Genomic DNA, 72,089 nt, shown 5'->3' with positions numbered 1-72,089 from the left:
GAATTCAATAACATTTGTTATCTCAAGCTATCATGACTCAGACATTACTTACATTAGGGTATACCCATTTTCTGTCATAGCAGTACTATTAGTAGTTTTAAAACTTTAAATTACATGCACTAGAAGCTTCCTTCTTATACTCATTCTTATCATATAAATAAAATGATTATTCACAATATATAAGTTAAAAGAACATACTACACAGCAATATTGATCCCTGGTTATACATAAATCATTGTGATGAAAGCCATCTGTATCCTATATATCTGTACTGCAGCTTTAAAATGTATCACATGACATTTTCTTCTGAAATATAACCATAATAATGCACATACTTGTCTTTTAGTCAAGGCAGATGCATTATAACATTACATATCTTTAAATCATATGCATCTATATGTTTTAAGGTGCAGCAGTCATATAAGCTTTCAAAAACATATGTGCATGAGTTTTACCTTCTATGCCTTCTAAATTATCTCATTTGTTTACTATGGCATATTAAGCCATTTAAAATCATTATAACTTTTATATTTTATAAGTTACATCTTAAATAAGTAAATTATTATAAAGAAAAACTCACATTTTGTTGTCATAAAGTTCGTTTTTCATCACAATACCGCATTTACAGCAGTTCTACTTCCTGAAACAGTTTACTTCTTGAATTTGCGATGAGTCTGTGTGAAATCAGGGGTCAAAGTTCAAAATGGCTGCTTTCAGCTTCTCTGCATGTTTTCTTGATGTTGAAGCTTTAAAAACGACTCGAGGACACTATTCACGAGGATACCCACACCCAAATTGTCTCCCATAACATTCTGGTGGGAATTTTAATAAAAGTAAGTGACAGACATTCATTTTGTAGTACAAATGGATCTATGCAGTGTAAAACCTTCTCGAAGCACTTCACAAGTCATTGCAGTCTCCATGGCAGTGAAACCAAGCCTTCAATTGCTTAACATAAACATAACCCATTTTTATATGCCCCACTTCATTCTCTCATTCAGAGTTTATTACATAAACATATCATTATTATCAGAACCTTATTACCTTATAAGTAAGACAGAGAGAGAGGAAAAAAAAAAAAGGTACCTACAAAGATATTTACTTGCTGTTTGTTTTTATAAAGTAAAACCTGAAACATATTACTTTCAGACACTTTTAGTTCTAGTCAACTGCAGTTATAGCATGACATATTATTTGATATCATATATTTAAGCAATGGTGTAATAAATAGCAGTAACATTTAAACAGCATAAATAATTTTAAAGAGATAATAGATTATTTTTCCCCTTATTTCCTTCTTTTCATCCTTCCCCTCTCCCTGCTCTCCCCCACCCTTCTCTAGATGTTTAATTTAAAGAGAATGCCATTATTTAAAACAAGAAAAGAAAGGAAATGTATCAAATTACTAACCTTAGGTCTCTTTGTCATAAAAGAGAAACAAGTTGATTCATATCAGGTTATTTGTTCCTCAGGAAGTTTGATTATTTATAAAACAAAATTCAGTTCTTGCATATTGAAATAACTTTGAACAAACCATTAAAATATTTGTGGTTTTCTTGTAAATGTAGTAAATGTAATTAAAGAGTTTAAAGAAATATAAAACATGTCATTTGTTTTTTAGTCTTTTTTGTTTCTCTGATGTCTTCCAAGAAGTTCCTGTTGCCATTCTCTTTAACGAAGGACTTGCCCATTTCATATCCTCTATTTTATCTAGTATTTTATTTTTTTTTCAATGTGCAGCAAAGCAGAGTCCAAGTCTTCAAAAATTCTAGGGCCATCAGGTAAAAAGATTTTTAGCTTGGAAGGAAATAAAAGATGAGTTTTGAACTGTGCTTTCTTAAGCTCTTTTATTAATGGTAAAAAGACCTTTCTTTTTGATATTACCAAAGAAGAATAGTCATTGTCAAAGCGCACTGTTGCTTCATTAATTTTTATAGGTGCTTTAGCCCATGAAGATTTTAATACCATCTCCTTGTCATAAGATGATAAAAATCTTACAATAACTGATCTAGGATACTTTTTATTTGTATTAGAATTAGATAAAGACCTATGGGCCCTTTCAATACCAAAATAAAATGCCTCTGACAGATCTAAAGTTTTGGGAAGCCAAGTACTTAAAAAAGAAGTAATGTTATTACCTTCTATATTTTCCGGCAGTCCAAAAATCCTTATATTATTGCATCTGGATCTGTTTTCCAAGTCATCTAGTTTGGATTGAAGGTGTGTGTTTTGTTTTAATAAGAATTCAATGTTTATTTATTCTTCCTTAATTGTGTTGTCCATATCATTAAGTGTCTCTTCTATACCTGTAATCTGAGCTTTCTGATGTTGTAGATCTTGGTGTAGCACATCCATTTGTTTTGTGGTTTTCTCTATAAAGTTATCAATTTTAACATCCAGTCTGTCCATTTTAGTTGTTAGTTGCTGAATAGCTGATAGTAAAGTATGAAGCTCTTTCTTAATGCTGGAATCCTGGCTGTTAGCCTTGCTGGAACTCATTCTGAACAGAAGTGATGAGAGAGAAATTTCCAAAAAGATTTCTGACAGGAAAATTAGTTAAATTTTCTTTCTTTTTTAGATATTATTCAAGATATTGATATTCCAAACGTTATTAGAAAGAAAATTATTCCATTAGTTGAATTTTGAAGTAATAATTTCCTGTTAATGTAGTTATATTGGTGGAGCTGAAGAAATCTGCTGCTATCCTGTGTTCATCCTTAGCCACGCCCCCCACACTTATCCATTCTGAGGCACTGTTGCAACTGCCTCATGTACACAGACAACCTTCCCCTCTAAACTCAAAACACTCAGACCTGGAGAGCTACCCATATATCACTGAATGTGGACATATGCACTCTCCAGCAAAGACTGGACTAGCAGGTCAAGTGGATAAGATCAACACCTGCACCACACCATGTGGAACACATAGCTCATCATGACACCCACTTTGAGACCCATAACATACAGTGAAATGCTACATACCCACCTTCCCAGAGGCACTCAATGGACATTCACCCAAACAGCACAGACTGGCAAGACAGACACCCACTCAGGCACTGTGACATGGCACATTGCAAGGGACACAAGTTTAACCTACACAGTGTGCCCCTCAACCTAAGCTCCAAAGACTAACCACCTTGCACAATAAAGTGATCATGGGTAACTCAATACTGAGACACACACATGTCCCACTCACTAAGTTGAATATGGAGCAGGTAGCAGCTAAATATCTATCACATGCCAGCATCCAACACATGACACTCCCCATCCAGTCATAGCACTCCCCAACAACTATGAGTTTCAGTCTGTATCCATGTGGGTATGAATGAATTGGGACACACCTCCCTGGACTACATGACAAGAGACATGGTTGAACTCTCTGATTATGTGGTCCAGACAGGTGTGACAGTAAATCTGATTATGTGGTCCAGACAGGTGTGACAGTAACCCTGAGCAGTGTACCACCATCACCCAGAATGATGCTGTGGTACTATCAACAGATGATTGACTGCAACATTGGCTTATGTGTTTTGTGTCATTCTCAGGGGAACCAGTACCTCTCTGCTTGGGATGACATGATTGACAGAACCCAATGACTTATGATAGATGTCCTACATCTGTCAGCACTGGGTTTCCAGGTGCTGGATAACTGTCTTGCCACCACTATGCCTTATTAGGCAGTGTTCCTAATGTAATTACCACCATAAGAGCTATATATATATGCAATCTGAGGGTCATGCTGCTCAACAGTAGAAATCTAACTTGCAGGATGTAGTCACTCAAAGCACTTGGAGTGGAGGACATACCTGCTGTAATGGAGAGGTGGTTCACAGCAACAGACAGCAGACCTGCAGTATCAGGTTATGATGCATTCCACAGCTGTCAGCCCCCAAACATGTACCACACCACACCTCCACACGTGGTGTTGTTTCCATATTTGTTATAGCTAGGAACACCTCCGGACTAGTATCCCAGCATAATGCATTGGAGATACTTCCATTACAACTGCCTTGGGGTAATAGTGCAATCCAGCCCATAGCCTGCTATGGGTCCACATCTATGTCCTTAGACTATCAATGCACATTCATCAACACCCTGTCATCTTTGATGGCACAAAACAACACTGACATAGGATGAGTCTTCAACTACACCTCCATCACCTGGAGAAAGTAGCTAAGTGTCAGTACAGTGGCCCAGCACTTCTGGGATTCATCATTTCCAATGCCCTGGACCAGCTCTTACTGACCCCAGGTAGAGGATGCAACAACATTGACCTGTATTGAGTACTTAAATATGGGATTGTTGTTCATCTACAGATGTCAATTCCTGCATGGTGAGAGCCACACAGGCTGTAATCAACATGGAACTCAACATGTCAGCCACACCCCCCCCCAGAAAGGTAACCACCTTGCAAAACCTCTCCAAAGCTGATTTTTCAGTGATGAAAACAGGATGTCTTCACTGCACACATAGCAATGGGGAATAGCTGCATGACTGTGGAATCATACACATATGCACTGTACAAACAGGTACTTGAATGCATGGTACTAGCCAGAGCCAACAGAACCCAGACACTGTCCTCCAAACACTGGGAGACAATGTGATGGTCCCCTGCCATTACTAACATGTACATCAGAAGGAGGACACTGTTGAAGAGTAAGGTGGTGTCCCATGACTGTTGAACTCCCTTATTAGCCTCAAACACAACTTTGGATCCCTCATGAAATCACCTACAGGCATCTATGATGGCATACATGCAGCAGACACTGACGACAATCACAACAGCCTTTGATAGTTACATCAACAACAGATATTTCCACAGTCTTTGCAGTACATTTAGTGCCAGCTTTACCCCTCTCCCCCACAAGTGAAGTGCTGAGTGAATCTGTTCTCACATGTTGTATTCCATTTCTGTTCTAGGCATCTGTGTGTCACCAGGATGTGGCCCTGCAGCAAGACCGCTGGGTATAGCAGTGTGGTAAAACTTCCCTCATGCTGTAGGCAGGGTACAGTATGTGTACAGAAATCCTCGGTCTGTAACACAGTGACTGCACATGCCTCACAGATTATGGGCTGAGGGTTCTACATAAGTATATGTTGCTTTACAACATCTGTTATAGAATGGAGAATGGCATGTGTTGTGGTTTGGACACACCTCCGATTGCTAATAACCACAGCCACAGGGGATATTCATCAACCAAACACACTGAAATTACTAGTCACACACACACACACACACACACACACACACACACACACACACACACACACACACACACACACGCACACACACACTCACACACACCCTCACCCTCACACATTTGTCAGTACTGAGATCCATATGTTCATTGCTTCATAAGTGTGTAGTAGTTGAATGGGCCTGAAGGCCCTATCCACTCATCCAGAGTTCTATTGTTGGTGGCCAGTGATGTGCACTGCTTCACATGTGTGTGATTTATATTCCATAACATGGACAGTGTCTGGGCTGTGCACATGTCCCACATACATGTTCTTTTAAGTGTGGAAGTGCTCTTGAGGTCTCTGTGGCATGTAGTGTGGACAGCCTGGTATCTTCAGAAGTAGCATTCCTGACCTTGTCTGGTGAGGCATGGCTATGTAGCCGAGGTAGTGATTGCACCTACATAGACAGTGTGATACAGGGATTCATTGGAGTTATTGGAGTCTGTCCATACAGGACATGTGTATAAGGCATGGTATTCCCTATGTGGGGTACATTTGCAGATCCTACAGTTGTTACAGGTGTCCAGTGGGGAACATGGCAAAAGGGCCACTGTACACATTGATTGGGCTACTGAGGAATGGAGCAGGGTGCTATGTTCTTTTACTTGCTGGATAACACACAGTCAGGAGATGTAACACATCAAAGTACTTTCTGATGTCAGTGGCACTGTTGTGGTTAACAGGCAGCTGACTGTCAACCTATGTTTCCATTCTTTTATAACAATGTCGCTGTTCAGTGGACTACCACCAATGTGAGCCACCATGTTCCCAAAGGTAATGACGGCATATTTCTTGGCATTGTGGTAATGTCCAGGGTTCTGACAACAGTCATAAGTGTCAAGTGGCCTTTGGGCATGATATCAACATCACATGGATTGGGAATTCTACCACCCACCTTACTGTTGTATGCAAACATTATCAGCCAGTGTGCCTTTCTGTTCTCCTGCACCTCAGAAGGGTTGATCCCAAACATGAGAGGACATGGGTCTGTACCCTGTGTGACACCAGTCATTTCTGGTCATTGGTTTGACATGGAGTCCACTGCAGTCACACCATGGCTACTATATGTGAGGCGATTTGCAGGAGAACTGCTGATATAGTGGTTGCTGGCTAGCCATGTGTGTTTGTGTATGATTCATGGGTGAAGTGTGGTCTCTGAGTATTAGAATGGTTGCCTATATTGTTAACTAATCCATACTGTCACATAGTCATTTCACATGGCACTACACATTTAGGGTTGTGGATTGTGTACACCAACCTGTATGGTGTTTGACAACTGTTGGCCTTGTAATATGGACATAGGGACATATACTAGGTCCTCAATATAATAATTTAGCAAAACTCACCCCAAATGGATCCTGTTCACACACACACTTGTCAGTGCTGAGTTTTGAACCCCTACCTACCTATATATTTGTGCGACAATTTACACATTTATCGTGTACAGCACAAAGCCTATAGGATGGATGATGTCCCAAGGTACTTCTAAGGTGAGGAACATCACCAGCCTTTGTAAATACTGGCATTGGGTGATGGGTTGGGTGAGAGATTTCACAAAGCATTTTATTCTACACACACACACACACACATACACACACACACACACACACACACACACACACACACACACACACACACACACACACACACACACACTTGCCAGTACTGAGTTTCAACCCCCTATCTAGCTATGCATTGCTACTACAGTGTTACTCATTTATCACACACACCACACAGCTTACAGGATGGATGCTGTCCCAAGGTACGTCTAAGGTGAGGAGCATCACCAGCCCTTGTAAATACTGGCATTGGATGACATAGTGGGTGAGAAATTTCACAAAATATTTTACCCTACACACAGTTACATTTGCCAGGAGTGAAGTTCAAACCTTGATCTAACTATGTTCTCAAACCTTTATGTTACACATTTACCAAACACACACACCACTGACCATACATGGCTTATGGCTGGCAACAGGTACTTCTAAGGTGAATGATATCTGCAGGACTAATAAAGTCAGGCGCTGAGAAATGTACTGGGTGTAAATTGGGCTAAAATTGTTAAGGTACAGACACATATATGCACACCCACACAAACACTTGCTAGGAATGAGATTCAAACTCCTACCTATGCAGTTATTGCTACTACATTGTTCTACATTTATTACACATGCCACAGAGCTTACAGTTAGAACAGTGTCAAAATATGCCTCTAAGGTGAGCGACATCAGCAATAGTGCTAAAGGAAGGGTAAGGGAAGTATAGTAAGTGTAAATGGGCACAAAATTAGGTCCCTACAAAGACGCACACACTCTCTTTCACACAAACACATTTTCACAGTTGCCTGGACCAGGATTAGAACTCCGACCTAACTAGTATGCTACACTACAGTATTACACAGTTATCACAAGAGGCATGGAGCTTATATGTTGAAGAGCTGTCCTGAGGTATCTTTAAACGTGAGTGATATCAGCAACAGTGCTAAAGGAGGGGTAAGGGAAGTGTAGTAAGTGTGAATAGACACATAATCAGGTCCCTACAAAGACACACACACACTCTCTCACACAAACACATACATTTTCACAGTTGCCAGAGTCATGGATTAGAACTCCTTGCTAACTAGCTTGCTACACTATAGTATTACACAGTCACCGCAAGCACCATGGAGCTTATACATTGGAGAGCTGTCCAAAGGTATCTTTGAAGGTGAGTCACATCAGCAGTAATGCTAAAGGTTGGGTTAGGGAAGTGTAGTAAGTGTGATGGACACAAAATCAGTTCTCTACAAAGACGCACACACTGTCTCCCATAAGCACACACATTTTCACAGTTGCCAGGATCAAGATTAGAACTCTTACTTAACTAGTTTGCTTCATTATAGGATTACACAGTTATCACAAGCACAACAGAACTGATATGCTGGAAAGTTGTCCAAAGGTATCTTTGAAGGTGAATAACATCAGCAGCAGTGCTAAAGGACAGAAGTGTTGTGAGTGTGAATGGCCACACACACACTCACACACACACACACACGCACACACACACACACACACACACACACACACACACACACACACACACCAACACACACACACACACACACACACACACACACACACACACACACACACACACACACACACACACACACACACACACACACACACACACACACACACACAACTTTGCATTTAACAGGACTGAGATTACAACTGCTACATGGATACTTATTTGTGCTGTAGTGATGCACAGTTTTCTTGAGCACCACTGAGACTGCAGGGCTGTGAGCTAACCAAAGGAATGTCTACAGTGAATGACATCAGCACATCATGTGATATAGGGCAATGGAATATGTACTAGGTGGGAAAGGCCTCATAATGGGATTCTGCACTGTCTGTCTCTCCCTTCCCCCACGTCTCTGTGTGTATGTTTGACATATTATATTATGTTGGCCTTAGATATGCTTGAGTACTTCTATCCAATGTGTGTCTGTGTGAATTTTCAATGGTGTACAATTTGGTGTGTGTGTGGACAGAAATTTGTGAATAACCGATATCTGTAGTCCACTGTGTTGTCAGACATGGGCTTCATTTCTATAAGTGTTGGAGCATGCCCAGTATGACCATCTATACTGAGTGTGGGCATCTATTCCAGGGAGGGTTGGACTCCAGTTCATGATTTTGTGTGCTACAGCTACACCTAGCAACCTGTTTCTGCAGGATATCAGTAGATAGGTTACCAATAAGGAGACAAAATGTGCGTAGTATAAGGGGGATACTGTAGCTGTCTGTGCTGCTTGTGTAACATGGTTAGTTGTAGCATAGATTTTTCTGACATATATGCTGTTTTGCACTATGATGTATCATGTCATCAACTACTGACAGTTATCATTCTTTGCTCACAGTTATTTACCAGGGAAATACAAGATTAATGAAGCTGAGACCAATATTCTGAGGCATATAGACAACACATTCTGGCACACTCCTGCCATTGTGGAGGGGCAGCTACAAACAATAGGCTGCTGGTTCTGTGTAAATGGTCCAGCACCATGTTAGTATGCTGGTTGGGGATCTACTTCTTGTGCTTTTCTCAACTTCATGGAATGGCCATATCCTGCTGGGGCCACACCTCTCAGCTGTACAGATACATCCAGGTTATCCAGAGGCAGGACTCATATATCTGGTCAGTTTACCTCCACATTGTGGTTTACAAGCAGTTTTTTGGCTATTCATTCATGGATTTGCAGTCAGGGGGTAGTATGGGTGGACATTAGAGTTTCAGACTTCACACAATCCATGACATCCATGCTTCTACACCCGCCCCCCCCCTTATTCTCTCCTCTTCCTAACATTATGTAATCAATATGTCAGAGGTATCCCTATAGTTGGGCCTTTATCCCAGTAGTATTTATGATCTGGTCCACAGTCCTTGCAGTAGGATATGGGGAGGCATGCTACTGGCATTTGTCAACATGGCCTTGCATTTGTTTACTGTTAACTATGTTAGGTTGTTAGTTGGGACCCCCTGACATTAAGTGCATTGGCACTATAGGTGAGGCATGGGCCTTTGCCAGGGGACTGTAGGCCATCTGAGAGTGCTTCAAGCCATCTGTAGCAGGCCAGTGCATTCTGTCAGTCATATGTTCCCAGGCTGCAAGCCAGTGGATTACCCTGTGGTGACAGTGGTGAGTGGTTGAGGTGTTCCTGTCAATCCTTCCTGTTCATATCGATCCACTGGTCTGGATGTGGTCTGGTTGCTGCTTACAGTTAGGGACACACCTGCATTGGACACCTATTCAGCATGCAGCATCATGTATGTATTCCCATACAGAGATGGGTTTTGATGTACTCATTCCGTACAGTAAGGATATGACCTGTGATAATCCTGTAGCTGATGGTGGGGTGAGCTGGGTGCATGTGTGATATGGAAGCTACTTGCACCTGACTCACAAATATATCTGTGGCATTTCCCTTATGTTGGTTTGTGTGTGGACATGGGCAGCCTGTCATCACTTTATAACTGTGCCCTTTTGTGGTCTGCCAGTGATTGGCCAGACTACCAGTATTCCATACTAGAGGGACAACTAATCTGATGCTAACCTATATGCATAATTCCAAACTTGTGTGCAGTTGACAGTTATTTTATGTGTAGGTTACTTCCACCTGTGTACTGTTTCTATGTATGGGCCCCATTCATGGCATGTCCAGCTTTCTGACAGTGACAGATATTGACATCTGGGCAGTGAGTATATACAACTGCTGACATGGGTGTAGCTGAGAGGCAGTGTGGTTGGCACTGCAGTTGTTGGAACATGGCCCTGTCATCCACTGTACTGTACCTAGGTCACTGAGACACAGCAATTCAGACCCATATGCTGACCACTTCCAGGCAATATTAAATACATAACAAACTTACCACACTGACCCCTGCATATTGCACACATGCAACAATGTTGATTGGGACAGCTCTGGCAATCTGTGTCCCAGTGATATTACTCCTCAAACTTACATGTTACAGCATCTCTACATGGGATTGTGGGGGTGGGTGCACACCTGAAGACTTTAAACATTTGCAATGACTGTACTGATATTTCAGTTACTCTGTTGGCTTCCATTTCATATTGTATTGTTACCTATCATAGGAGGCATATCAGTAGAGTACACATGTTAGATCTTAATGGCATATATTCAGTTTTAGACTTCTTACCCTTCAGAAGTAAAATGCAACTGCCAGACCTGTTGTAGTATATCTGTGTAGGTCTGGTGGGGGGCTGTTCACCATTGCCATCATTTTGGGGCCTTAGCCTGACCTTTCTTTATGGTCATCTACACCTGCCCTGCTGGGTGAGGCTGGTGGTGGGTATGTGACCCTCACTGACATCCAGGTGTGTGACCTATTGACACCCACAGTTATCTGGGCCATCACATGTACTGTAGTGGGAGTTGTCACATTGTGTAGTGCTGCCTAGTATTTTGACATCAGTATTTGTTATGAATTTCCTGCTATCCCATATAGCTGTCAGATGTCTGCTGCTATCCCATTCAGTCACCCAATTCCCTCTCATGCTTGCATCCATATCATACATACAAGTATGAGAACATACTACTTCATTCAGTAATTGATAGGAAGGGTGACTTACTTTTTTGCTGGGCCAGTACTGATGACTGTGCTGGAGGGCTGACTATGTCAGATGCACATAGTAGACTCCCTATACATTGTAAAGCACAGGTAGTGTTATGTTTGGCATCCCTTTTACTGTTTGTGCGAGTTGGAGAGCAGTATCAGTCTCTGGTTCCCTACAGTGTCAGTGTGTGTGCTATACATTGCCTCTTTGACAAGGCATGTGCATACTGGGCATGCCTCCTTCTGCCTACAGAGGCAGGCTCGGGATGTTCCTTCTCTAAGTCTCTCTGTACCTGTGCTGGCTTTGGCAATGGTGGGGGGCTGCCCCATATTTTCCTGCTGCAGCTGTTTCTGCAGGATCATATTGTGTAGCATAGCACATCTGATGAACATTTGAATACATTTAGCTGGAGAGTAATGCAAGGCTCCTTCGGATATGTAAAGGCAAGAGAACCATGACTTGAGTATCCCAAACACACAGTCTACAATGATCCTAGTTTGTGCATGTGCCTCATTATGGTGTTCTTGTTTGAGTATGTCTGCATTTCTGATGGGTGTCATCAGCCACAGCTCCCGTGCATAGCCAGCATCCCCCACTAGATGGCCATATGGGATGTCCCTCCTGGCAAATGCCTGATATAGCAGTGATCAATGCCAGATGTGGGAGTCATGATAGCTTCCAGTACTACCAGCACACACATTCATAATAAAGCCCTGGGCATTGCACATGACTTGGCAGTTGATGGAGGGGAAGCCATTGCGGTTTATGTAGACCCTACCCCACTAACCAGGTGGTGCTTTGATGTGGATGTGCATGCAGTCTATAGCACCAACTACCTCAGGGTATTCTGATATACGGTGGAAGACATGCATACTTCTGGTAATTGCCTCATAGGTGTTGAGGAAATATATATGCTCATTGACATGTGGTGTCATGGCATCCAGGAACTGGTGGAGTACCCTGGATGCTGATGCCTGTGAGAGCCCCATGATATCCCCAGTTGGTCTTTGGAAGGTACATGTGGCTAGTATTCTTAAGCTTACACATAACCTTTGTATCCACTGGGATGGGTTCCTTTCTATTAGTTCTGTGTGTGAGGTGTGGCTGGCACAGCTCAACAATTTGCTGTAGAATGTCCCTGTCCACCCTATAGTGCTCCACTGTCTCCAACTCATGTAGGCCCTGGTAGGTTACCCTGGGTCTGTACACTCTTCAACTCCTCCTCACTGTGGGTCGGTTGTCAGTATTCTCTTTCTCACCACCCTTAGTCTGTAGCACATATTGATGGAGTAAAGCAGCTGCAGCCTCTAACATTTTTAGTTAGTTTTGCCAGTTAAAAATCCCCAGCCTGTGTACGCCGGTAGTGTAGAGTTTGTGGGAAAAAAACAGTCTGTAGGGTGTTTGCATAGTTTATAGTTGCATGCTGGGCTGCTGCATGTGTAATTGGCTGATTCAGATACATTCCACCAGCCAGCTATGGTAGTTCTCTTTGATTGCCTTCCTACTGCTAAACCTGCTATAATTTAAAATGTATTATTATTACTCCTTTTAGACTAATTCTACATTCTACTGTAGTCGTGTATGTTTCTATAAATTGTTAACTGTTGTAGTTCAAAAATGTATCATTATTACTACTTTTAAGACTAATACTGACTGTACTGTAATCCTTTATGTTTCTATATATTGTTAACTTTGTCACTGTTCATGCTTGGAGCTTTTCTCCCCGGGCCTCTACTGAAAATGGACATATATCCAGCTAGACTAGCCCGGTTAACAAATGCAAAATAAAAAAAATAATAATAATACAGGAGAGTATACAGAGGAAGAGGCTGGTGAAGAAGAAGTGGGATTGTTAAAGAGATGAAGAAAGTAGACAGGAGTATAAGGAGATGAGGTGCATGGCAAAGAGAGAGGTGGCAAAGGCTAAGGATAAGGCATATGGAGAGTTGCATGAGAGACTGGACACTAAATAGGGAGAAAAGGACCTGTACCAATTGACTAGACAGAGGGACAGAGCTGGGAAAGATGTACAGCAGGTAAGGGTGATAAAGGATAGTGAGGGAAACGTACTCACATGTGAGGAGAGTGTGTTCAGTAGATGGAAAGAGTACTTTGAAGGGCTGATGAATGAAGAGAATGAGAGAGAGAGAAGGTTGGATGATGTGGGGATAGTGAATCAGGAAGTGAAACAGATTAGCAAGGAGGAAGTAAGGACAGCTATGAAGAGGATGAAGAATGGAAAGGCTGTTGGCCCAGATGACATACCAGTGGAAGCATGGAGGTGCTTAGGAGAAATGGCAGTGGAAATTTTAACCAGAATGTTTAATGAAATTTTGGAAAGGCAGAGGATGCCTGAGGAGTGGAGAAAAAGTGTTTTGGTACCTATCATTAAGAATAAGGGTGATGTGCAGAGCTGCAGTAACTACAGAGGGATAAAATTGATCTGTCACAGCTTAAAGTTATGGGAAAGAGTAGTGCAAGCTAGGTTAAGAAGAGAGGTGATGATTAGTGATCAGCAGCACGGTTTCATGCCAGGAAAGAGCACTACAGATGCAATGATTGCTCTGAAAGTGTTGTTGGAGAAATACAGAGAAGGTCCAAAGGAGTTGCATTGTGTTTTTGTGGACTTAGAGAAAGCATATGACAGGGTGCCTAGAGAGGAGTTGTGGTATTGTATGAGGAAGTCAGGAGTGTCAAAGAAGTATGGAAGAGTGGTACAGGATATGTACAAGTGTAGTGTGACATTGGTTAGGACTTCAGTGGGAGTGACAGATATGTTTCACCACAGCCATGTCCATCCTTTTCGTGAAATCCACAATCATCTGACCTTCTGCATTCCTCTCCTTAACACCATACCTACCCAACACTTCCTCATCCCCTCTGTTCACTTCACCAACATGCCCATTGATGTCCGCTCCAATCACTAGTCTCCCACCCTTGGGTACACTTACCACCACTTCATCCAACTCACTCCAAAATATTTCTTTCTCATCCATCACACACCCAACTTGTGGAGCATATGCACTAACAACATTCATCATTACACCATCAATTTCAAGCTTCATAAACATCACTCTATCAGACATTGTCTTCCCCTCCAAAACACTCTTGGCACACTGTTCCTTTAGGATAACCCCTACCCCATTTCTCCTGCTATCCACACCATGATAGAACAATTTGAACCCACCTCCTATACACCTGGCCTTACTTCCTTTCCATCTAGTCTCTTGCACACACAATATATCAACCTTCCTTCTCTCCATCATATCAGCTAGCTCTCTCCCTATACCAGTCATACTGCCAACATTCAAAGTTCCTACCCTCACTACTACACTCCTAACCTTCCTCCTCTCTTCCTGCCTTTGGGCATGCCTTCTCCCTCATCTTCTCCTTTGGCTAACAGTAGCCTAATTTCTGTCAGCACCCTGTTAGCTAACAGTACTGGTGGTAGTCATTGTTAACCTGGGCCTCGACTGATCTGGTATGGAAATATGAAATGTTCTCTGCATAAGTCATTTGGCAAAGATTTTATACTGGATGCCCTTCCTGATGCAACCCTCCCCATTTATCCGGGTTTGGGACCTGCACAAAGAAATGCACTGGCTTGTGCATCCCTACAGTAGACCCATATATATATATATATATATATATATATATATATATATATATATATATATATATATATATATATATTTATATGCATATGTATATAAGGTTTGCAATCAAAAAATGGAATGGCACTTACATGCATCGGGAATGGATGAATACGTCTTTTCCAGTTTCCATACTGCTGTCTTGCAAATGTTCGAATATACATTATCGAGTGGCAGTATACATTTGTTAATGTGCATTGAGCACTCTGATAACAGATTGCACTATGGTAGCAATCAGGAACTTTACCCTTTTCCTTACTGTAATGTCATCTCAGAGTCGGAAAATATACTTTGCAGGTGGTGGTGGGGGTGCAGGGATGCTTGACTCCTGCAAAACTGTAAACACTTGTGCTGTAGATGTACAATTTGTACGGCAGCTTTAGCACAACTGCCTGAAGATCTGATGTCACCACCTGACATTCTGAATTTGGCCAAATGATGTCACTGAGATGATGTTCAACATTCCGTATGAGTGACATTGCCAAATTCGGAAGTAAATGGATTTTTTTTTTATTTTTCAACTTTTTGATAGTAAACCTATACAAATGCTTAGGGATTCAGCAAGAACCCCACCTCTGGCAGTAAGAGCTTTGAACAAAAGGGACTGTTTCAGTGATGTGGGAAAATGTTAGAGACATGTTATCCAGAGTGAGGAAAGACCTCATTTTCAGCTAACTTGCATGTGTTTGAATTGTCCTTAAATAGCGTGAGTGCAAATTGGCACTTTTCCATAAGCAGAACATGCATCATGTTTGAAGAGACAACTTCCTCTCATTCACCCTCTGCACACTCACATGTATACATATGCGCACACACACACACACACACACACACACACACACACACACACACACACACACACACACACACACACACACACACACACACACACACACACACACATACACACACCAACATAACTCTTACTTTCTGAGTTTACAGAACATCCTCAATATAACTTTTTATTTTTGTTCCCACTGTCATAAATCATGGATCCTTATGGTTAGCAATAATGCCAGATATTAGAGTTTCAGTCTTCTTAATGTTGGTAAAGTGCATTATTATGCTAGAGCCATTGCTCTATTAATGTATGTAGTGAATCCGGTTGTGTCGTCTAGTGTTCCAATTTTGTCCCAAAGCCTCCTTCCACCCAGACACACCTCTCTTTCTCCCAAGTGTCACTGATTTTACAGACCACACTTACTGTTGACTGTTATATGTTCCCTGTCCCTTATAACTCATCGGCATTTGCAATTAGTGAGTAATGCCAGGCAGTAGAGTGTCGTGCTTATTATTATGTAAAAGATATCATCATACACTAGCACCTCAGTGACCATAGAGGGTTAATGCTCCTGTTTGTGTCAAGCTGCAGAGTTTGATACTTCCCCCTTTTTCTTTATTTTTTTTTTCAATGACTTTGGTAATACCCAAGGACCATCCTTGATGCCTAATGATGATGCAGAAAGATTAATCTCTATTAAAACTATGTGAGAGTGCAGATCTTGCAGGTTTTGAATATTTATAAATGTCTTTAAGGCACAATAGAAACAGAAATAGTTATTAGTGGTATCTTTTGTTCCTCCTGCTCTGCAACTCTTATGCTGAAAAATGTTCTATCTTTTTAAGTGCCTTTAAGGCATGATAGAAATAGTTATCCATGGTGTCTAGTTTTCCAACTGTCCTGTGTATTTCATACAGCAAAATGTTGCACTATCTTTTTAAGTGCCCTTAAGGTATGATATGAAGGGTATCCTTGATGTCTAGTATTCCCTATCCCCAGTGTTGCTGGATTTGTAAAATTCTCTAGGATAGTGCAGAAGTGTGACAGCCCCCCTTCACACACACGCATATTCATGCATTCATGTATACAGGTACACACAGACTTTCACTGTCTTACAACCCTCACACCTTTTTGTATTTATAATCACTATCACCAATTCACATATATACAGACATAGACATACACACACTCATCTTGCCTATTCCCTAAATAACCCCTACTATGACCACTCAGGTAGACACACACACACACACACACACACACACACACACACACACACACACACACACACACACACACACACACACACATGCGTGTGCATGCACACACACACACACACACACACACACACACACACACACACATACATTCACAAACAACTCTACCTCTATATTAAAGTCCATGACACTTTCCCATAACATGATCAGGTGAAAAGAAGCTTTTGGCCATGTTCATTGACATATGTCCAGACATTTTCTGGGAAGATCACATGCCATAGGCTGGTGAGTAAGGCCACAGTGATGCTGCACCTCTTCATGGTACAGGACTGTGTAGGGCTATCTCTAAACTGAAACTGGTTACCCATAGGTGGGTAGCGGTTTACTCCTTTTCGTAACCTTTTTAAATTTGGCCTATGGCCTTCATTATATAGTTGACAAGTCAAAGTTTTTTTTTTGAGAAAGTCAGCATGCCAGTTTGCAAAGTTTCATTGCATTCAGTTTCTATATGAAATAGATATATGAGATGCCTTCAAATTGTGGAATTTCACTGCATAGCTAGACAGTAAAGTGCCCTAGTGATTAAAATCACCAATTCATGTCTCTAAGGTATGCTTTTCATGCCTGACCTCCATTCAAGATCTTTATAATGTTTTGCATGCTCCCTTAATAGCACTCTGATCTTCTTTTACCACTCAAAACATGTTGATTGAATCTTTACTCTGATCTGTCAGTGCAAGCTATATTTACTCATAAGTTTATAGGTTCATAGGTTGGTACTAGGCTATCAGCCCAAGGGCCTACATAAGCCTAGCCAGCAAGATTCCATAGCTTACGCCACCCAAGAAAATTATTTTCCTGTGCCACTGTCGAGCAGAGAAACAGAAGTGATCCCCAGGGTGTATTTCTTATTTCCCATCCACTCATCAAGATTTTTCTTGAAGAGTGCTGATGAAGAACTTTGCTTGACATAGATGGGTAGCTTGTTCCAGAGTATAGGAAGTCTCAGGGACAGGAATCTATCCCACCAGCATGTCCTGTTTATTGTGGTGACAAGGTTTAGGTCCTTAGACCGTGTAACTCGGAGGGATTAGGATTTCTTTAGGTGTAGCATGCCCAACAGCTGTGGGTTTGACATAGCTTTATATGTTAGGCAGAGATCACCTTGGAGTAGAAGATATGCTATGGAGTAAAGCTGGAGTTTTCTGAGGCGGTCAGTGTAGGGCATTTGTTTGAGGCTAGTAATCCTCTATGTGAAGTACTTCTGTGGCCTTTCCAGCTGCTGCAGATGTCTTGTGAGGTACATTCCAAAAGGGGCGTTGTACTCTATAATGGGTCTATTGAGTGACGAGTAGAAGGGAACAATGACCTCTTTTTTCCTGGATGAGAACCCTTTTATGATGAGGTGTGGCATGTAGAAGGACTTCCTGACTTCTATGGAGATGTGACTATCAAAGGAGAGACTACTGTCCACCTGGGTCCCAAGGTCTCTTATCATGCATTTGGCGTTAAGTAGATTGCTGCCTATGTGGTAGTTCATGGGTACTGAGTTTTTACCAAAGTGGATGACACCGCACTTTTTGGCATTGAGCTTGAGGCCATGGCTCTGACACTAGGCATCTGTCTTAGTGAGGCCCTTCTGTAGGATGTCCACATCATTTTGGGACTTGACTATGACTCCTAGTTTGCAGTCATCTGTGAACATCATTAGGCAGAGACCTTCTGTGTTAGCCTGTACTTCAGAGAAGTAGATACCAAACAGGAGAGGTCCCAGGATGGAACCCTGTGGTACTCCACTTGTCACTGCTTTGAGGTCAGATTTGGAGTCTGCAACTTTCACAGTGTGGGTTCTGTCAGTAAGCCAGTTGGCAACCCATCTTGTGACGTAGGGATTTATACCTAGTTTAGTGAGTTTAGCTATAATTCCAGAATGGAGGTTGGTGTCAAAAGCCTTGGAGAGGTCAAGATAGCCTGTGTGAACCGCCTTACCATCATCCACAGCTTTGGTGACTGCCTCAAAGAAGTCGATCAGGTTCAAGAGGCATGATCTGCCTTTCACAAACCCAAACTGGGTGAGATCCAGAGTTTGGAGGTTACCAATGTCTTTGTTTATGAGTTCCATGATAATACGTTCCATGGCCTTGCAGACCAGGCTCGTCAGGCTAATAGGTCGATAGTTCCGGGATCAGTGGTGGCTCCCCCTTTGTGGAGTGGGATAACTGTTGCTGTGCACCATTCAGTAGGCACAAAGCCTGATGCAAGGCTATTATTGAACAAGGTGCTTATGTGGGGAGCCAGTTCTTTCTGAAGTTCATGTAAAACGTAGCCTGGGATGTTGTCCGGTCCCATGGATGCTGTGTTTTTGGCTTTAGAGAGTGCAGCTTTTACCTGCTTAATTGTGATTACAGGTACTCTGCATTCTTCCTGTATAGATATGGGCCTTTTAGGGGGTGAGAGGGGGGTAAAGTTAGCACTGTACCTATCTGCCAGGATGTTAGCAATATCAGTTGGTTCTGTAATTTTCATGCCTTTGTGCTGTAACTCAGAGCAGATCTGGGTGTTGCCATCTTGATTCTTGATTCTTGACTCCTGGCTTCCATAGTTATCACATAAACAAATGTTAAAAATGAATGTAAATAACATGGTCATATTAAAATATGACTATGTCAGAAAAAAGACATATATTTCTCTAAAAAGAATAAAGATTTCTGCCACTGAAAATTTGAAAATTTGCCACTTACAAAATTGTCTGTATTGAGAGGGGCAAAATGTCTCAGTCATTTTTAATATAGACTTGTCATTATTTCCTTAAGGGTAAATTAAAATATTATGTGCAGTATGTACCTGACAATTCAATAATAATTTCTTGAAACCTTCACTAAGATTTGTTAAACATTTATTACCAGGAAAGTCTGACTAGGGCATAGCCTATTGTCAGCAGACACCCAGTGAGAAACACTCCAGATGCATGACTTTGAATGTGGGAGGAAACTTGTATGAATGCAGACTCCACATAGTAGGCACCCCAGCTGAGAACTGAACCAGAGAACCTCTTGGTGTGAGGTGACTATATTAACCTCTGCACCACTCATGGATATGTTTAAGATGTTGCCTTCTAAACATAAATTTAGAAGCATAAGCTTGCATGGTCATATCAGGGTGGAAAAGTGTAATGCCACATAAAAAAGTTGTTGCTCTGATGGTGGTTATAAGAATTTTATTCAGAGACAGACAAGTGATATACTTCCAAAGCACGAAATCATTACAATTCCTTGCATTCTCAATTTACATGGAGATACCAAACAGCACTCGTAAACATTTTGGAATGTTTCCCCCATATTGTTTAATGTAGTAGTTTCACATCTTACACCTACTTATTTGTAAGCAACACCTCTGAGGAAGCAGTTTCATGGTAAAGGTCAACAAACTTGGTTTCATCATAGTGAGGACAGACTGCATCAATGTGAATGATTCCACCAAAATATATTTGTATTGATCTGGAACTGTATTGTATATAAAACCCATAAATATTTCTCAAAGGAGCTGACCTTTACAGTCACAATCAAAGTGTTACAGCCAAAACTCTCTGTACCAGTCTGGGTGAAATGGTGTACCCAACTTCAAAATCAAGATACTTTGCTCAAGGGGAACATCAGTTGAATAATGCAATAAGATTATCTATGGATGTACAGTTGATCTTAGGAAATAAATTAGATTACTGATTCCTGTAATGACAGGGCATAATGATCCCAATTCAGCCGTGAGCTGCATGTGGTTTATTAAGGGCGGAAAATACATCTTAAGCAGATTATTCATTTGATAGTGTGACTGATATGTTGCCTCCTATATGTTGAGATACGAAACAGGGTCACACTAGCATGTCAGTAAGATAGTTTGGTTTTGACAAAGGGTGGGAATAAGAATTCTCTTTCAGTTTAATTTCTCCAAGTCTTTTGGATTTGTAAAAGACATGATGGGAATTAACCCCATTCCTAAGTCAAAGTATGATTAAACTTCACATTTCTGTCCCAGACTGATATTTTCTTGGTGCTACAGTTTTCCTGCTTTAAAGGTTGCTTTTGCACATTTATGAAGACCAAATAGCATTCTTATATCACCTGAGAATATCACCTGAGAATGTTTAACCACTAGTAATTGTGCTTTCAGTTGCTCATCTGATGAATTACACAGTTTTAAATCGTCCATGAAGAAAAAAAAACGAGAAGTCTTTATAATTTGCTGTTTTCTGGGAGTCAAATTGTAGCCATGACCTAATCTGTTAAGTAGACAGCTTAATGGGTTAACAGCAAGATAAAAGCATGGCAGTGACAAAGCGCCATCCTTTAATATCCCTCTTTGAATTTGTATCCCAGGAATAATAATTAGTCCTTTATCATGGCTTAACTGCAAAGTGATTTGCCACTGTTTCATGGTCGCTGCAATGTAATTGATCAGTGTAGGGTATAGCTTATACATTTGTAAGCACTCATTTATCCATGAACGTAGGATGCTGTAAATGCTTTTTTGTAGTCTATCCATGCCATTCTTAGATTCTTACCCTTTTAACAGTTTTCTGTTATGACTTTATTTAACAACAAATGATTGTCTGTTCCACATGACTTTCTTTTGTTACCCCTTTGTTCTATTGCCATGATTGAGTTTTCTTCTAAATAACTATAAACTCTGTCAGCATTAATTCCAGTGTATAGTTTATAAATCATCGGAAGGCAAGTTACTGGTCTATAGTTTTTTACATTGCTTACAGATTTGCTATTCAAGCGGTGGATATACATTGTTTTTACTCATGGCTAAATCTTCATGTAAAGATGTCAGTACTTTTAGCCAAATGTTAGGTATTGCATCTGGGCAGAGCAGTTTGGTAGTGGTGCAGCCACATGATGGGTTTATCTATAGGAAGTGTTGCTATGAGGGAAATGGGGCAGCCTGACACCTTATCACAGGGACTATGGTTATGTTGATGAGTGAATGGGGTACATAGCACATTTAGGTAAGTATTTTATAATTTTTCTTATCTTTTATTTCTAGAATGTATCTTCTTTTAATGAAAGACAGCTTTAAAAATAAAAATAAATAAATAAAATTTAAACAGAAGCACAGAACGTAGCATGTTTACTTGGTGCAAAAGACTGGGGTTTTATTCATACCAGATACCTAGGTTGATTTAAATAAATCTTTCCCTAGGTCTCCTCTGGAAAGAGATTTTTCCTAGGCAGAAAAACACAGATAATGAGAGGATATGCACATGTATGGTTTGGGACATAGGTGTGTGTGTGTGTGTGTGTGTGTGTGTGTGTGTGTGTGTGTGTGTGTGTGTGTGTGTGTGTATGTGTGTGTGTGTGTGTGTGTGTGCGCGCGTGTGTGTGCTTATATTTTCATTTAATCTAGTTAGTGTTTGTTTCATTCCAACAGAGAATTGCAACTGTGTAAGTATGGTGCTTGCCAGTGGTTTCCTGTTATATTACAATTGTTGATTCATTGCATTTGGGGAGGGCAGTTTAAGGGGATTTTTTAAGCATAGGCAATAATAAAGGTCTCTTGGGAAGGGGGGTGCTGAGAGAGTAATATACACAGTAATTTATGTTGTCGGTTTGCTTTTCAGATGACCGAGGTGAGAATGTTAAAAGAGCAATTGGAACAAATTGTGGCTCAGCCTGAAGAGTTATTCAAGGCAGTGGAGGCACCAGTACAGATAACAAGTCACAGGAAGCATAAGGAGGTGGAGCAGCAGAATGCCCATTCTGGTGGAAACCAAGGCAGGAAGTTGGTGGGAGCAACAAGAAAACAGCCCCAGCCATCTGCAGATAATGGAGTGATTGTGGAATCTGAATTAGTGTGGACAGGGTAGGTGAATTGCTGCAAGGTTCTAAGTGAATTAGACTGTAGTAGGTCACAAGAGCTGCACAGAGTTGAGGAAGAGGCAGGGCATAAGGAGGTAGATGAGAGCTGTAGGCACTGATGAGGGAGTAAATACTTTGGACCTATTTGTCACAGAGGTAGGGCAACATGTAGGTCAAGTTACAGAGGTGAATGGATTCCAGTTAGGGGCACATCCAGGAGAGTGGTTGGTTACCCAATCTTTTTGGCAGGGGTATCAGGGGACTTTATTACTCCTTACATATTACCATGGCAGTTAAGAAGAATATTTTTTAAAGAGAATATTCTGATGTGTTTTATGTGATTGGTATGGATGGACTATAGAGACTGGTTGAGGCAGATCCCCCCAGGAGCTGGGACAATTGGACCATGCATTTTGTGTACTATATAGGGAGGGGTTTTGGAGAAGGACACATCACAGGCCCTGCCACTGTTGGTGTATTTACTTTCTATCCTTGAGGCGTAACAATTTTGAGCTGGTAATACCTGATTCTGGTATGATCAGCAATTTCATAAGTAGAAGGCTGTTCATAAGACTCTGTGGTGGAAGGTAAGGTGTGTTGACATTTGGTTGGCAACTATGCTGTATACTGTAAGTGGTCCAGGAAGATTCAGGACAGAGTCAGGTGAAAGAGCAAGGACTTGCTGTGGCTTTAATTGGAGTAGGTCTTCATGGCCATTATGTCATTTTCCTCACATCCGTTCAACCTGGAGAACTCATGTGGCAGACATATGCCTGTATAAGGATGAGGCATACCTCTCAACTGTCCAGATTTTCAAAAAATGTCCAGATTTTTGTTTCAGAAATTTGGTCTGTTCCTCATATAATATGTGTTTTTTTGCCAAATGATGTAGTGTGCCAGAATTTGCAGTCAGTCAAATGGAAAGAAGACATTATGCAGAGATTAACAGATAAAGAAGTGAAATCAGAGAGAGTTTTGGGCACATTTAAGGATCTGCCCCTTCAAGGCTTTCAGGCCTCCCCTTTTGGGTTTAGTGCCCAAGAAGAAGACTGCCAACTTCAGGCTGATTCATCATTTATCATTTTCTGAAGGTGATCAGTAAATGCTTACAATTCCAGAGCTGATGCCCAAGTCTAATATGCTTTGAAGGATGAGGCACTAGGAATTATTAAAGAGTTTGAGGATCTGTGGCCTGTGATGCTTGAATTGATGCTGTTTTTAGGCTGTTGCCAATTAGGTATGTCAACTGGCCTTTGCTGAGGATGTTTTTGAATGGAAAATTTTACATTGATATGGCCATTCCCATGGGCTGTGCCATTGTGAGTTCTAAATTTGAAAAGTTAATTTCTACATTACAGCAGATTTGGCAACAGAGGTTGATCAATCAAAGGACAGTTGATTACCTAATTTTTTTATTGGTAGATTTATTGATAGGTGAGGTACAAGATGTAGCACTTGCAGGTTTGTTGGCATTTGCAGCTATGTGCACTGAAATGGGTGTGCTGTTAGCATTGAGCAAGATAGAGGGTCAAAGTAAAGTGCTGAAGTTCTTAGGATTGAAAATAGATGTGACCCAGGGCTTGTTTTTATTTGCCTCTGGACAAGCTGATGAAGCTGAAGGGTATGATTCAGCAAATAAAGGACAAAGAGATCAGAATTAAGGAGGTGATAACATTGCTCAGTTTGTTGAATTTTGCCTGTTGGGCAATTGGGCCAGGTAGAACTTTCTGCAGGTAAGTTGTCAACTTGTTGTGAACAAACATAGGGTAAGAGTCAACAAAGTGGTTAAAGAGGATTTGCATTTACGGTCAGTTTTTCTAGCTAGCCTTAACGGTGGGTCTTTCTGGCAGAAACAGTGGGTAATGCATGATGAATCATGATTGTTTATGGATGGGGCTGGGACATATGGTATGGGGATTTATTCTGTTGATGAAGGTTTTTAGGACCAGGCAGGGAAGTGATACAGTCTCTCTGGCATGGGTTAGTCTTAATCCCTCCCTCTCAATCCTGCTTTTAAATAATGTTTTATTTTAATGTGTGGGCAGAGTAAGATGGGTTCAGGTTGATCACCTCTTGTGTTCCCCCTTTTTACCTGTTGTAGTGGAATTAGTTATATCAGTTTGTGAGATGAGCAGTGGTACATGGTCTCATATGTTAGGTGTGGTCAGAGTGAACAGAGGACTGCAAAACTGCTTATATTCATGGACAAATTATGGTTAGCAGTTCTAATGCTGCCTACAAAATGGTAATTGATATGGTTGTGATTTTCTTGCTGTTTTCCATGTTAATTATTCATATTTCAGTTATATACTATGCCTGCAATGTTTTATGTTAATAAATGGGTTGCAATGCCATACTCAGTGTGTTTTATGTCTAGAGATCTGCATGGAAAAAGGGTTTGCACTGAATTTAGTGCAGTAAGTTTGTTGTTGGAACTACTAGTAAAGTTGTCAAGTAAAATATGAGAATCCAAAGAGCTGTAAGGTATGTCCTCAACATTTTGTCAACAATGTTAGAAAAAAGGCAGCAAAAAGTTATTTTTCATGAACAACTAAGGAAAACATTTTTTTGATTTCCAGCAGAAGGAAAACCGCTTGTAGCTATCTCATAGTCATACCATCATGCATTGCTCTTGTCATAAACTGCTTTTATTAGTTAAGCACTTCTGTCATGTCTATGCAGATTACTTAAACAGAACTAAATGATGCATTAAAATCACAAACATTAAATAGATCCCAAATCAGATGATCAATCATAGGTTCCCTATTGAAATGTCGGCACTTGAAATGCAAAGTTCCAGCAAGCCAAAAAAAAAAAAAAAACAAAAAACACAGGAAAAGAGTAACTTTCAAAAATTGTACTTCTCCTTTAAACTTATGCAGCAGGGGGGGCTGTCACCTGCACCCCTGCTGAATTTATATATACCAAATGGGGATCACCATGCCTCACAGAAAAGGTAATATGCCAAGAAATGGCATTGAGCTTAGTATATATAAGTACATTCTTTTGGCCATTCAGTCTCCATATTTCAGGACTCTAGTAGGTCCCAATATTTCAAATGATTACCCAATCACATGACATAAAACACCTGACATGCAACTCTAAAACATAAAATCATTAAGTAAAATTAACTAACAAAAATCCAATAACAAAAAGGACGCAATGTTTATAAGTATTTACAACTTTAATAATCTTGATTCAAAGCCAGTTAAAATGGAAACAAATTTCATTTCTATTTTAAGTATTTTAATGTTTTAAAAATGGGTGCATGTGGCTTCATATCAGCTATCATATCAGTAAGCACACATGGAATATATAAGCTTTTAGCATAGGTTCCGAATTAAACAATATTATGTGGATTCCAGACTGGAAATCACTTCTGTGGCAAGAAGATTACTTATGAAGAAAAATGCAGTCTGGAAATGAATATAACCCCTGTGTAATTAATTCTTACTTCAGTGATGCAGTGTTATATGTTATTAATGTAGATCAAATAGAAAGCCAGCAGTTGTATGTACAGCAGAACTTCACTGAGACTAAATGTTCTTTTGATAGAGTATGGCTAGGAATAACTTACATCAGCAATGCTACATTGATGAACAGTGTGTGTGTCTGTGTGTGTGTGTGTGTGTGTGTGTGTGTGTGTGTGTGTGTGTGTGTGTGTGTGTGCACTTGTGCACATTTTGTGAGGTCACATGATAAATAATTGTAGACGAAATTATTTGACATCTAAATTGCATATTGGCCATCTCCAGATGGGTTTATGTAAATATACAGAATGAAATACTGAACAAAACCAATAGTAAGTGCTAAAAACTAGTGTGATTGTTTCACAGAAAATGTAGGTAATACCATCTCCAATGTTATTTTTAAGTCCAGAAATAGCACTGAGTGACAGCTCCTCTATATATTTCCCCTACTCAGCTTGTCATGTACTTCAACATTAAGGATTTATATTTCTGCAATCAAGGCAAGCAGACTGTCAGAATGTATTTGTTCTTGTGTCACTGTTTTTTTTCTAAATATCACAGTACTTGCCTCTCAGAGGATTTGCTATAATCTGTTTACTCAGTGCTGACAAAAGCACTGAAAATTAAAATGCATTGAGTTTGCAATTACATTCTGTATCAGATGTTTTGCCTTGACTGACTTAAATATTTTTGCACTACAATAAAATTAAATCAGATAGTTTCAGACAGTGTGAAAGACCTTTAATGAAGCTGCATATTGTATTCATGTAATACCTAATAGATTTTAGAGATCATTAATTCATTCAATTTCTCAAAATACCACCACCTCTTTCTAACTGTATAGATTGTTTGCTTTAAAAAGTGTTAAAATGCATTAATGCAAACACTGTTTATCATCACATCGTTGTAATTATTTATTCTTCCTTCCCTGAGCTGACCATCAGCTTTTACCAGCTTCTCTCCTTGTATACCTGGTCTAATTGACCTGTCTTAGCCACTCCTTGGGTCAAACTGACCAATGTCCAAGGCCAGTGAATAGATAAAAGGACAGTAGTGCAACATCATACTGTATATTGTGGCCTAACTCCTGAAACCTTGCAACAATCTTGTCAGTTCGTTGATTGCTGTCCCCTGGAGGTGCATGCATGGTTCTTCTCATCTTTTCCTCACTAACTACAACAGAAAAAGCTATTTGAAATACAAATTATATTGAAATTCTTTAAGCATTCCTGCTATCGTCTTGTTCTTAAAGGACCAGAAAATATTTTAAAAGCAAAGCACTCTATGTGGTATTTTTTTGAGAGGCTTTCAAATAAAAAAAAATATACTGCTTGTTCAAATCCAATGAAAATATTATCTATTCAAGCTTTTTGACAAAAAAGTTTGTCAGCAACAAATGTTAGTTGTAATTGGAGAACATTGCATAAATGCAGACACGGAATAGGTATGGTATGAATGCTCACATAGAGTTGTCTGTTGCTTGGCAACCATCTCAGCTTTTGTTATTTCTTTATTTCTTTGTTTATTTCTTGTTTGTTTCTTTCTTTCTCCATGAACTGTTCAGTGTAATCAGAACTGGATGATAGTGAAATGGTGCCTAGGCAGAGTAATGCAGCAGGGCCCCCCCATACGCTACCCCCCCCTACAGCCATTCTAGTGTCCCATTACTTGGCTATTTCTCCCCAGTTAACATAAACACTATTCAAACCTCTTAGTGTGCATATTGTTTTCTGCTTTACTTCTACGATGATTACAGATATTTGATTTAGCTTAAAACTTTTATTTAAAATTTTTTAGCACAAACACAGATAGACATTTGTTAAACAAAACAATAGTCTCACAATGAAAGCAGACTTAGCATTAACAGTAAACTTCTCTGTCCCTTAAAACTCACATTCATTGAAACGGCATTGAAATCTTCATTCAAAGAAAATGCATCTGGACAGTGATGGATAAAGTTTACCTGTGGGCTGTTTGCAAACCATAAGTCCCTTACACACATGTTTAGGACCATGCATACCTGCATGCGTTCTTTGATTCACCTTCCTGGAAGCATTTAATTATATTAATTGTGTACTACAGTACCACTTGTTAGAGTGTGTTTTAAAATTGTAGTCTGGAACATTTTTTTCTAGTAAGCAATGACAAAAAAACATATGACCTAATAATGACAAAACTGCCTAATTCAGAATACATCAACCATAAAAGGTCACTCAAACATGTTTCATTACAATCCAACAATTATCAGTCGATATGCACAATCTCTGCAAAAGTAAGTTAGCTGAATAATTCCACATTAAAGTGATCTGTAACTAATGAAGAGGTTGCTGCTAGTAAACAACTTTATATTCCAGTATTCCATGCAAATTCAGTGCCTGCTTTACTTGAAGAATAAATTGCCTGTTACAAAAGAAAATTGTCAAACTGGTAATGTAATAGGGAATAGATTACAAACCAACAGCAGGTTCATAGATACTAGACATCTCATCCAAAGGAGAACACACTCAGGACTGTAGCATCCCCCTCCCCTTAAAATACAACACTGTATCAGCAATCCATCTACATGCTGTGGGGGTAGAACCCACAACCTTCCAAATTAAAAGCAAGCATGCTACCTGTTGTGCTAATAACAACACTTTCAAATCTTATAGCACAGTAGTGATGACCATTTGCTAAACAAAACACTTGCACATTGTAAACCGACTTCACACGAGCAGCAGTAAGCTTCTCTTCCCTTGAAACTCCCAATTCCTTGAAAATGCAGTGAAACTAAGTTCCTTAAAAGTGCACTTAAAACTCAATTCCTTGAAAATGCACTGAAACTCAAATTTTTTTGCCAGGTTGGTAGTTCAGGTACAGGAGTCAGGCTCTTGTTTTCTATAACTAAGATACAGAGTTTGAGCCTGAGAAAGATACCCAACCCCCCCACCCCCACCCCCTTACCTCTGTGAATCCATGCTGTGGAAGAATCAGGTACAAGCACAAAACATGTCTACATTCTGTGCATGGAAGTAGCACAGAAAAGTCTTCTTGTATTTAAATTCCACAAGCAGCATGCAGAAAGGATGAAGCAAATAATAGGTCTGTGAGATGATGACGCACAGACAAAAGAGGTGTGTGTGACTGGATAGAAAGTGCATTCTTAAGGAAGAATGCCCTTAATAAAACACATGTATTTTTTTTTTACTTAAAAAAGTAAATGTGACAGTGGCCAGCAGACACCTCCCAGCCAGCGGGGGCACCCCCCCCCCCAGCCAATAGGACCTAGGTGACTGCCCAGGTTTTCTAGTGCTGGATGTAGCTGTGAATGTAATTCTATTCTATTTAGAAAAGATTGGTTGAAAAATAAATAAACAGACAGCTAGATAGCTGGACAAACATACAGATACATAGGCAGACTTTTCTATACGGAGTCCATCATTATTTTTATTCAGGTGGATTAACAGCTATGCAGGTCATTACACAGATAGTCAGATGAAGAAATAACTAAACAGGTAGACAAACAGGCAGTTAGACAGATATACAGCTAGTTATAGCAGACAAAGAGGTGGCTAGGAAGATGAATAGGCAGATAGATAGATAGATAGATAGATAGATAGATAGATAGATAGATAGATAGATAGATAGATAGATAGATAGATAGACAGATAGATAGATAGATAGATAGATAGACAGACAGAAAATTGTGTTTGTAGGTAACCTGTTTCCCTCCTTACCACACCCATCTAAAGAGAGAGAGGGGGAGAGAGAGAGTCTGAGAGTAATAAAAGAACCATTACAAACAAAATTAACTATAAAAGCAGAAATGGGATGCATTTCTCTTCAAATTAATTGTATATTAATGCTGTTACTAGGAAGCTGCTGATCCTCCATTTTCTGTCAGCATAACATTCTCATAAATGAACAGATCATAAAGCATAAATCATTGTGTCTATGTTTTACCTACCTCATGGTTACATTGAAGAGCCTGAATTATCTTTGGCAATGATGATTTCAATATGTCATGATATAAAAACCTAAAGCAGCAGACTAGCTAAACAGCCCTCATCCTTAAGGAGCATGCTGCATGCACATTAAATAAATGCACAGATGGAGCAAAGCAAGGTACAAGGGACCAAATCATATGAAAACATTTTAATCCCACTGTGATGGCCACCAGTATATGACATCCCCAGGCTGGGCCAGTAATCAAGGAGCTTGAATCCTCACCACTGACACTGGAGTGGGATGTGCACTTGGAATACAAATTGATACACTCAGTATTTCCAGATGCAGACCTCTCTGTTTCAAGTACAGTTTCCCTTATGAGCACACAGAAAACACACTCAGCCCAGGGTCTGGAGTTCTTTACATCTGTCTCCCTGCAGGTCCCCAATAAGACTCCCCACTGGTACAGCTGTAGGGTAGGTCCTCAAAGGAGTATCCAAACCAAGTATTCCAGCACCCTCTCTGTAAACCCAGTGCTTCGTGTCTCTTCCCCAAGTAGCTGACACACACACACTATGAGATTTGATACACGCTCATTTAGCTTATACCATTTTATATAAAAACAAGTCACATGACATTAAAATTAATCAGTATTAAGACCTGTTAAAAGAACATTTAAAGCACCAAAACATTATAAAAAGTATTTTAATAAACATACCACCATGTGCACAAACCAACGTGGATATCCTCACTACCCCTTGAACATATAAAATAAAAATAAAAATGAAACAAATGAAATATATTAAATTCTTGTGTTATAATTATAATTAATGTGATTAATTTTAATGTTATGTGACTTGTTTTTTATATAAAAAGTTTAAGCTGAATGAGTTTTCATTCTGAGGAAGTCAGCTGATTGATCCTGATGAAAGCGCTCAGTAAACTGGAATATTCTGGTGCTTAAATTAGTCTCTTCTTGGTTTTTACATTAAGCCTAGGATGCTATCCAGTCCCACAGAGGCTGTGTTTTTGGCCATGGAGAGTGCAGTTATGACCTGCTCTTTGGAGATAGTAGGGAGAGAACTGGTGACAGGTATACTTTGGGGTATGTCTGGTGGGGACAGGGGAATGAAGGTTGCACCATTTCTGTCTGCTATCAGGTTGACGATGTCCTTAGGGTCAGTATGAGTGGTACCATCCACTACTAGTTCAGCACAAAGGTGGGCCTTCTCTTTTAGATTTCTGACATAGCTAAAGAATGTCTTGCGATTATCCTTAGATAGGGATGCTAGTTTAGCTTCATAGTTGGCTTTAGAGGACTTTACAAGATATATAATTTGCTTGTTCAAGCTGTGGAGGGTGTCCTTCCTCTGCTGAGTCAGTTCCTTCTTGTTATTAGACATTAGTTTCTTCTCCTTGTTATATAACCTGTTTATGCTTGATGTCCACCAGTGCGGCTTGTTTTTTGTGAGGACCTTGTTTTGATCCCTTTAGGTACAGCCAAGTCTATGCATTTGTATAGGTGTTTATACAAGGCATTTGTGTACACCTCTGTGTAGGAGGCATTATTGACATAGCAGACTGTTTGAAACTATTTATGCCATCACTTAGGAGGATATAGTTTGCTTTGGAGAATTTTTTCTTCCTTTTTGCTCTTGGTGGGGCGGGGGGGGGGGTTAGGTATGATTGTTACTTCGAACAAGACTGATTTAAGATCAGACCTTACAAAGGAGGGCAACACATGGTGGGTAGTGCAGAGACCCTCTGTGTTGGTGAGTACTAAGTCTAAGACATTCAAGCCCCTTGCTGAGGTGCAAACTATTTGCCCTAGAGTATTTGTATTAACAGAGTCCAGGAACCTTGGGATGAGCGTGTTTGTGCTAATATTTTACTCCCAATTGATGGAAGGATAGTTGAAATCACCAACGAATAAGGTCTTTGGCTGTATAGTGAGTGACTCAAATAGGTCCAGGTAGGCAGAGTGTTTCTCATGGTTTATTCAAAGAAATTAGTACAGTACCCTGTGAACCAGCTGCTCTCATTACCCTCATGTATATGTCAGGAAAATTGGGATTTTATTGGCTTTTGCATCTGCTACTAGAACCATGAAGTTGCAAGCCTTGATGTACAAAAAATTGTTTACTGATATTTCACCAGGATGATGTCACTGTGCATACTAATCTTAATCTCATGCCTAATGTTGTGACATAGCTATGTTTGATGCAGGGAATTCATAACATGTATTATTTCAAATTCTCAGAACAAAGGTAAAATCAACCTATTTTTTATGTACACATATGCATAAACAACTGAGTTTATTTGGGCAGAAGTAAAGAAATATGAATGTTTAACTGTGTGTTCTCTTTGAATGGTGTAGGGAGAGAAAGCTTGTAAATGAACAGGCCTTATCAAAATGACTCAATGACTGTATTTGCTTTTTTGCTACAAATTCTTTGGAAAACCTGAGGCATGCCATCCTGCCGTTACTCTGGTAGCATGCATGGCATTTCCTGGAGGCGACTGTCATCCAGTCCATTTTGAAAGCGGATACCTGGTCTTCTTTGCATATATGCCCCAAACATTGTGATTTAGGTTTTATGCCAAAGGTCAGGGCAGGCTTTGCAGCAGCCATCTTCAGGGTCTGGTCTTTTAGTAACTCAGTCAAAGCCAACCACCCTCTGATCATTTTGATCTGGGAAACTTCCTAAAAGTGATGACTGATCTTTCGTGGGTTCTTTTTGTATATCAATATAGTGATTTTTTTTGTTAACTCTGATTTGCTTTTCATAGGTTCATAGGATCATAGGAGGTTGCTAGGGTAATAGCTCCAGGGCTCTTACAAGCCTAACCAAGTTCAACCCATGTTCCCATGGGTGTTTGGTTCAAGCAGACAGTAAAATCAGCACCTACTGCCCCTCTCCAAGAGGGATACAGGTGGAACCCCCAGGGTGAATTTCCAGTTACCCACCGAGTCGTTCAAATTACACTTAAATAGGGCCAACAAGGGGCTTTGTTTAACATGAATAAGAAGCTTGTTCCAAAGGTAGAGCAATCTCTGTGAGACAAATCTGTCTCTCTAGCAAGATCTGTTGCCACATACCAGGTTAAGGTCCTTTGAGGAAGTGACCTGTGTGCCATTTGACTTGCGAATGTGCAGCATTTTCATTAAAGCTGGGTCAGAGATTGCTCTATATGCAAGGCACAGGTCACCTCTGGAGCAGTCTTTATGACACAGAGTAAAGTGATAATGATTTCAGTCTGTTTGCATAAGACAGATCTAGAGGACCCTGAATTTTCTTTGTAAGGAAGCTTTGTGGTCTCTCCAGTTGCTGCAGGTGTTTGGAAAGGAACATACCAAAGGGAGCATTATACTCTATTATTGGCCTAATGATGGAGGAGTACAGAGGGGTTATAACCTCTTTTTTTCTGGAGGTAGTGCCTTTACTTATGAGATGAACAGTATAAGATGCCCTTCTTACTACTATGGAGACATGGTGATCGAAGTTAAGGTTTCTGTCGACTTGTGTGCCCAGATCTCTCACTGCTGACTGCATGCTTAGGGTATTACTATTGATGTGGTAGTTTGCAGGAACATCACCATTACCAAAGGGGATGATAATGCATTTTACTGCATTAAGTTTAAGATCAGGACTTTGTTACCAGTCATTAGTCTGTGTAAGACCTTCTTGAAGGATGTTAAGCTCACTAGGGGTTTTAATGATCACTCCCTGTTTGCAGTCATCAACAAACTTCATCAGCCACAGTCCTATAGTTTTAGCCTGTACTTGAGAGAAGTAGATTCTGAACAGCAGGAGTCCCAGAACCAATCCTCGTTGAACACCACTGGTTACAGGTCTGCTGGAAAAGGTGAAGTCACCTATTTTGACAGTATGACTTCTATCAGTGACCCAGTTTATTACCCACCTGACAATATATGGGTTAATACCCAAATAGGTGAGTTTATCAATGATGCCTCAGTGGGGGATTGTGTCAAAGGCCTTGGCTAAGATTAGGTAGGCAGTATGCGCAGATTTGCCCTCATCTAAGGCTTTGGCGACTGTCTCAAGGAAGTCCACCAAGTTTAACAGGCATGATGTCCCTTTGATAAAGCCAAAATGGGCGGGGTCAAGTGTTTGAAGGCTTCCTATATTATTGTTAATGAGGTCCATGATGATTCATTCCATGGTCTTATAGATAAAGCTGGTCAGACTAATGGGTCTATAGTTCCTGGGGTCCGTGGATGCACCCTCTTTGTGCAAAGAAATGATGGTGGCTATTTTCCATTCCACTTGATGAAACCAGTACTTAGGCTGTGATTGAAAAGCGGGTCCAATGGTGATGTTAATTCCTTTTTTAACCCATGTAGAACACAGTCTGGGATGTTGTCTGATCCCATATAGGCTACATTTTTGGCCTTGAAGAGAGCATTTAAGACCTGGTCCTCAGAGATACTATGTGGGAGACAGTTATTAGAGATGCTTTGCGGTATATGTGGCAGGAACAGGATAGTGAAGTTTTCACTGAACCTGTCAGCCAGCAGGTTTGTTATATCTACAGGTTCTGTGTATGTAGTACCATTAATTATGTGTTCAGCACAAATCTGAGCCTTACCTTTGAGAATACAGATGTAACTAAAGAATACCTTGTGGTTATCCTTAGTTAGGGAAGCTAATTTGGATTCATAGTTAGCTTTGGAGGACTTCACTAGGAGTCTTATTTGCTTGTTTATGTTGAGGAGGGAATGTTTCCAGTTTTGAGACCATTCCTTCCAACTCTTAGAAAAGCAATTTATTTCTCCTATTGTATAGCCTATTATTTGGCAGTTGTCTACCAGGCAGGTTTGTTTTTCCTTGAAGATCTTGCTTTGGTTCTATCAGGTACAGCAGAGTCAATACAATTGTAAAGGTGCTCATATAAAGCATTGATGTATAACTCATCATAGGTATCTGTTCCATCAGTGGGGGGAGGTGGTATGAAGCTATTTATGTTGTCATGTAATTGGCCTTATAGAAGTTTTTTAGTCTAGTTGTTGGTAAGGGGGGCAGGTCTTGCATTATAGTTACTTCTAGCTAGACTGATTTGTGGTCAGATATCACCAAGGATGGCCACACATTGGGGGTGGTGAAGTGGTCCTCCATGTTAGTGAGCACCAGATTCAGGATGGTTGACCCCTTTGTGGGTGTGTCAACCAGCTGTTCCAGGGCATTGGAGTTATCAAAGTCCAGGAACCTTTGGGCAAATAAGTTAGAAGACATATAATTTACCCAGTCAATGGATGAGTAATTAAATTCACCCAAAACCAGGGTGTTTGGTTGTATCTTGATTGACTCAAGTAGATCCAGGTTGGTTGAGTGGATGTCCTATTTTATGGAGGGGTTCCTTTAGCTGGCAATGACCAGAAGAGGAATATTACCTACAGTCGGTTGCATCTGAAGTAATTCAAGGGAATCGTACTGTTTAACCACTTTAGAGGTGCATTTATCTTTAATGAATATCAATACACCACCTCGTTTAGTTCTCGTGACTCCAATTTGTGGTCTGAATGTGTGGAAGGAAATTTAACATGGTATAGCTGGGGTGCTGTCTGCAGCCTTAAACTAGGTCTCAGTGACTGTACATATGTCAGCAACTTCCAAGGTATGGACTGCTTTCAATGAGTGCAGTTTTTGATTTAGACTCCTAGTCTTTTAGCAGCATAACCTTGAGGTTGCTTTTAGTGGGTAATTCTATGCTGGGAATTTGGTCTTGCAACATTGCATGAAAAAGGCACTATGGGGGTGGCAAAAGCCTTAGCCAGTAACCAAAATCCCAGGGATGACAGATGAAATAGTTCAATGTATTTCTTTTGATTAGTTGCCGTTTTATAATTAACCCAAGTTTTCCAGTCTTTATCTCTTTCTTTTGGAAGTGATCTTGTTTCTTTGGTAAGCCAAGGGGCATAGCTGGACCTTATTCTTACTGTTCTAGTGGGGGGGGGGTCATGTTATTTAGGATGCTTAGGAGGTGGTGTTGAAATATTCTACTGCACTGTCTATGGGAAGGAATTTCAGTGGGTTCTAATTCCAGAGTTTGAGGGTGGACACACAGTCTTGAGATACAAAGTTTTTTTTTTATATTGAATTTGTTGGAAAAAAGTTTTGTATTGGATTTACATGATGTCAGGGAACAAATGTTGGGAGACGGTCACTAAGAGAGTCTGGGAGGCTAAGACAGTGATATGATAGTAAAGGTTAGTTAGTAAGGATCCAGTCAAGGATAGATTCCTTTCTTGATGCTTTGTCTACCCAAGTTGTAGTTTTGATTATTTGAGTAAAGTAGTGGAGATTAATATGGTTAGTAGGGTGCAGCGAGTTACAGGGGGACCAATTGATACTGAAGTTACCCAGTATGATAGTCTCCACAGGGTGTGTTTTTGCTGATCATTGTAGGATGGATTCTAGTGTGTTGATATTATTACCAAGGGGGGCTATGGGATATGATTATATTTAAGTTTTTCTTTGAGTTGATTTTTATTCTGGTGAACAGTATTGGAGGGTTGTGGTCACTTCAGAAAATTAGCACAGGATGGCATACATAAAATAAATGGAGCAGTTTGCCATTCTTTTGAATGTGCTGTGGAGGCATGATTTGAAGCAGACTGGACAGAGGGGATGTTCTGCACTGTTGGTTTCGCTAAGCTGATGTATAAAATAAATGGAGCAGTTGTCATTCTTTTGAATGTGTTGTGGAGGCATAATTTGAAGCAGACTGGACAGAGGGGTTGCTCTGCACTGCTGATTTATCTCAGTTGATGCTTTTTTTCTCCTTAGATATCCTCACAGAAGCACTTGCAGAACAAGAAAATTTAGCTGTTGTACACAACCGGGACCAACAAGCTGCAGGGAGATGGCAGAGGGCTGTATATATTTGCATATAATAAACAGCTTGCTACAGTTAAAATATTACACACTGAGCGCTTCATTGCTTTAGAGAAATCAGAAATGCAGTTGCAACATTCATAAAAGAAGTCCCAGTCCATTTGCACTGGCTGACCTTGCCACTCAACTGCCCCAATTTTCACAGAATGTCCAGATTTTTGCTTCATATTTTTGGTCTGTTCCTCATAAAATGTGTTGTTCTGGCAGATCACTGAGGACTGACATCCATTTCAGTTTCAGACTTCATATCCTTCAGAAACATACACACTAGCATACATTCTGTTATTCTAGCAACTTTTACAGTTATAAGAGCCTTATTTAAAATATGTCACTATTTTAGGGCCTTTGTCACCTTATTATTTTAGACTTTGTCCAGATTTCTTGCACTATGAGGTTTAGAGGTATGGCACCCCTGACAGTATACCACTCCCTGACAGCTTAGACTTTGGTAGTTACCCTCTAACTCTTAGTTCTGAGCTCTGCTTCAAGGCCTGACTGACTGATATCATTATAGACAAGCTTGGTGCAATAATGGATATTATTTCTGAGGTTCTTTAAGGAATTTAAAAATGTTATTTAGTTATCCTTTATTGACATAGCAATTTGTAGTTCATAATTAACTCTGCAGGATTTGATCTTGCTCCTGAGTTTTATTTTCCCTTTTGAAGTTGATTTCCTCACATTTTTATTCCTTTCTTTAGGTTTAAGTTTTATTTTCTTTTAATTGTATAGCTTGCTAATTGTTTATTTCCACAAGATAGGTCTGTTTCTAAACTCTGTGATGTATTTTCTGTAAATAGGAACATAAGCCTATATGCAAAAGTTAAGATGTGAGTACAAAATATGGTCATAAGCTGCAGTATTTGCAATATTTGCAATATTTTCACATTGAAATGCCATAACACACTGTGACTTTCAAGCACAGTTTCTGAGTTATCTTTTTTGGAAGTGATATGGGCATAGCATGCTTCTTAATAATGCAGTGTAAATGTGGTGTATAGGACAGCAGGAAAGAGGTAAGAGCAATAAAAAAACTGACAATAAGATCATACAGGACTGTACAAAGTGGAAAGGTAGGTGGAATTTGTAAGGATAGCACCCCACTTTTTTCTGTCTAGAGATTGAAGGGATAAGTAGTAAGATAACCAATGGAAACGCGGCTATGGAAATAAGGTACACAATAGTTTTCAGAAGCAAACAATCATAAAGTGATACAAACAAATAAGGGTTTTTTACACACCCAAATTTGGGGTTGTGAGGACCGAGGCTTCCCAGCCCACTGGTGGTTCAATGGGCAGGGTTTGCCTCTCCAAATAATTTGCTGTGTACTACAGAAAGTACTCACTGCTGCCAAGATGTCATTCAACCTGATGCATCAAGACTACCATAGCTAGCTTCTGCAACAGCAGGTTTGGCTGGGTCACAAGGTGAGGGGTATGGATACCCACTTGAGTGAGGTCTTAACCCTTCCTAAGTGAAGCAACCACATTCTGGGTAAAAGAATCACAATGAGCTACATCAGCAGCAGGTGGCGCTAAAGGTATCCAGGCATCTTCTTCCTCAGGTAGATTGTATAGTGAAGATATTGGAAAGTTGCAATGAATGTGATGTCATGCAAATACAGTCATCTCTAAGGCAGATAACAATCCTACTCTCCCTGTCTTGTATCCAAATTGTCCCAGTCTCCCTGAGATAAACCATCTGGTTGAGACATTTGTCTTCATGTGGTGATAGAGAACATTACACATTGGAAAAAAACATCTGATTATGTGGTATGTATTTTATCAGAATAATTCATTAAAAATGCAACTACAATATATCTCAGAGTGCTATTTTTTACATTTCTGCATACCATGCACTACTATGAATACAGAATGGTTGTAGCCCTACAGAGCTTCTAGCTCACATCATTCTAGTCATTTGACTTCTTGAAAGGTCCATCATAATGACCCAGTAGCTGTTGTCTGTGGTGCTTGCCATGGAAATATATAAGAATATTCATCCCTTTTTTACATCATGCAAGAGTTCTATGCCTTGAGCTACTAGAAGCTACTTTTGCCTCACAGAAAGGCCTAAACCATATGGTATTGCAAAATAGCAAACAGCAGTGTACGCATGCAGGTTTGAAAGTCACATTCATGCAAGCATTTACAGCTCAGTTGCTCTGAACACATGCATTATGGTCCTTGTGCATCAGCCTTGTAACACTGTGAGTGTAATAAGGATCTCATGCACTTGTTGCATGAAAATATCATGGTGTATGAAAGTGAAATTATAGGATTCACAGACATGCGTACAATGACATTGTAATTGCTTATATAAAGGGCAGCATAGTAGTGCAATGACTAGCATTGCAACCCTACAGCAAGAGGTTCTTCAGTTCGGTTTATGTCATAAAGTGGATCGGGGATGTGAGATTGGCCATAGGTGTAAATGCATGCATATGTCATACAGAACAAAGGTCTGTCAATAAATTTCTGTTTCCCACTTTGTCTTGAAGACTCTGCAGGTAGAAGAGGTTATCTGCAGGGTCAGTCTAGGAGTCAGATACAACTCATAAGAGAGCAAATAGGCAAGTACATAAACGGGATATAAACTTGCAGAATTTTGAACATTGACCCTATTTTTTAACACTCATCCAGCTAAAAGATATAGTGTTGTGAGGTGGTTTTCTGAAAGTATATTTTTTTTAATCAATGAATATCTAGATTTCACTGGCAAGATAAATATATTTTGCATTCTGGCAATGATTTCAGGTAGAAGGGGTTTGACAGAACAATAGTCATGCTTCCTCAGTGTATATGCATGTGTTTATTTGGTTTCTTATGTTTGTTATGTTGCTTAAATGCTTTCGTAACAATTACAACAGGTAATATGCTATGGGGGATTTCACATGCTATATCAAACTATTTTACAGGCTAACGTATCTCAAGAATTAATATGTTGCACTGCAGCATACTTTATAAGACCTGCTTGTTGTGAATACCTGCCTTTGTGAACAGGTACATATTCAGTAATCGGTTACATGTATGCAGTGTGTATGTATATATTCCTTATGTCCAAACAAAAGTCAGTCTACCCATAGGATAAGGAGGAAAGAACCCAGAAATTTCAGCAATACTAAAAAATATATTTTGTTGCAGACTGAAGGCAACATAACTGCTGTCTAATGGAAAAAGGTGCTCATGCCAAACAAGGAGAGTTCAGGTGTGGTACTCAGTACAGCAGGACTTCAACATACATGGTAGTCAGAACAGAAAAGGACATATGCCCAGTATCACTGTTACATGAACTATATAATCTGCCATGTCAAACAGAAGGCATGGGAGATTGTTACATAAAGATCCATCACACAGGTGGCCTTCCTGGGTCCATAAGACTGAAAGACATGATGGACTTCTTGTGTCATTACAGGAACAGATGCAACAGCATTTATACTTAGCAATACTGTGGATTTTAATGCTTGATTGATGCAACTTAACTTGGCCAGTGGGTTATATAGCAGGTAAGTAGTATGCATCAGAGGTCTGCATATACAGATATAATGCATACTGGGTAGATCTCAAAAAAGTAGACAAAATGCACTTTTCTTTTCTTTTCATGAGTGCACGAGGAGTACAGCAGGCTGATTATGCCAGCAAATATACAGAGAATAAACAGGGATATGATGCATTTACATACTTGCCTTATGTCACATGACAACCTTTGAAGCATATATTTATGTGCTCACTATGGTGTTCTGTATGTTATCAATTCTCAAATAGATGGAGTGATATAAAACAGGTAGAAATAGCTGAATCTGGGCAAGGAGCTGGTGTTAATATAGCTGCAAAATGTGGTGGTGATGCTGAGATGCAGTTTATGTCACAGTCAGATTGCACAGTGACATTTGTCTTTGCCTCCTCTTTGGGGGTGTACTGACAACCAAGGATTCTGAGCATCAAAATACCAGAAACCAAAAAACGAACAAGCGAAAAAAGCTCCAGACCAACAGGAACGCCAAGCCCAAGAATTCTTTCCTTAACGCGTTTTTATTAAATGGACAAATAAAAGTAGCGTTTTCGCCACAAACACAGTGTAGCTTCTTCAGAGGATTTTAAACATACAGGAATTGAACTCCTTTTATACAGGAATTACAGATTACTTAATTAAAAAGCCCGCTCAAAAACCTCAATTGCTGGTGCAATTACACTTTAAAAGGCAATCCAGATAATAAATATAAGTGCTTTGCAAGTGCAAAGAATCTTTTGTATATGCTATATAAATACAAACAAGACAAGTGCAAACAAATATATGCATATAAAACAGTCCAAAACAAAAGTTGCACTCTAAAACGAGTATATAATGAATTCAAATATAGGTGTCTAAGAAGATAACACCATGAAATTCACTCAAACAAACCCTAAAACAATAGAAAATATGTATTCATAAAACAATAAAATAAAACAGTAAGAAAATATAATCTTAAAAGTGCACACAAGCTCAGCGATGATAACATCGTAGACTTCCTTTGGCTATAATGCTGTTATTTTGGTATAAACAACTAACTGTACAAATGTATGTGTAAGTACAACAATAACATACCCTAAATAAAGGGTGTGTATGTACTGAATGTACACAAAATAGCTTATATCATAAACAATTATGTAATTGTGAGCACTATCAGTACCCAATAAATCAGAAAAAACAAAACCAAATAGTTAAACATTAGACCCGAAAAATTTTTTTAAATATTGGGTCTCATCTCAAGTATGATTTATACTTTAACACTGGGGCTATATTACAACTTTCATTAAGCCCCGGTGTATTGAAAGAGTCTAACTTTAACTGCCATAAAAGCTCCCGTATTTCAAGTAACAGAGAGGTAGGGCCACCCCTGATGGAAGGAGCCATATGGTCAATACCCATGAACACAAATGCATGGCCAGGATTGTTGAAAACATGCTTAGCCAATGCATTTTCGCATTTGTTGTTTTTAATTGCATAGCAATGCTGGTAAATACGCTCCTTAAATTTTCTATCCGTCTTACCGACGTAGAAAGCAGGGCAGCATGTACAAAAAGCCAGGTAAATTATAGATTTTGTATCACAACAAATCCTATACTTGATAAGGTATTTCCTATCTGAGATGTCAAATGAACTGCCTGACTTAATAAGGTTACACCAATTACACAGACCACAAGGGAATGACCCCTTAATCCTATTAAAGGAGTCGCTCAAGGGAGTACATTGTAGTAAATCCTTCATGTTCCTACCTCTCCTGTAGACAATACGTGGTTTGACACCTAATTTGTCAGATAACAATGCATGTGTAGAAATAAAATACCAATTCTTGGTTAAAATACCCAAAATAGTGTCAGAGTTTAAATTAAATGTCGTGACAAAACTACAATTGGGCTCCTGTGGTGGATTTACTATGACAGAGTTTATAACACAGCCTTGTGATAAGGGTAAGATGTCACTGGCTACATGCCCAAAATCCACCTCCACTATAGGTGACACTGAAAGAAGGGGTTTGTAAAAACCATCCCTTCTCTTCATGGACACTTCATTGATAAGATCGTCCACTAAACACAATGGGTAGCCACGGTGTAAGAAAAACTCCTTCAGGCATGCTACTTCCAAAAAGAATTCACTCACCTCACTACACATTCTTGCAGCCCTCACCAGTTGGCCTTTTACTATAGCTCTTTTTTGCTTAAATGGGTGAGAGCTAGTAAAATGGAGAAAGGAGTTCACATATGTAGCCTTTCTAAAAATGGCCGATTTAAGCTGGCCAGACATTGGAAGTCTTGACAAGCTAACATCAAGATAATCGGTCGAATTAGTGTCAAAACGGTAAGTGAATTTCAGAAAGGTTGTTGTTGAGTTCAAATACTCAACAAAGGAGTGTGCCATTGATGAGTCACCCTTAAATAGTATAAAAACGTCATCAAGGAAGCGTGTATAATAAATCAACCTGTCATTCCAAACTTTATTGTTAAATACAAAGTGCCTTTCCCAATAGGCCATAAATAAATTGGCCAAAGCCGCACCACAGGGTGAGACCATAGCTACACCCTGTTTCTGAACGAAGATTTCGTTATCAAACACAAAAAAGTTTGAAGGCAGGATGATATCCAATAACTCAGTGACGTTATTAATATCATTCTTGGGGGCATCCAACTCAATTAAAAGGAGTTCGACCCATTCAAGTGCTTCCTGGTGGGGAATAGATGTATATAGATCGACTACGTCGATGGTAAGAAAATTTGTAGTCTCTTCTAATATAACACCATTCAAGTTAGAAAGGAAAGACCAGGAATCTTTACAGATGCTAGGGATGAGTTTGACATACTTAGAAAGCAAAGAGTCAACATACTTCGAGCAGGGGTAAGAAATAGATGACCTACCATCTATGAATGCTCTCATTGGAGGGCTGGCCAGATTTTTGTGGACTTTGGGTATCCCAAACATGACAGGTGTTTTAAAATTCAGAATGTCAATATATTTAAAAGTATCCATGTCAATTCTACCACTTATGAACAGGTCCCTGAAATAACCCCTTATTCTACTTGAGCAAATGTTCATTTCATTTAAGGAAGAGGCTTCATAAGCCAGGGAATCAAGGACCTTATACATTCTTTCCACATAATCAGTCTGTTCAAAAATGGCCAACCCACCCCCTTTGTCAGGTTTTATAATCCTGACAGCAGAAGACCGTAATTTATTTAGAGCTGACAATTGTTCTTTAGAGATGTTAAAAACGTTACTAGGCTTCAAACTAGAGACCTTATTCATGTGCCTAATGTCTAATTCGCAAGCACATTCAAACATTTTTAAGGCCACATGTAAAGGTGGATTAAATACACTAGGCAATTTTAATTTCAGATTGCCACCACCTGTAATGTCATTAAATAATAATTTTAGATTTAATTTCCTAACATAACGTTTTAAATCTAACAAAACCCTAGCAACATCACATCTACTAGATGGAACAAAAGTATTGCCTAATGCTAGAAGCTCAACAAGCTCTGGCACAAGTAAGAGGGCAGAAAAATTATAGATCTTAAAGTCAGCATTTGCATTTAACAAAATAGTGGGTAAATCATTAATAACCGCCTTTTCAGGCGAGTTCAGTGCTTCCAATTCCTGTTCCCCCTCTGACGAGATTTGTTGTTGCTGTTCTCTAAAAAAGAGTTGTCAGGATTGGGGTTTCTAGAAGTGCCTGGATTATTACTAGCAGTAGGTAGAACAATATGCCCACCCTTGTTGTTTCCTTGTCTCTCCTTATTTCTATTACTTCTCCTTAAAGGCCGTTGGCCTTCAGTATTAGAGTTGTCAAAGTTGTTATTGGAAAAAGATTCCATTTCTTCCCCATCTGAGTGTGTAGGTAAATCATCAGCATTTACAACCTGTTTATTGCTAATTAACTTGGGATAAGCCCTCTCATTTGAATATGCCAACCTATCCCTGTGTAACTTTTTTGATTTATTAGTCTTGATTTTAATCAAATATGTGTCAATACTGGAAAAAATACGTGCATAATCAAAAGAAAATTTAGAAAAAGCAGCATTAGTCTTGATTTCTTCATCTAAAGCACATACTTCTTTTGTCAGGTTGTCAATACACAAAGAATAATGTTTAATTAATAACTCTATTAGTTGCAAACCCTGTTTCTGGAAAAGGCACTTCAAATCCAACAGGAAATCATTACTGTCAATAAGAATTGATGGCGAAAAAACACTCCTAAGCCCTTTCGGGACCAACCCTTCATTCAAACATTGCTTGAAGTACGCTACTTCAAGCTGCAATTTCCGTAATTTAAAAGTCTTAATGTCCAGCAATTTTAACTTGTCAGTCAATAGTTCAGAGCCTTTTGTAAGCATAATGCTGTCCGGCACCGGCGGAGCATCTGAAAGAGGTTTTAAAAAGGAAAAAATGTCACCTGTGTTCTGAATCCATTCAGAAATAGACGCAACGCCCATAAGTGCTTCCTGACAGCCGGTGTTTAGATTGTGGGTATCCACCGAACCATTAGACGCTCCACTAGTCACAGATATATCTGAACAAGCAGTCTTTTTTAACGGCTGAGCTGGAGGAATAGAGCTCTGAGAGCCGCTAAATGCGCGAAGTGCATCAGATGACATATCATTAGTATCCGGAATAACAGGAACCTGAACCTGATGGTTCCTTTCAAAAGACTCCAATCGTGCATTAACAGAGTCAATTTTTTGTGTAAGCACCAAAAGCAATTTAGTTAAGTCCAAGTCGTCAGTTTTACTTGACCCAAACAAATTAGGGCTAGAAGGGCTCTCCGTGGGTGCCGAAGCCATATAAGACCAACAAAATACCAGAAACCAAAAAACGAACAAGCGAAAAAAGCTCCAGACCAACAGGAACACCAAGCCCAAGAATTCTTTCCTTAACGCATTTTTATTAAATGGACAAATAAAAGTAGCGTTTTCGCCACAAACACAGTGTAGCTTCTTCAGAGGATTTTAAACATACAGGAATTGAACTCCTTTTATACAGGAATTACAGATTACTTAATTAAAAAGCCCGCTCAAAAACCTCAATTGCTGGTGCAATTACACTTTAAAAGGGCAATCCAGATAATAAATATAAGTGCCTTGCAAGTGCAAAGAATCTTTTGTATATGCTATATAAATACAAACAAGACAAGTGCAAACAAATATATGCATATAAAACAGTCCAAAACAAAAGTTGCACTCTAAAACGAGTATATAATGAATTCAAAAATAGGTGTCTAAGAAGATAACACCATGAAATTCACTCAAACAAACCCTAAAACAATAGAAAATATGTATTCATAAAACAATAAAATAAAACAGTAAGAAAATATAATCTTAAAAGTGCACACATGCTCAGTGATGATAACATCGTAGACTTCCTTTGGCTATAATGCTGTTATTTTGGTATAAACAACTAACTGTACAAATGTATGTGTAAGTACAACAATAACATACCCTAAATAAAGGGTGTGTATGTACTGAATGTACACAAAATAGCTTATATCATAAACAATTATGTAATTGTGAGCACTATCAGTACCCAATAAATCAGAAAAAACAAAACCAAATAGTTAAACATTAGACCCGAAAAATTTTTTTAAATATTGGGTCTCATCTCAAGTATGATTTATACTTTAACACTGGGGCTATATTACAACTTTCATTAAGCCCCGGTGTATTGAAAGAGTCTAACTTTAACTGCCATAAAAGCTCCCGTATTTCAAGTAACAGAGAGGTAGGGCCACCCCTGATGGAAGGAGCCACATGGTCAATACCCATGAACACGAATGCATGGCCAGGATTGTTGAAAACATGCTTAGCCAATGCATTTTCGCATTTGTTGTTTTTAATTGCATAGCAATGCTGGTAAATACGCTCCTTAAATTTTCTATCCATCTTACCGACGTAGAAAGCAGGGCAGCATGTACAAAAAGCCAGGTAAATTATAGATTTTGTATCACAACAAATCCTATACTTGATAAGGTATTTCCTATCTGAAATGTCAAATGAACTGCCTGACTTAATAAGGTTACACCAATTACACAGACCACAAGGGAATGACCCCTTAATCCTATTAAAGGAGTCGCTCAAGGGAGTACATTGTAGTAAATCCTTCATGTTCCTACCTCTCCTGTAGACACGCGTTAAGGAAAGGATTCTGAGCATGGTATGCCTATACTAGCTGAGTATACACCATGGGTGAGGGACCTCATGTGTATCCGGGTCTCAATAATGTTTGCCTTTATCTAAAACAGATGACTTCAAAGGAGTGTTGTATCTTTTCTGTGAGCAACTACAGGTAATCAAAAAAGCCATCCAGTACTTAAATTTGTGCAGTTTTGAAGTTAATCAGATATTCAGAAGTGTCTTCCTTGAGGATCTGAGCTTTGGCATCACAGACTGATTGGTCTAATGAAGTCTGCGGTAGCATACATCACTAAAATAAGCACATGCATGTGTAAGAGTTCTGTCGTCATGCCTAATCATGACAGTTTTGTCCATGGTGAGTTAGGGTATGAGTACAGAGTGGATTGTCTGCTTTACATGGAACATGTTCAACTATTATGCCTGGAGCTGCTAGAATGCCTGTTGCCCCACATAATTGATGGCAATAACTACCTGTCTCCAGGAATGGAACCCATCAGTAGTGAGGATCAGCCCGGTACATAACATGAAGTAGCACATCATTCTGCCATTAGAAGTCTCAGGCCCTGAGTAAACTGACACCAGGTTAATCTCATGCAATGGCATTCCATCCCTGTCACAAGAAGAAGTAAGATGTGGGACCATTTATCTTTCCAGTGGAATGCACACTCTCATGCAGCCTTAGTGATGTGTTTTTTTCAATCAGTTTATATTGAGAGTCTTAATTACTTTCTTCCATGTCTTGTGCAATTGAGGACAATTGGTTCCCACAATATCCTCCATCCTTTGATGAAATGAGGTGATGCCTGATGCAGAGTGGCACCAGATCATGCATTTGCAAACAGAGAACAATAATAATAAAGAATGAATGATATTTAGTTAGTGTAACAATGCCACATTATTAACATCTTGGGCCACAGGTGCTGATGATTTATTGCCACCTGCCAGCTTTGTTATGGATTACACTCATTGTTTTCTGGGGGGTAGAGGCCATCATTAACCATATATAATTTAGCTCCTGGTAACCATAATCATGTTCTGCTGCTGCTGAGGTCTCTGCTAGGTGGTGTACTTTCAAATAACAAGGCATACCAGCACTGATGGAACTTGCAAGCTTGCTTTGAGGTGGTATAACACAACCTTATAGTTAGGATGCTGATTCTGTTTAAGCATAATCTTGTTATAAAGCATGGAACATACCAAAGACATATTGCTGGCTATCCCAAGGGTAATCAGGAGAGATCAAGTGGATGTATTAAGGCAATATGATCTCCCAAATACTCATTTAATGTTTTTATGTGTCTGAGCATGCCCAGCACTGTAATGTATGTTTGCCATGGTTTCAGTGTTGTGCATATGGCTTATGAACCAAGGGTCAGAGTGGCAGAAAACAGTACAGCAGATTTCTTGGGACTGATTCCATACATAGTGTAGGTGTGTCTGTACCATCATTTATTCTACATGTTGTACATGTGGTTATCAGCTACATGATCCTATTGGGAAAACATGCTGAAGGTGGCTATATGAATCAGATGTATGCCATATATGAAAGTCATGAGAATCATGTGAACAACCAGGGAGGAATACACACACACACACACACACACACACACACACACACACACACACACACACACACACACACACACACACACACACACACACACACACATACACACACACACACACACACACACACACACACACACACACACACACACACACACACTATAAATCATCCTGTGTGTATTGGCTTTTCCCTACAAGTTCAGAGAATGATGGCCTTTCCTAATCATATATTGGTGTAACTGTGGGCCAGTTGAAGTCCTTATTGCCACATGAGTACAGTCTTTGGTGCCCCGATCCTTAGGGGGATCTGTGATGTACAATCCCAGTGAACCATATGTAGCAGCATGATACTGAAGAACCCACTGGATAATCATAAGGCAGATGCCAGCAAAATATGACAAGTGTTAATGCTAATTTTCTTGAAGGTCCCTGAAGTTAAGATGATAAGAGCTGCATGTGTTATGTTATCCACAGTGAGAGGAAAACAACACATCCCCACGCATTCTGTATGTGTATGAAACATATTGTAGAATTCATGACTCAAGAATCCAATGTCAAAAGACAAAAAACAATGTTTATTGCAAAGCTTTTGGGTCACAAACACCCTTCCCCAGTGCTACTATCATGAGAGTAAAAAGTACATTTAAATAGGAGTTCTTAAAAAACACATGATTACACCCAGCCTATCAAAGAATAATATTGACCAGCCTCTTAAAAATATTCTTCCCCATTCTGTTCTTCAGTCAGGCTATAGTATAGCTTCTTCTTTCTGTATCATTTCCAAGTCCCATTGCAGTGGGGAACTACCATCTATTCAACAATGATGGTCAGTCAAATAATGATGCCTCAATGAAAATAAGCTATTATAGCAATAACCCATGCCTGGGTGTGGGTAATGCTGGATTTATCCATGGTTGTTGTGGTTTGGTCATGAGAGCAAAGCCCGAGTGGCCAAACAATGCCAACCGTGGGTAAATCCAGCATTACCCACAACCAGGCGTGGGTTATTCTATTATACAATTACATTATTTAAGAAAAAAATAATTACTTTTCTAAAATAATGGCATTGTATAATGCCTCCTTGCTGCCCTTCCGCAGCTGTTTGGTATTTTGTGGCAGTTCTGATGTACTGCGCATGCGTATGCCTACGCAGTACATCAGAGCTGTGGGCAAAAGCAATGGAGAAAGCAGGATCTCCGTTGCTTTTTACAAACTATTTTGCTATGTTAAATGGGTTTAACATAGCAAGACAGCTTTAAAAAAGCAATGGAGAATCTCTGTTGCTTTTCTTAAAGCTGTCTTACTATGTTAAACCCATTTAACATAGAGAGACAGTTTTGAAAAAAGCAACATAGAAAGCAAGATCTCCATTGCTTTTTACAAACTGCCTCGCTATGTTAAAGGAGTTTAACATAGCGAGGCAGCTGTAAAAAAAAGTAATGGGGAATCTCTGTTGCTTTTTTTAAAGCTGTCTCACTATGTTAAAGGAGTTTAACATAGTGAGACAGTGTGAAGCAATGGAGATCTTGCATTCTCCATTGCTGTAAAAAAAATAGTTATAGTAATGGAAAAAGTCTGGGCAACCGGACCTTTTTTCATTACTATAACTCTGATTTACAACGTGCACGCTGACCAATCAGCGTGCACATTTTTGAATATTAAGGGGGGGGGGTCATTGTATAATATAGCTTTAAATATGAGAATAACAGACTACAATTATGACGTTTTCAGCAAAGATATGAAATGAAACATGTAAGCACATGCACTGATGTGTATGGATTTTGGCATATTTTGTGGCCTGCAGTTAAATCTTTTTTTTTTTTTTTTTTTTTTTCGCTCACCTGGTTGTACTAAAGCACTTCCATCTGTTTATCCAATCATTTTCATGTGCTATTTACCGCACTGGACTAACTTTTGCATAGGTGCACAATTAGTGTATGTGAGGTAACACAATTTTACATGTTGTGAATTAGCATGCAAAAGACCCTTCCACACAACATACTATATTTACTAAATTACAGGAATGTAGACAACTTGTTGCAAAACTGTTAAGAATTCGTAATATGCTATTTGCTTTGATAATGACCTTGTTCAATGGCAACAGGCTGCAAAATGTTAAAGTGTATTGTCTAGAACAATTCATGTTAACCCACAATAATAATCCCATTAACACAAAGGCATTTAAACTGGTAATTTATAATCTGAAAGAAAATCTGGCAATTCTATGTAAAATTATGAGTGGAAAGACCCAAAATGGTGAAATCATGGTGGTATCTAGGAATTATTTCCATAGCAAGTGAATTACATAATGGTAATTGAGATGTTTAAAACAAATAAATAATTGAGAGTGTCTGCAAAGTATTATACTGCTTGAAGAGTATAGAGTGAAAAGATAGAAAAGCCCTGATGACTGCCTCCTTTACTAACTCCCTTAGTTTCCTGTCATCTCATGAGAGAATGAACGGGATAATTAATGAGAGGTTTGACAGGCAATGGGAATATAAACAAATAAATAAATAAACGTTTATGTGAATGCCATCACTATAGCAATGTTACACCATGACTGTTTCTAAAATTTCCATTCTCACCTATCACTGCTCTATATTAAGTAACCCGCGAGAGATAGTTTCAAAGTTTTGTATTAGGGAAGAGTTTATAGTAGGTGAACTGACACATACACAATATTGTACAAAGGCTGAGGAAGAAAACACACACACACACACACACACACACACACACACACACACACACACACACACACACACACACACACACACTCACACACACATATATACACACGGGAGGGCTTAAAAATGTTGACACATTTTAGTCTGGGGGATGAGGAATACACCCTTTCTTAGCAAAGGTGTGTGGGGGCACAGCCCCTAACAAAAAGGCATTGATTTAGTTGCAGTTATGTTTTGGAGCATGCATAGTTAGTTAACTGTCAACTTTCTTCTTAGATTTGTTTTTTGTTGTTGTCAAAAATAGTAACATCCGCATTTGAATGTTTAAATATTTTTCAGTGCACCTACTGTATATGTATGTATATATATATATATATATATATATATATATATATATATATATATATATATATATATATTTGCAATAATAAATTGAACTGAAGTTAACAGTTTCCTGGTTAAATTGATACTTCTAACTCTAGACCATGGAGAAGGGTTGGACAAGAAATTACATTCTTTTTCAAATCATTAGTTGGCTGGAGGATCAGAAATTAACATCAGTTAGAGTATCTGCTGAATAGATAAAACTAAATCATACTATTGTATTGCCTTTTATTTTGATCCTTTGTCTAGCTGTTGTGATTATTTTTTATAAAGTAAAAGAACCAAACACCTGTTCACAAATAGTTTAGTCCTCAGGTTGAAGCAAGCAGTATCACAATCCAAAATAACACAAGTAATATTAATCTTCTACAAAAATCCTCAAGATGAAAAAGAAGATAAAACAGAACAATTTAAAATGTATTTTTACACTACACATGCTTTCGTTCCCCAATGGAAACATCATCAGATAAAAATTCAACAAATGAATGTTTCTTTTATACCGAAACACCCTCTTGACATCATTCTAAAACCACACCTCCAGGTTCATTCTTAAAACACTAATAACTATTCCACACTACTACCTATAAACATATATAAAAAAATCTTAAATGTGTATATACATACATATATAAATATATACAAAGATATGTATATGTGTATATGTATATATATATATATATATATATATATATATATATAGCTATATATATGGGTCTACTTCAGTTGATCGAAAGACCATTTGACCTAAACCCATTTGATCAAAATTTCATTTGATCGAAAACCAGTATTCAAGGCAAAAAACTGGGATTTGTCCCCCTCTCCAATGTCGTGTGACCCTGGAGTTGGTATATATAGTTGGGGGGGAGTGGTGGATGCAGCCCACCCACCTAGTTTCCTTTAAAAGAAGAAAATAACACAAAAAGTACAAATTTTAAATGAAAATAGGTGGGGGTCCCCTAATGTGCACCCCCCTAACAATATATACCAACTCCAGGGTCGCACGACATTGGGGAGGGGGACAAATCCCTGTTATTTGCCTTGAATACTGGTTTTCGATCAAATGAAATTTTGATCAAATGGGTTTAGATCAAATGTTTTTTTGATCAACTGAAGTAGACCCATATATATATATATATATATATATATATATATATATATATATATATATATATATATATATATATATATATATATATATATGTATATATATATATATATATATATATATATATATATATATATAGTTAAATATATCAATCTTTCCATAGAACTATGTATATAATTCAGTGTGTAAAATTCAATAAAAATCAGTGTATATAAAAACAGGGAATTATCCCAGGACTTTCTGAATTTTAGGAAGTTGAATTATCACTACACTATATAACTTTCAATGTATGCAATTCCTTCTACCCTTGCATTGCTTTCAGCTTTAAAATGCTACTAATTGACACCTGTTCATTTAACCCTGGCCAGTGTATAGCATTCAAATATAATTGCCATATTAGAACACGTTTTTCTAACAGTAAGGTCCAGGGTTCTCTCAATTCATTTAAAACTACAGATTCCAGAACAAAATCTTGAAACTATGTATATCATTGCTTATACAATGCTTAGCCAGGGCATTTGTCTCTTTTTTCAGTTTAATTTCTCTTAGATGCTCATATGTATGTGCTCTAATTTTCCTATCTGTTTTTCCAACATAAAAACATGGACATTGGCAACACAGAGCACAGTATACTACCCTTTCTGTCATACAAGAATATTTCCCAACTAACTTCAGTTCATGCTCATTGACTATAACTACATCAGTTTCAAGTATATATGAGCACTGTGGACAAAATCCACATTTTTTATACATCCACTTGAACTTTCTTTTACTTGTCTCTCTATCCAGTCTCTCAAACATATTCCTTTTCTATATACAACTATGGGTCTGGTCCCACAATGTCCCTAATGTCCTTATTAATGTTCAAAACGTGCCAGTTTTTCATAAGTATATATCACTAATCTGCTTACCATTTACACAAAATGTAGTGATAAATGAGGCTGTAAACACATTGCCATAGCTTTGGGGGTTCACTATCTCTACACCCCTCCCTTTCATCTCAAACAGCATACTACTAACACTTGGTATATGTGTTAAACACTCCTCAGATCTTATCACATTATTCAACTTAATGTCTCTAATGATGGGAGCAAAATGTCCCCTTTACCTTTTATTCAACACCTCCAGCATCACTTCATTAATTATATAAATAGGGTAACCTCGTCCTAAAAACATACTTTTCAAATTATCACATTCATCTAGAAACAACTCCATGGTAGATACTATCCTAGCCGCCCTTAAAAAATTGTCCCTTTATAACTGCTATTTTTTTTTTAAAAGGGCAGGTGCTAGAAAAATGGAGCAAAGTATTTGAGTATGTCTCCTTTCTAAATATTTTGTATAGAAATCTTTTGTTTACCCTATCTTTAAAAAGGTGTACATCTAAAAATGAAATTTCATCCAGCCCCACAGAATGGGTGAATTTCAAAAAATATGCAGTTTCATTAATATAGTCCAAAAAAACTCGAGATCTCATCCACTGGACCATCCCATAAAAGGAACATATCATTCAGAAAATGTGTGTAGAGGTAACAATACTTAAAATTCTTTGAATTTAGAAATATTTTCTCTGCCAATACAGCATAACAATGTTTGTATATATACCACCACAGGGAAAATCCATAGCCACCCCTCATTTCTGCATATACAATTCTTTCTCAAATAAAATAAAACTATTAAATAACACTATTTCCAGCAATTTACTTGTGATTGTGGGATGTGTTTCTACATAAGAAACTCACAAAACCAACTTTTTTCATTTCTAGATGTACATCTTTTTAAAGATCCAAAATATTTAGAAAGGAGACATACTCAAATAATTTGCTCCATTTTTCTAGTGGCCACCCTTTTAAACAAAAACTAGCATTTATAAAGGGACAATTTTTTAAGGGCGGCTAGGATAGTATCTACAATGGAGTTGTTTCTAGATGAATGTGATAATTTGAAAAGTATGTTTTTAGGACGAGGTTACCCTATTTATATAATTAATGAAGTGATGCTGGAGGTGTTGAATAAAAGGGAAAGGGGACATTTTGCTCCCATCATTAGAGACACTAAGTTGAATAATGTGATAAGATCTTTGGAGTGTTTAACACATACAACAAGTGTTAGTAGTATGCTGTTTGAGATGGAAAGGAGGGGTGTAGAGATAGTGAACCCTGAAAGCTACGGTAATGTGTTTATGACCTCATTTATCACTGCATTTTGTGTAAATTGTAAAGAGATTTGTGATATCCTTATGAAAAAACGGTCTTCTTGTTGTGTCTTTTGGCTTTTCCCGGTTAGGGGTCACCACAGCAGAACTCCGGTCCACTAATGATTGGCAGTAGATTTTTATGTTCCGAGTTGCCAGGCCTGACGCACAACCTTCAACAAAGGTACGCCCATTCATGCATGTCTCCACACAGAAGACGATCTAGCTGAGAATCGAACAGGACAACTTCTTACTGTGAGGTGACAACGCTACTGCAGCACCACCACTGGTAAGTTTTAAAAATAGATAAGGACATTAGGGACTTTGTGGGGGCAGACCCATGGTTGTATATAGAAAAGGAATACGTTTGAGAGACTGGATATAGAGACAAGTAAAAGAAAGACCAAGTGGGTGTATGAAAAAAATGTGGATTTTGCCCACAGTGCCCATATATACTTCAAGCTGATGTAGTTATAGTCAATGGGCATGAACTGACATTAGATGGGAAATATTCTTGTGTGACAGAAAGGGTAGTATACTGTGCTCTGTGTTGGCAATGTCCATGTTTTTATGTTGGAAAAAACAGATATGAAAATTAGAGCATGTGGATAAGAATATCTAACAGAAACTAAACTGAAAAAAAAGATAAATGCCCTGTCTAAGAATTGCATGAGCAATCATACACATAGTTTCAAGTTTTTTTTCTTTCTGGAATCTGTAGTTTTAAATGAATTGAAAGGACCCTGGAACTTATTTCTAGAAAAACATTGAGTTTATATGACAATTACATTTGAATGCTATGTGATGGCCAGGGTTAAATGAACAAGTGTCAGTTAGTAGCATTTTAAAGCTGAAAGCAATGCAAAGGTAGAAGGTATTGTATGTACTGAAGGTTCTATAGTGTAGTGGTAATTATATCGGCTTAGTAAGCAGAAAGCCCTAGTTTTGATTTCCAGTTTTTACATACACTGATTTTTAATGAATTTTACACACTGAATTATATACATAGTTTTATGGAAAGATTTATATATACATATATTACAGGTTCAGTGCAAACTTCTCCCCCCCTCCCCACCAAAAGGGCAAATATCTATCCCAGCAGAGTGCTGCCCCCCTGACATCTCAGATGCTCAGGTAAGAGCCGCCCTCTCCAAAGCAAAAAACACAGCATCAATGGGACCAGACGGTGTCCCGGGCTGCATCCTACATGAACTCCAAGAAGAGCTAAACCCAAACATGAAACTACTGTTCAATCTCAGCCTTACTACAGGATATGTACCCAAAGAGTGGCGTACAGCAACAGTGGTCCTTCTTCGCAAAGGTGGCGCCTCAACGGATCCTGGAAACTATCGCCCTATAAGCCTGACTAGCTTGGTCTGCAAAGCTATGGAAAGGATCATCATGGACCTCATAAATAAAGACATTGGGGACCTACAGACACTGGATCCTACCCAGTTTGGCTTTGTTAAGGGCAGATCCTGCCTCTTAAACCTGGTCGATTTCTTTGAAACAGTCACCAAGGCCATTGACGAGGGGAAGGTGGTCCACACAGCCTACCTGGACTTCGCAAAAGCCTTCGATACAATACCCCACTCGGGCATTATAGATAAGCTCACCAGCTTAAATATAAACCCCTATGTCACTAGATGGGTTGCAAATTAACTCAAGGACAGAACCCACATGGTTAGAATTGCTGGAGCCATGTCAGACTCCAAATCAGTTACAAGTGGAGTCCCACAAGGCTCAGTCCTGGGACCTCTCTTGTTCGGTATATATTTCTCGGAGGTACAGGCTAACCCGGAAGGACTGTGGCTGTCCAAGTTCGCAGATGACTGCAAACTGGATGCCATAATTGACTCTCCAGCTGACACAAGCATCCTCCAAAAGGGCCTCATAGAAACAGACAACTGGTGCCAGAGCCATGGCCTCAAGCTAAACACCAAAAAGTGTATAGTCATCCCCTTTGGCAAAAACAAAGTGCCCACAAATTACCACATAGGTGGTAATCCATTAAGTACAGAAGAAGTAATTAGGGACCTGGGGACCCAAGTTGATAGCAATCTCTCATTTGACAACCATGTGGCCAAAGTGGTTAGAAAAACATTTTATATAGCCCACCTAATCATGAAGGGATTCAAATCTAGATCAGGGGAGGTCATCGTGCCTCTTTACTCATCCCTCATCAGGCCCATAATTGAGTAGAATGCCCCTTTTGGGATGTACCTTACCAGACACCTGCAGCAACTGGTAGGACCCCAAAAGTACCTCACCAAAAGGATCAAAGGGCTCAAACAGATGCCATATGCTGCCCGGTTAAAGAAATTCCAGCTCTACTCAGTGGCATACCGCCTGCTCAGAGGTGATCTGTGCCTGATGTATAAAGCCATGTCCAACCCGGAATTAATGGACATGCTACACCTCAGAAAATCCAAATCCCTACGTGCTCGAGAGACTTGAACTTCAGCACTGAAATAAATAGGACATGCTGGAGTGACAGATTCATAACCCAGAGGCTCCCTTCACTCTGGAATAAAATCCCAGTCCAGGTTAGGCAGAGTCCCTCATTGACTCTCTTCAAGAGGAATCTTGATGAGTGGATGGGAGATCGTAGGTTTACCCCGGGTATCACTTCTGTGTCACTATTAGACAAAGGCACAGTATACTAACCTCGAAAAAGGGCATAGCAAAATTAATTTAAAATGGGTGGTGAAAGCCAAACATAGCCTAGTATGAACCTATGAACCTACCTATATATATATATATATATATATATATATATATATATATATATATGTGTGTGTGTGTGTGTGTGTGTTTGTGTGCATATGCTTGTATATATTTATATATGTATGTGCATACAAAAGATTTGTTATGTATGTTTATAGGTTGTAGGGTGGAATATTTGTTAATAGTTTTTTAAGAATTAAACTGGAGGTGTGGTTTTGGAATGATGTTAAGGGGGTGTTTTAGTATAAAAGAAATATTGATTTGTTGGATTTTTACCTGATGAAGTTTCCATTGGGGAACAAAAGTGTTTGTCTATGTGAAAATAAACTTTGATTTGTTCTGTTTCATCTTTTTTTTATTCTGAGGATTTTTGCAGAAGGTTACTATTACTTGTGTTATTTTGGATTGTGCTACTGCTTGCTTCAACCTGAGGACTGTTCCATTTGTGAACGGGTGTTTTATTCTTCTTGTTTTTCTAGGGTTGCCACCTGTCCTTTTTATTTTCCGGACTATCCGGAAATCAAGTTGATTCTTTGGTTGTCCAGAAAACACTGTACATACTCTAGTATTCTGTTTCAAAAAAGGAATCAGACTATCAGAGTTTGTAAATCGACTGATTTACTATGATTTTTTACAGAAAAATATAGTAAATCAGCCCAAAGCAGGCATTAGGAATGGAAAAAGAGGGTGTTACCTGCCTGTTGATGTCACAGTGACATCACAACATGGGCGGGGTGTGGGCAGGAGAAAGGGCAGGGGTGAACATGGAAACTGGTGAGGCGAGGGGTGCGGCCTTACTCTGATTTTAGCCACAATGAAAGGTGGCATTCCTAGGCTTGTCTACAGTGTCTACAATTTCGTTTTTTTTATAAAGTAGTACATCTTCCAAAATTGTATATATATATATATATATATATATATATATATATATATATATATAGCTCATTTGTGCTGGACAGAAGCATATAAAAGTTCATCCTTATTGAAATATTTTAGCTGTAGGTAGTGAATGGGATATATTTGCTCATTGTGAACTGACACAAAAAATTGACAAGTTCTATACATATCGTGACATTGGGCATAGAATAATTGTGGCTTAGTAATTCAGGAGTGAGAAAACACCCATTTATATTATCTGCTGTTTTGTATGTCTGTAATTGGTACAGTAAATGGTTGTGTTTGCAACCACTCTTTTAATTAACTTACACGTCCATGAAAAAAAAAAACAATATTGATTGTGGAAGGTTACAGACATTGCTGTTTAAATACTTTTTTGAAATTGATTGATATCATTTATCAGTATTTGACCTGTTGCAGAGTATCTAACATTGCTTTTTCACATTACTGTTAATATTGTAAATGTCTCTTCCTAATCCTAATAATTCAAGATATAAGAGGTCAGTACCTGTCTAGATGACCAGTAAATATAATTTAGCATGTTTTAAAACACTTTATTTATAAAAAAATTGAAATGTTTAAATGGAATTACTAAATGGTGATGTACTGCTAACAATGAAAGGCTTTTATGGCAACAAAGTTTGATTGTGTCTTGAAAACTGCCAGGGGAAACCTGTGAGGGCTATGTTGCTCATTGTATAGTGATTCTTAAGAAGCATTTGGATGTACACTGGGATCAGGTCATATCCTGGAAGAAAAGAACATAAACAAAGGATGGCGAATTATAAAGTACTTGAGCCAAATTTAGTAAAAGGGAGAGACTCAGGTTATTAGTAGTTTAAAACAAACACAGACATTTGTAACACTTGTATTTTAAAATAGCGATAATTGGAAAGAGAGAATAAGGTGATCAGTACAGTTTATATCATTTCCTTTTCCTAAAGAATCGAGCATGAAACTGAAAAGAACAACATTATGACAGAGAGAAGGGATGTAGAGGTACATAAAAGGAAGGTTAACAAAAATTTGGGAAATAAAAAATACTAATTAATGACATGTTTGAGTGGAGATTAAATAAAATAAAGGTTGATTTATATGAATGACCAGATATATCAGTGCAATTCTTGAGTGACTCCTTAGCTGAAGAATATGCAACCAGCTTATAAGGTTCTATTTTTCACTTTTTAATTTTTCTAAATGTTTAGGGTTTCTAATAATAACACAGCCAGAACAGGCCCCATTCTTAAGTAATAATGCAGTTAAAGTTTATGAAATTAATATTGTTTTGATCGGTGATGTTTGCTAAGAGTGTTCTTATTTGCCTCATCAGTGTACACAGAAACTGCCTCCTTTTTATTTCATATTGAGCTACCTGTATTAGCAGTGTATTTAAGTATGCTGAAAAATTATTTTTATTTGTCTTGTTTCTTTTACTGCTATTTCAGTTATCTGTTTTTTTTTATTCAAATTACTCTAGTTTTTGCTTTCATTTTATTCATTTATTTATTTTTTTTTTTGTAGTGTATCAAGCTTCATCTGCTCCATGCTCTACTAGTTACACAATTCAGTATGCAGCAATCAGTAAGTTGTCCTTAATGAAAGAGTCTGGTGGTAGATCATGTTGAAGATACATGTGAGGGTAGAGTTAGGGGTGAAATCATTGAGGCGAGAGAAGAGAATTTAAGTGACAGACCATATACTGAGATTTACTAGGGCATTATCTTTAAGGAATTGTAGAAACAACTGTAAGATAAGGGGAGGCTATATTTTGATAACTTTCTGGGACACTCCACCATTGTTTTTCTCTGTAAAAATATGTATGCTATATGTAGTGCTCTTTCAATTGTGGATCTGTTGTCTTTGTCTGAGTTCTAGTTATCCTATCATTTTATGCTCATCTTTTGGTGTTTTAATTCTTTCCATTAATTTACTAATTTGTTTGCTTTCTGTTGTCTTAAATATTTTCCTTTTTTTTCCAACCCCAAAATGTTTGCTCCAGAATACATATATTAGCCTTTCGCTTATCTTATAGTTATTTCTACATGATGATGGTGAAAATGATTCTGTACTGTGGAATATCATATATGTTTTTCAGTTTCTGCTGTTAAAAGCAAAGTTTAAGAATGACCCAGGGAAGGTTCACTTAATCTAAAAATGTTTCACTTGGATGTAATATAAAATTCCTAAAAACAATGTCAAAGTCATTGGAAAATGAGACTGAACATTATTCATGGGATACTATAAAGGATTATGATTAGGTCTCTGATTGTAGCCACATTATTATGTGTTTAAGACATGAATTCCAAGAAATTCACCTTGAGAGTAATATTTGTGAAGTGAATATTGGCATCAATGTCAAGAATACAAAATTAAGGGTTATGATTGGAGACATGATCACAATTTTTTGTAGTATATCAAGGTTTATTTGTTCTAAGTTCTACTAGTGCAAAGAAAAGAAAAATAAATGTAAAGCATTTTGTGGCTTTAAAAGCCAGTAATGCTGTTAGTGAGCACTGTCAAACAGACAGTAGCAGATCACTAATCATCTTATTTGTTTCATAATTGTGAGTGGGGCAAAGGATTAAACCGAGGTAAGGTTAATAAATATTGTTCTAATTTAATTAAGATGTTATTAAAAGGACTGATTCCTCATCAAGATGGGTTTTCTGAACAATAAGTCCTATGAAACTCTCTTTCTGGCATTTCTGGCTGACTGTATTTCTTAGTGATTTACCACAAGATGGAACAAGTTTACAAGGGAAAGGAAATGTTAAGAGCCATATACAGCAAGTTAGAAACAAAGCTGATTTTACTTCAAGAGGGTTGCTGGCATTGTAAGCACCTAGTGCCCAGATTGATACCTAATATTAACAGTACTTAGAAAGGTGCTTAATTGTGTTGTTCATGTCAGGTCTCACGCTAATGTGGTGCTGCTTAATTAGCTTTTATCTCCCATATTGGAGTGTAATTTCGACACCCTATGCACTGTATATATAATGAATATAATATCTCTCAAAAAAATAACCCAATAAATATATAGGCATTTTAGACAAACTTATCTCATAGTACAGAGATAATGTTAATGGAAAGAAAGAGAACCATTTTATTTGTTGACTTTAATGCAAGAGCTGATTCCTTTTAAATTATGTTTTTTTAAAAGATGGCTACATTTGAAGGTCAAGAGTTTCAGATGCTATCATAGTTAATAGACATGGCATTTGCCTGCTAAATTGCCTATGCAGACAAGGATAGTGGTAGAACGTGCACCCAAAAAAAAAAAAAAAAGGTGGGGGGATCCCCATTGGACTGCCCAATAGCTGTATTCAATTTAAACAAAATGAGTAATGCAATAACTGAAACTAGATGTGAAAATGACTGCCTCCCATTAAAATAGAACATTAAAGGGGGGAAAGCAGTGAAGGTCAATTTCAATGGTTTTGTAAAATTCATATACCTTTAACGCCTCTACTGCTACATGGCAATGATGGATGGCTTGCTAATTTGGCCCATCAATTGCTGTAGTGGATTGAAGGTGGCAATTCACTTGATGGAAAGCTGTTGTTAAAACATTTACATAATATAAATTAATATTGTTATTAAAATAAAACAAACACTTAAATTCAAATAATGAAAGGGTAGGTAACAATAAAGGATGGTTCAGTGGTGACTTTTTAAGAGAAATTATTATGGAAGTTTTCTGAAGGATTGGATGAAGGAAGAGTCTGAAGCAGCATGTTGTTGAAAAAAAACAAGGAAGATGAATTTATAGATTGGATATCAACAAGAAAAAGTGAATTATGTAAAGAGAATATGGGAAGAAATTTAAACATAGTAAGAGGTTGGATTGAATAAGCTTCTGGAGGGAGAAGAATCTAAATGTGAAAAAAAAATCAATTTTCATGCTGAATGTAAAGTATGAAAAGAGATTTTTTTAGGCAAAGTATAAGTATCTGAGATGAGATGACCTGATTCTGATTTGGTAAAATAGCTGGATGGACCTACTTAATATGATTAGAATGGAGAATGCTAAAAGTCATTTTGTTAAAATAAAAAAAATGGCCCTGATTGGAATTAGTAATGAGTTATATCAATCAAATCCAACTGTTTGTGCAAAAATGAGTAGTTTAATTATTATTCAAATAATCAAAAATTTCCACAAACACAGAGTAGTGGTACTGTATCAATGATCCATAAAGAGTACTGATGGGATGCTCCTACAATGTATCACACCATCCATTACTCTACTAGATAATTCCTTCAAAATAGTTACTATAATGGGTTAGAAAAAAATGAAAATGCAATTAAGTCAAATACAATTACATCGAGCTAAACCTGCATAGATTTTTAGTGGAACACCATTTCAAACATATTTGGTATTAAACCAATTGATGGAAATAATACCATGGTTAAATCACAATCTTTATGTACTCTGTTTATTGACATACTTGTGGCATTTTATGTAAGATTCAAAGTTTGGAAGTTAATGACTTTAAAGGAATTTTCCAAGTCATTGGCAGATATCATGTTTACATGTTATACCTCTGCCTTAACCCAAGTCACAAGGAAGGGATATCATACTGTAGGGTTGGAAGCCAGTAAGGCATAATGTAAAAATGTGTCGTGTCCTTGTGGTAAATTTTGATCTGCATAAGTATTTTTTTTCAGAAAAGCATGAAATAGCTCATGATTGCCAAATTGCAAAAGAAACTATATGTACCACTGTTGGTTTTGCAGATGACTTGGTGGTATTGGCATCAGAGCAAGAAATACAAATATGCAGTTGGCCTATGTAGAATGATTTATACAGTTGCATTATTCAAAAATAAAATCTAGTAGATCAAAGCTTATTACTTCTAACTTAAAGAAATGGAAGAACGTTAGAATCAAAATTCAGAAGGGCACTGTGCAATCTACAATGATACAGAGTTATTTGAAAATAGTACTTTCAGTGCAAAGAAGTTGGTTATCTCATTATAAATATATATAGGCCAAACTATGAAGGATTTGACATGCTTTTATATGAGTGGAGACTATTAGGAGTTATAACATTTACACCCTTGTTGGGGTGTAGACATGCAAAAACATATCGTCTGACACATCTGAAGGCCTGATGTAATCATGTAAAGGCACACTGAATTTATTTAAATCAGTATAAAATACCTAGAGATGCTTTATATATATATATATATATATATATATATATATATATATATATATATATATACACACACACACAGAACACAGATTTTTTCAGAATTGCCAGGTATTGTAGATTAGAATATTTATACAGACTTTCAGCAAGGAATAATATACTAAGCAAATACATGTATTTCTTATTTGAATAAGGTTGTATTAAAAGTTTGATGTAAGACAGATTTTTTTATCAGTTCAATAAAGAAGGGTCTAAAATGTGATGATTTAATACAAGTGTTTAATTCATTACAGCTTAGTGATGCCTCTGGACATTTCTGCATTTACATCCTACTGACAACTCCAGGCTTCGAATATAGTCTGTTTGTATTTGCATAAATAACTCCAAATCCATGCTTAGATAAAAAGTACTGAAAGATTTAATTTTAAAGACTACATAATGCAACATAACTGCTCTGATATTTCACCTCTGTTAGTTCTGCTAAAGAGCTATTAACTGTTGTTTGCGTACTTACTTTCATATTTCTCTAAATATCTCAAAATACAAGTAAGTAATGGAGTCAGAAGTACTTTATCTCATATGTAACAGAATGTGTGCAGCTTCAGTGCATGCTGAGATATTGTATAGTATTTACAAAATATTACAAATTATTATTTACCAAGTTTATTATATTTGAAATCCAGTTTAATATCTTGAATCTAATGAACAGCATCACTTTAAACAGTTGTTTATGCAGAACCATTTAAACTTCTGTAGTAACAGTTATAGTTCCAGAGATAAGAATATTAGTTTGAAATGTAAACACATTACTTGGTTTTGTTAAAAAGCTCAGGATGCAATCATTTGCAGTTAGTGTACAAACCTCCAGAGCTCCATTGGAGTGAACAAGTTAAAAAAAAGGTTTTGTAAGGAGGTTTTGTATGAAACCCAATGCAGAATTTCTTAAGGTTTTTGAATAACATATTATTGAGATCTATATATCTTAAGTTAACATCAGAATCCAAGTAGGGAATCTCCAATACCAAATTTGTGCAGATGGATTGAATCAGTATAAGAATCCATCTCGTAGTATAGCATGCTGTCCAGTTTATGGCCATCTTAGAAATCAGTTAAGGATTGCAGACTTAGTGAGCAGAAGATTGAATGATGCCTTTAGAAATGGTAAACAGTATACAGAAGCATTTGCTTTTCATAAACACTGAACATGTGTTGAACCTTTTTGCAAAAATATTGTGTAATGTGCAAAGGATCAGGAAGAAAATGGCACCCTCTTTCACCACTAAGTGTATTATTATACATTAATTCAGACGATTATCACAATCACAATATCAAGAGGTTCATTCTTCCCATTGCAAATTCTTATTTAAAACTACCCTTCAAAATCTGGTTTTCGGACATATGCAATCTCACTAACTCTCTTTGAAACTCTGATAAATAATCAATTGTAAGTTCATGTAACCACAAGAATGGTACTGATTCATTCCAGTAGCAAATGATACTATGTAAATATTTATCAAAACGGTTTAAAGTTTATGGCCTACTAATAACTCATTAGAACTCTGAATGGACTGTTAAAATGTTTGTAAATGTAGTTGGCCTAGCGGACGTATTTGTTGCTGGGCTGTGATGTCAATTTGGTAGGTTGGGGGGTAGACAGTAGAGCTAGGTTAAGCAGGGATAGATTGGTTAGTTGTGGGAGGAAGTGCTTAGAGTCATTAAGTGGGGAGAGAGGCTTAGTATATAAGCTTAGGTTAGGGGGGGCATCTCTGTCTTTGGTACTACAGAGACTAATTGCCAGGGTATCCAAGGCAATCAGCTGGAGCATAGGTATTGTTCTATGCCAGGTATTTTTTGGTAGCATTAGGTAAGTGTGTTCTTAATTATATGGTGAGTATAGGTATTTGTAATTTTGTACTTGCTAGGGCTTTCTTTTGAGTGGTTTATTTCAGCTTCTTGTATAGTAGGTATGGTGAGCTAGCATTTTTAGCTGGGTAGTGTATAGTTGGAGAAATAATAGTGTTATGGGGATTTAATGTAGGCTTGGTAGAGATAAGTTAACAAAATGGGCAAAATACTTGAATACTTTAGGTTGTTTTGGGAGTGCAAAAGACCCTCCATAGAGTTTGAGTTGGGCCGTTGGAAGCACTTCATCTGAATAGTACCCAGTGTATCATGTCGTCACATTGATATGACACATGTGAAATCAAGGAACTCTCTGCATGCAAAGTGTCCTTTAGGTTTTACAGAAACAGGTGTTAAAGACAAATGAGTAGTCCAGAAGGGTCAGCATTATGTTACTACTCTTGCATTGTCATGGTACATTGGTCGGGGAATGTATAAAATAAATTAATGAACGGGAAAGGTTAAGGTGCCAAATTTAGACATGATATATAAAAAAAGACATGTCATATCAAGATCTGTTCTTTTAGCAGAGAAAGTAGTCATGAGTTATATTTCCTTTGTTATGGCTATGAGCCATAATTTTGAATGGCAGGGTTTTACTTTACAGGTGGGGTATGGCTTAATAGTTAAGGTGTCTACTTCACAGACACAAGGTACAGAGTAGAAGGAGACACAAGTGGTTAAAATTGGCAGTATTATGCTGCTGCTTGTGATGGAATCCGACTTTAAAAAAAACTGGCATATTTATACTAAGTAGGTTAGGCTGGCTGTCGTTGTAAATCATGCATTATAGTCAGTATGTTAATGCTGTGAGCTTAATTATGGCTGTACAGACTTTTTTAGCTCCATGGTGTTGGAGGGCTGGCATAATAATTGAAGACGACCTCACAGACACAATGTGCAGGGTTTGAGTTTTAAGTTTGGGTCACTTCCTAGATATTAGTCATATAACTGTCTGCAGACTGATTGCCTAGTATTTACCTGTGTCTTGAGATCATGCAATGTAATGTAGATAAGAGAAGGTACTTACCCTCATAGAGGCATTATATAATTTTAGATTAAGATGGGTGAAGCAATGGGTTTGATAGTAATGGTGTGGTCAGATGGTTAGCTGGCATGTGTTGTTAAATTTGTGGTAATTTTGAGGTTGTATGGGGGAATATGGTCTGCTTTTAGTAGTTTCAGGAAGTTAGTAAGTCTGTTATTGAGGTAGGTTCAGTAATGTAGAGATTTTGGAAACAGTTTGGCTTCTACCTTGGAAGGGGGTGTTGCATTTGTATATATAAATATGGATTGTGGGTATTAAATTAATGCTGACTAGAGGATATGGGGCTTTTCAATCTATCTAGTGTAGATATAGAATTGAGCAAAAAGTGGAAGGGTTGGTAGGTGAATGGTTTGGGTTCTTTGGCAGTCTGTGTGGTGATTTCACTAATATGTTTTTGTTTTGTTTTAGGATGGCACAGGCAGAGGACCTTGCCCAGAAGTGGCAGGAGTTAGTATCACTGGCAGAGGAATTTGTTCCAGACTGTGTGCATAGAAAGGCACGCATTGCAGTAGGCTATTCAGGCTGAATCATCAAGAGGAAGATGGAAGAGTAGGAAGCAAGTGGAACAGCCAATGACAGAAGCCTCAGGAGTTAGAAGCAAAAGGACAATGAGAGTGCAGGGGAGAGTGGTTAATCCAAAAATGAGGGAGCAAATTATAGGTAATGAGGCTGATGTTTATGTAGGCAATGAAAAAGGAGTTGCTGTGATGTCAGATGATGATTTGCTTATGCTGGTATATGATTTAAATGTAGGTGACAGGGACAAGTTGCAGAGTTTGCTTGGGGTAAAGCCAGAGTTGATAGATTTGGACCATACTACATTGCAGTATGAATTAGGTTTGGGGTAGGAAGTCATATGATGAGGATAGAGATATATTCCTGTTGGCAGAATGTGAAATTTTACATGCATTGGTTCAGGTGGTAGATGTAAGTATGGGCTTGGGTGGGCAGGCAACTCCAGAGTTTGGGGTAGCTAGTAGGTCAGTTTTCATTATGGCACATATCCCATAAGTGGTAAAAGAGAAGATTTGGAAGGGGGGGGGGTTTGCTGAGGTACTTGATCTCATAGATGGAGCACAGAGAGTGGTGGACGCAGAGGCTCCAGGATTTAAGGATCTCATTGCAGCATTGGTAGTGCTGGGTAAGAGGGGTCATGGGCGGATACCAAGCAGGGAGTTAGGATAACTGGCTCTGGGGTTTTGATTATTTTATTGTGGCTGTACTAAAAAAAAAAGACCCATAGAAAATGCTGCCATTTTCAATTTTTTTAATAATTAAGAAGGCTCAGAATTTGTATGGCAGAAATGCATGGCTTTGGTATGATCAGTATTTATATAAATTCAAAGCTGTGGAAAATCGTTTGCATTGGGAGAGCAGACATATGGATACATAAATGGAGAATATGTTGGATAGGTCAGGACGTCCAATTCAGGAAGCTACTGATAGAAAGGGATGTATGGCTAAAGACTGCTTTGCATTTAATGCAGGGAAGTGCAGTCAGCCTGTGTGTCAGTTTCCACATTTATGTGTTTACTGTAGAGGTCATCATCCTTCTGTTAGGAATTGGAAGAAAAATGCAATGGGATTTTAAAGGGAGACAGTGGGAGGGTGGGGAATTGTGGTGAAATAGAATGATGAAGAGGGTTCAGGGACAGTAGGATGGGGACATCTTTATGGTCAGGAACTGGACAGAAGGTTGGGGCACCTGCCTATTGATGCATGGAGATTGGAGTTGCTTCTGTTGAACTAACAAGATAAGGCAGTGGCACAAAAGCTGGTAGAAAGGTTCTGGAGTGGTTTCCAATTAAATCTAAATTTAGTTGTTTTAGTAAAATGTGTAAGAATCTAAAATCTGTGCTGGTAGCTAGGTAAAAAGAAAATGGTTCAGGCATTGTTAGACAAAGAGTTGGTTGTAGGTAGGTTGCTAGGCCCCTTTAATAGACCTGCATTTGATGTATTTTGAGCTTTGCCTCTTGGCTTAGTACATTAGAAATCTCCTGTTTTTTTTTTTCTTTTTGGTTTCTACATCATTTATTTCTGGAAGGTGATTCTGTTAAAGTCCATATTGATAGATCAGATACAAGGGTGCAATATGCATCTTTGTTTGAAGCAGTCAGGGGTGATTAGTTCATTCTGGAACCTCTGGCTAGCCAAGTTAGATATGGAATCTGCATTCGGACTGCTTCCTGTGAGAAACAGGAATGGATGATTTTAGCTATGATGTTAAATGATAGATGTTATTTTGACAAGGTTAAGGGTATGGGCAGTGCAGTTGCTTGTGCTACTTTGAAAATTTCAACACTGTGTTACAGTGGCTGTTGCACCTGAGGATGGAGTTTATGTGGCCTATTCTTTATGCAGATGATTTTTTTTTACTGGTTGGGGATGGGAAAGACATAGGTGAAGCAGAAATGAGGTTGTCTGAACAGTTGTATGAGGAACTTGGAGTGCCTTTGATAAAAGGTAGACAGGAGGGACCTTTCCTTTTTGGGTTTAGAGGTTGATGCAGAAGCAGAGGTGTTTAAATTTCTGCTTGACAAAGTGGATTAGGTAAGGAGTAAGGTTGAGACATTGGTTGTTAAAGACAAAGCACATGTTAAAGAGGTCAGGGAAGACTTAGGACTGTTAAATTTTGCATACTAAGTGGTGGCGCCATGTCTGATTTTTATGAGATCTTTGGCTAATTTGTTTATTAGAGCTAAGAGGAAACATTAGTGGGTTAACGTGAATTAACAGGTCAAGGAGGACATGTCTATTTGGTTGGAGTTTCTCCAGCACTTTAATGGAGTGTCTTTCTAACAAGGAGGTAGGTTTCTTCACCAGAACTGGATTTGTTTACTGATACAGCCAGTGGTTTGAGCAAGAGTATATGTTTCGGTGGTAAGTGGCTTGCTGAGACGTGGCCAGTATAATAAGCAGATAATATGAAGAGCGACATCACATTAGTAGAGTTGATGTCAGTTTAGACTTTGGTAGTTGTTTGGGAGGAGGAATTCCGGAATAAGAAGGTTGTTTTTTTCACTCAGATAATCTGGCAGTAGTACAGGCATTGGCAAAAAGACAGACGTCAAAATTGGTAGGGGTATTATTGAGGATGATTGTGTTACATTGTTTGACTATTAATCTATTTTTATCAGTAAAGTAAATTCCAGGTTACACTAATGCCTTGACTGGCAGTCTATCCTGTTTTCAGTTTTACAGTTTTTGGAAGTTGGCACCAGAAGCCATCCAGGAGTAAGTTGTACCATAGTGCCCAACCTGGTATTGGAGATTGGATAGACATTGCAAGTTGACCGTTACACCACTCATGGCCAGAGACTCATTTGGGGATTAGGTACCTAGTTGAGATATGGAAGTTAGGTGAAACAGTTCAAACTATTAGTTTTTAACTGTAGGAGTGGTGGATAAATTATCAAGAGTCAAAGATGTGACAAAACATTAGGTGATCTAAGGAATGTTGAAAGGGTGGGAGAGAGTGCAGTGTAAGTTGATTAATAATAGGTTACCATTTGGCAAGAATATGTTGCCATTGCTTTTAGGAGATCTGCAAATAGTTGCTTAGTCTCATTTTGACCATGTATTGTGGGTTACCCTATTATTATTTTATGTAAGATATGTATGTAGGAGTGTTTTGGGTTAGTGAAATGTTGAACAATTTACGTTTGAGATTATGTCAAGATTATATCAATAGGTGAGTTGGTTTGGTTAAAAAAGGTCCAAGACTGAGGAGGTGTGCAAAGATAGGAAGGTGGTGCTGCTCAAGAATTGTTGGTTATGCCCTGCGTCCTGGAGGATGGCATGACAAGAGGTTTGCTGCAAACAGTTAGAAGGGTTGATTTTTCAGGATGGTTGAGGCAAGCAGTTAGATGTCAGAGCATTTCTTAGTTGGATTAAAAGAGCATTAGAGGTGCAGGGCATTAGTGGGGAAAATTATGAAACTCACTTTCTATCCTCAAAGGCACTCCATAAATAAGCAGTAGCTTCTATGTTCATTGCAAGAATTAAAGAACCCTAGTCATGGTCACTAAGTCCAATGATTGTGCATCTCTATCTGCACTAAACAAATGATATGATACCCATAAGAATTTAATGAAAACCACGAAAATATACATACCTGTACTAAACATACTGATAAGAATTTAATGAAAACCACGAAAATATACATACCTGTACTAAACATACTGATAAGAATTTAAAGAAAATCAAGAAACTATTAATTAGTAGCATTTGTTTAATCAGGCCAGTTCTCTGTAGCCAACATGATTGCATACTATAATCACTAACAGAGGCCACTGGAAGGGCAGCATGTCATGATACTTGCATTCCTGTTGTGTCTGGCTGCCACAAAGAATACTTCAGTATTTTGTTCATCTTCACATAGAATTATTTTTTTTCCATTTACAAAACTATTTGCTGATTTGTTGTTTCACTTCATCACTCCTTTGAGCTAAAAACACCTGATATAATCACAGGAACAGCAGGTGATGCTGAGGCAACTGTGTAGAGTCAGTATTATCTGGTTGGATTTCAGTTAAGCATGTTAGTTCCCATACTCTGTTGTTTAGAAGTTGGAGATACAAAAGACATTTTCATTGATTAGCAGTGATATTCTGAAGAGCAGTGTACTGAGAAAGAGTTTGTCCATATCTTATTCCTACAACCTTTGGCCAACATCCTAAATGCAATAGTGAATTGCGGGACAGCTGTACATAAGCAGAGAAGACAGTAGTTTACATTCCTCTAAGCTTATGTTCTGTAGAAACTGATGTACTTAGTTGGAATCAGTACACTTTTAGCTTTAACCAAAAATAATTATGGATGAAATTGTTGGTAGTCTTTAAGTCTCTATTGCAAGTCTGTAGTACAGAAAAGCTCATTTTCAGTCTAGGTATGTTAATAACTTCTCTGAACTGCTTTGTAAATGTTGGTTTCTTGCAGAATAGTTCCATGTATAATGATTTTGATGTCTAGAATGTATTTATTTTCTGATAAACACACACAGACACATTTGTGCTTCAGCTACATACCTTCTGAATGACCACGACTTTTTACCTTTTAAATCTTTATGTGTACATTCATGATCTATGTCACATAATCAAACTTCCAAAATTTCGAACACCATAAGTTTGAACTTGGAAGTTCGAAATGTGATAACATCGAAATTTCAGAACAGCGAATTTTTTCCCAGGGAAAAAAAATTGCTGTTCCGAAAAACACACACAACACAAGCACACCAAAAACCTTATAAACCTACACTAAACCTTACATACACAACAATCTTTGCACTAACCTTAACCCAAACCCTAACCCTAAGGTCCGTCATTATCACACACTTACCTTACCCGCACCTTAACCCTAAAGTCCGTTACTATTGCACACTTACCTTACCCGCACCCTAACCCTAAAGTCCGTCACTATCGCACACTTACCTTAACCTGTTCTGTAACCTTTGCACCACAGTGGACAAAATGTCTAAGCCACAGAAACAGCCAACCAAATTCTTTCCTTGGGAAAGAATTAGAATTTCCGCGGCTTTGACATTTTCAACTTTCAAACTTCCAAGTTCAAACTTCTGTA

This window comes from Protopterus annectens, chromosome 5.part0 (genome assembly GCF_019279795.1).
Source record: "Protopterus annectens isolate FY-2018-M chromosome 5.part0, PAN1.0, whole genome shotgun sequence".
Classification (NCBI taxonomy): domain Eukaryota; kingdom Metazoa; phylum Chordata; order Ceratodontiformes; family Protopteridae; genus Protopterus; species Protopterus annectens.
This window is presented reverse-complemented; position numbering follows the sequence as displayed.